The sequence below is a fragment of the Eurytemora carolleeae genome, unplaced genomic scaffold (assembly GCF_000591075.1).
Source record: "Eurytemora carolleeae unplaced genomic scaffold, Eaff_2.0 scaffold861, whole genome shotgun sequence".
Lineage (NCBI taxonomy): Eukaryota > Metazoa > Arthropoda > Copepoda > Calanoida > Temoridae > Eurytemora > Eurytemora carolleeae.
The window spans coordinates 7,522-79,610 of NW_019396748.1; the positions used below are offsets into that span (position 1 = coordinate 7,522).

The 72,089-nt window shown below is 33.2% G+C and overlaps 4 protein-coding genes and 1 long non-coding RNA gene across 6 annotated transcripts in view; 1 reads left to right on the forward strand and 4 right to left on the reverse strand.

Moving 5' to 3' along the window:
- Positions 1–3,914: 3,914 nt before the first annotated feature.
- On the reverse strand, positions 3,915–13,528 carry LOC111708164 (uncharacterized). Of its 2 annotated transcripts, none has more exons than XM_023481458.1 (6): positions 13,453–13,528; positions 11,615–11,695; positions 9,738–9,852; positions 5,897–6,059; positions 4,779–4,852; positions 3,915–4,329 (listed from the first exon to the last, which is right to left on the reverse strand). In XM_023481458.1, exons 2-6 carry the CDS (start codon positions 11,681–11,683, stop codon positions 4,064–4,066), a joined length of 687 nt encoding a protein of 228 aa, XP_023337226.1. In that variant the 5' UTR covers positions 11,684–11,695; positions 13,453–13,528; the 3' UTR covers positions 3,915–4,063. The 2 variants fall into 2 exon arrangements, with proteins under 2 accessions (XP_023337226.1, XP_023337225.1); XM_023481457.1 differs by having other exon boundaries at positions 11,552–11,695.
- A 3,950-nt stretch (positions 13,529–17,478) lies between these two features.
- LOC111708172 (chromosome-associated kinesin KIF4) lies at positions 17,479–39,756 on the reverse strand. Its single transcript, XM_023481469.1, has 21 exons — positions 39,654–39,756; positions 38,911–39,050; positions 38,010–38,075; positions 37,580–37,656; positions 36,527–36,614; positions 36,242–36,320; positions 34,689–34,774; positions 34,179–34,287; positions 33,920–34,023; positions 32,841–32,934; positions 30,644–30,715; positions 29,513–29,568; positions 28,686–28,884; positions 28,372–28,425; positions 27,578–27,661; positions 26,774–26,913; positions 25,022–25,091; positions 23,582–23,673; positions 19,917–19,969; positions 19,149–19,270; positions 17,479–17,750 (listed from the first exon to the last, which is right to left on the reverse strand). The coding sequence occupies exons 1-20, from the start codon at positions 39,657–39,659 to the stop codon at positions 19,176–19,178; spliced, it is 1,764 nt and encodes a 587-aa protein (XP_023337237.1). The 5' UTR covers positions 39,660–39,756; the 3' UTR covers positions 17,479–17,750; positions 19,149–19,175.
- A 1,839-nt stretch (positions 39,757–41,595) lies between these two features.
- Positions 41,596–43,001, reverse strand: LOC111708165 (RNA-binding protein 25-like). The gene is made up of 4 exons (XM_023481459.1): positions 42,832–43,001; positions 42,203–42,532; positions 41,953–42,002; positions 41,596–41,833 (listed from the first exon to the last, which is right to left on the reverse strand). The coding sequence occupies exons 1-4, from the start codon at positions 42,999–43,001 to the stop codon at positions 41,688–41,690; spliced, it is 696 nt and encodes a 231-aa protein (XP_023337227.1). The 3' UTR covers positions 41,596–41,687.
- Positions 43,002–43,168: 167 nt separating this feature from the next.
- On the reverse strand, positions 43,169–45,105 carry LOC111708173 (uncharacterized). The gene is made up of 3 exons (XR_002766600.1): positions 44,989–45,105; positions 43,953–44,046; positions 43,169–43,282 (listed from the first exon to the last, which is right to left on the reverse strand). It is a non-coding gene; the product is annotated as an uncharacterized LOC111708173 (long non-coding RNA).
- Positions 45,106–52,144: 7,039 nt separating this feature from the next.
- Positions 52,145–72,089, forward strand: part of LOC111708169 (uncharacterized) — a 21,312-nt gene continuing 1,367 nt past the window's right edge. Inside the window, 17 exon segments of the mRNA XM_023481466.1 lie at positions 52,145–52,488; positions 52,910–53,047; positions 53,298–53,543; positions 54,141–54,314; positions 55,314–55,484; positions 59,361–59,417; positions 61,031–61,527; positions 62,907–62,970; positions 63,216–63,380; positions 63,435–64,778; positions 64,966–65,052; positions 65,055–65,392; positions 65,654–65,722; positions 66,260–66,358; positions 66,882–66,943; positions 67,177–67,877; positions 71,457–71,495. Of these exon segments, the coding sequence (XP_023337234.1) occupies positions 52,306–52,488; positions 52,910–53,047; positions 53,298–53,543; positions 54,141–54,314; positions 55,314–55,484; positions 59,361–59,417; positions 61,031–61,527; positions 62,907–62,970; positions 63,216–63,380; positions 63,435–64,778; positions 64,966–65,052; positions 65,055–65,392; positions 65,654–65,722; positions 66,260–66,358; positions 66,882–66,943; positions 67,177–67,877; positions 71,457–71,495 (4,434 nt within the window). The 5' untranslated portion in view covers positions 52,145–52,305.

Consider the following 72,089-nt stretch of genomic DNA (forward strand, 5'->3'; position numbering starts at 1 on the left):
TTCTATTTTGCTGTAGCTGTAACACATTTAGCTTGCGTAAGTTGCTGTTCTATACACTTTCCATGATATTTTCTTGGAGGCAGGGAGGGGGGGCGTGTTAAACATTTTCCAGTTTTTTATTTTGAGTAGGACATAGAGGGGGGGGGATCGATGGGGCATCTACCATCCTGTGATTTGTCTTCATTCACTAAAAATTAGATAGTGTAAAAATCAAACCCCCTTCTAATTTTCCTGTTTAAAGTTTTCATCTTCTTTCTTGTTTATCTTGTTTTAAGCCCCCATCTCTACTGTCAAGAGATTTCCTTTCCACTTTTTTCTGTTCAATTTCTTTTTACTTTTTGCTTCTTGTTTCTTGATTTTACACTTTAAGGCCTTTCCAAATAGTTCTTTCGACATCCGAGAAAGATGGTTCCCATGTCAGGCTGTAACATTCAGCCTAAAGACAGTACACTGCAGTACAAAAAATATTTATCTTTACAATATAATTTTGGTTGGGATAAGATAATAATGCTATATCATTTATCATTTATATTTGTCTAAAGCAAAATTACACAAAACAATATAAAAGTTGCAATTTAATACTAAAACTCTTTTCTCTGGATATCGCATTTTATGATTGACAGGGTTGGCCAAAAAACAGGTGCCATAAGATAATAATGCTACCAACGTCACCCAAAAAACAGGTGCCATAAGATAATAATGCTACCAACGTCACCCAAAAAACAGGTGTCATAAGATAATAATGCTACCAACGTCACCCCAAAAACAGGTGCCATAAGATAATAATGCTACCAACGTCACCCAAAAAAATCATGTTCAAAAATATTACAGACCACAGGTTAAAAAGATAGGACAATAATAAAGAATATTTAAGATTTTTAAACTTTACAATCGTATTCTTTTAATTCCTATTGTTTTTAAAAATAAATGTAATGTGAAGCAAAATATAAATATAAATTAATGATTTTCAGGAAAAGTCTAGAGTAAGACGACATTTAAAGGTGCTAATATATTTTATAGTTGGCTTTGACTAGAGTAAAGTGGACTCCATGAATCTGTGGAAATGTAAACCAACATTTTTGTAGAAAGGCGGGGGCTATATAGGCTTCCTGGATCAGTCAAATACTAGGGTTTCCATAAGGGTTTCACTTTTGAGGCCCCAACGGGTACTTTATACTTTATAGCCGTTTAAAGAAATAAATTTCTTGAAAAAGATTCAAAGATTACTGCTTTAAAACGAAGAAAACTTGTTTTATTTCTTTCTTTCGATTTTGTATATTTTCACTACTGCTAGTCCGTTAACAAATTACTTCTATCAGTGTAGTCAAATCAGAGTGAATACCATCTAATTTGTATTTAGAGATCTTTGTAAGCAAACGTTAATCGACGTAAATTACAAGTTTTTTGCTGATATATATTTACATACAGTGAAACCCTTAATAACGAATACATCGAAAGAATTCATCAAATGTCGTATTCTTCACTTTCTGATAATGAAATGTTGAAGATATTTAGTTTTTTGATTAAATGATTATATGGAGCTCTTTAAAACTGTTCCAGCATATTCATGGCTATTTATTTATTTTCGCAAATACTGAAATTTACGTAAAACATTATATAAAACTCATTGAAAAATTGTCAAGACGACATTTGATAAATTCTTCCGATGTATTCGTTATTAAGGGTTTCACTGTATATAGTTTAATGTTAGCCCAAGATTAGCACGGATACATAATCTTAGTTAAGCCAGTCATTGACGTAGTTGTTAATCACAATACAGGTTTAGAGTCGTAGCCGGGCTAGGCTAATAGCATTTGTTTTGGGTAGTTAATGGTAACCACAATTAGATTTACAGACAATACACAACGTAATATACCTAAGTATGTTCAGGTTAAAAAATATGGGGAATGCTGTATTTATTACAAAGGGGGGGGGGGAAGTGACTTGAATACATTACTTCCTGGGTCCACGTTGTTATAGACCTCCTTTTGACCTGACGATAGACCTCTCTTGATTTACTGCAGCCTTTCTGTCTAGGAACCTATTTAGAAATCTGTCCTGGAATATCACTGCAGAATTCATAGGGTACAGGGCTGCATACAGGAACGTTGTCAGAGTTGCATTCTTATACAGAGATAAATGCAGTACACCCTCTGAGAACCTCAGGTCACTCTTCTCTTAGCACAGCATGTCATTCTTGTCCCAATATTTTTCTTTGGAACATTCTGGCACACATTCTTGGGAATATTCTGGTATACTTGAGGAGGTCCATCCCAACCTTTTCCTTGGGTACCTGTTTACAGGGCTGTCTAGGTTCATCCCAACATCTTTCATTTACATCATTACACTGCATAGAGGGCACTTCATCACCATGCACTAGAAATGTCAACGTTTTGATTTTTCTAGATTTTAGCTTTCGTTACTATAGTGTTCATGAAAAGTATTAACGTTTGAAACGTTACGTTGCACATTTTGAAATTTTATGGTATAGAGTAACGTTACGTAATGAATTTTCTGCACTTGAATACCTTATACAACGTTAAGCTTTAGTAAATGTTATTGAAAAAACAGTAAGCTCCGTTACGCTTTTGCATTTGATGTTTTAAAAAACTTTCCCAACGTTGCGTTAAAGCTTATGNCTTTTTATAAGTTGAACTTTGAAATAGAAATCCTTTCGTTACGATATTCAATCAAATCACAATTCATTTTTCAAACGTTAGACTGTCAAGCTCCCTTTGGAAACAAAACATTTCTTTACGTTATGGTCAAAAAAGTTGTAGATACTAGAAAAATAACGTTACATTTCCACAAAACGCTAACGTTGGGGGTATATTCCTCTAACGTTAACGTTTAACGTTAACGTTAGGTATGAGCTCCTATAACGTTAACGTTTAACGTCCACGTTATATAGAATATATCCAAACGTTACACATTATTGTAACGAAACGTACAAAAACATACATTTTACGTTACGTTACACTATCGTTGACATCTCTAAATTGCACACAATTGCACACTAGATTGTTTACAAGGTTGCATTCTCTAACCTTCTCTTGTTCCGGAACCTTTCTACATTGCTGCATACTTCATATTCGACTTAGTAATTGTAAATGATTTTTCTTATATTTAATGGAATAATATTCTTTATGCTGTTTAGTGCAAAAATAGCACTAGACATTTTATTACATATACTCCGTACATATACCCCGTACATATATGATCTCACAAATTAAAGGTATTTTTCTGTGCAGTTAATCCCTATTCTGTCAATACTTTTATCCTCTATTCTTAAATTGCAAATTCTTTTGCAAATTTTCATATTTTTATTTCTGAAAATTATATATTTAGTGTTTGATATATTCAAAGTGAGCTATGTTAGCTTTAAACCAAGTTGACGCATTTTTCAGTTCATTTTCAGCATTGTTCATTAAAAAAGGTAAACTACTATTAGATACAAACAGTCCGTATCATCAGCGAAAAGGCTTGACAGAAAATTTGTTGCATTAGGAATATCATTTATATACAATAAGAACAATATAGGTCCCAACACTAAGCCTTGTGGTACACCACAGGTAATAGTCCTTAAAGAAGATTTGATATTGTCTATTTTTCTATTAGTTGAGTAATTCTTAAATCAAATGTTAAATATTCATTTAAAACCATAAAGCTAAAGATAATTCGTTTATAGAGTTTTCTCCCCCGATTAGAAAATTGGCACAGTTTTCGCACATTTGTAATTTGCAGGAATATAGCCGGTTTTCAAAGACAAATTAAGTAAATACACAACAGGATTAAAAATGCTCGGCATGATATTCTTTAATAATTGTTAATATATTATCTGAACCTGAACTGTTTTTGCTTTTTAATTTTGCAAGTATTTAAAATAATTTTTCAACAATAATGTAAAAACAAAATTTTGAATGAATGTGATAAGATAATTATTAATCATAGATATAGGAAAATATAAACTGACAATAATAAAATACAATTGTTGTGTGAACTTACAAGCAATGTACATTGAACATCGATTTAGATTTTTTCTGGCTCTGACAACATTCTTTTTTTAAAATTCCGAAGAGATTTCCTCGGGTTCAGGAGTATTCTGAATACCTACTCTGTTTGTTTTTCTCTTGAAACGGAAAGCTTTAACACTTTCTGTAATTGTTGTCATTTTTTGAGTGGACTTTCGAGCAAGAAATTCTTTGACTTTTGGCGTTCGTGAAAATTTGACCAGGGATAGTGTTATTATAGTGGCCGCTATAATAACACTGACAGGAGTTTTTTGCTTTTTCAAAGTAGGTAGAGATACAGCTAGTACACCATTACTGCCTGTAATTAGAGATGGCCATCGGTTTTTTAGAACGAAACAATTTTTTTTAACGAAAGAATTTTTCGTGAACAATGGTGTCATTTATAAAAATTAACGAACAATGAAGGGAGGAATTGGTTTGTACAGAGAAGTAAAAAAAAACAATTTTTTTTTGAAAAGAACAAAAAAAAACAAAAATTAACTTGTTGAAATCGTTAACGATAGTTCCCATTTTATGGATCAGTTAGATTTTTAATGAACGGTTTCTAAATCAAAGGATTATCTTTAATGACCGTTTTTTGTTGACAGAACAAACGATTTTGCTGTAAACGAACGAAATAGATTGAAAATGAACGATAATTTTGACCTAAAAATTCAATTTTTTCTGAACTTCAGAAAAACGAAATGGGACGTTGAGGAACGATTAGCGAACGAATTGCAAGAAAAAGCTGGACGCGTCCATCTCTACCAGAAATCAGTATAGCGATGAGGACAGTCTTCATCTTGATCATGTTTTTTGTGGAATCTGACTCGAACTCAATACTGAACAGGAAGCAAATACAACCTTTGCTAGGTTAACATCTATTTATATAAAGTAATCTCTGTGTATCTGTTTGTTTGTTTGGATGTCCGAGCATAACTCATAAACCCCGAGACCAATTTGCCTCAAATGTGTATTGGGGAATAAAAGCAGATACATGTTTACCTTTGTCTACAAAAGTTATTGTTTTGATGAAAAAAGATGGCAATGTCCGATTCACAACAGTGTAACCTCTAAAGGTTTGTCTGATCAAATATGAATTAGATAGCTAAGTTTTCCACATCATTGATCAGATAAAGGGATAATATCTTCCACATTGATCAGATAAAGGGATAATATCTTCCACATCATTGATCAGATAAAGGGATAATATCTTCCACATAATTGATCAGATAAAGGGATAATATCTTCCACATAATTGATCAGATAAAGAGATAATATCCTCCACATCATTGATCAGATAAAGGGATAATATCTTCCACATCATTGATCAGATAAAGGGATAATATCTTTCCCATAATTGATCAGATAAAGGGATAATATATTCCACATCATTGATCAGATAAAGGGATAATATCTTCCACATCATTGATCAGATAAAGGGATAATATCTTCCACATAATTGATCAGATAAAGGGATAATATATTCCACATAATTGATCAGATAAAGGGATAATATCTTCCACATCATTGATCAGATAAAGGGATAATATCTTCCACATCATTGATCAGATAAAGGGATAATATCATCCACATAATTGATCAGATAAAGGGATAATATCTTCCACATCATTGATGAGATAAAGGGATAATATATTCCACATCATTGATCAGATAAAGGGATAATATCTTCCACATCATTGATCAGATAAAGGGATAATATCTTCCACATCATTGATCAGATAAAGGGATAATATCTTCCACATCATTGATCAGATAAAGGCTTCCTGTAAATCGGGCACTTGCAATTATGCTTACATTTTAAACATCCAAAAAATAAAAAAGTAATATTTTGAATTTTCCATAAGAATGGTTCTATTTGATCCCTGATTTTATGATATTTATTTAGATGATATTTCCCATAGAGATAGGAAACCAATGCTGTAGTGGAGCATATGCAGACTGTAGTTAGAACAAAGATCACGTGAGGATTAACAGAATCAGTCCCTTTTATTCCAGTGAAAAATTGAACTTGTGGTGACACAAAACCTAAAATAAAATGTTTTACTGAAGAATAGAACTTAATGACCTAGAACTTCAATTTTCTATGCCCTGATCTGGAAAATCTAGAAATCCACTGTGGACGCTTTTGATTTTCTGCTTAATCCTTTCTTTTGTATGTCCCTGCTGGGTTCCGACCTTTGAGAGTTCTCTCATTGACTGTGCGACAAATTTCCTGGCTTCTGATTGGCTGTCTGGTTTCTGCAAACGATACTCTGATTGGTTGCCTGGATTTTAATGTAATATAAATTTAAAACGAAACACGAAAAGAGGAGATCAAGCATCCATCTCGATGTCCGCAAAACAAAGAGTGTCCATGTCGCACTCGTAGATCTTTGATAGTTCTAACTTTGAATTCTGTAAAATTAAATAGTCAAATTTGCATCATCAAGTGGCAAAGATATTGGGATGAAATCTTATAGTTTTTTGAATTTCGATAATTTGAAATAGCAAAGTACCAAGATTTTTTTATCCATCACAGAGTTACCTACAAAGGATGAGACTTCAGAGACGACAGTTATCAATTGTATATAGTCTATTTCTTATATATTTACGATTCTTTGCAACTGTGAATTTATTTTTTTCTCTATGCCAAATCATCAAATAACCCATCAAAAGCTAATTTTACCCTGGGCTAAGCCTCCAATTCAATCAATATTTTCTCCAAGAGAAAATATTTTCTTTTAGACTGAAGTTTTTAATTTTTATTTTCTTAATTAAAACTGAAATGAACAATTTTAATTGTAAAAATAAAAATAATAATGTGTATTTAAGATTCATAATTCAATATTTATTGACTAGTTTCAGCTTAAAGTTTAATTTACTCGATATTAAAGTTAACCCTAATCCTGCCGGGGGGGTTTTTTACGTGACTTAAAAAGTATTGGTTTGAGGCTGCTGACATTTTCTGACTTGTCCTTGATACCCATAGCTAGGGTTTCCATTCGCAAAACTTTTCCGCAATTTTTGCGGAACGAAACGCAAAATTTTCTTTCTTTGCGTATCAGTTTTGCGCGAAAAAACAACAATTTGCGCAATCATTCGCAAAAGTCATTTCGTGCAAAATTGCCTTATTCCGTTTTTGCGAAACTCAAGTTTTGCGCAGTTCCGCAACTAGAGTTTTGCGCAATTCCGCAATTTCGTAAAAATCAAACGGTTGGTGACGGTGTGTGTTTCTTAGAATTCAATTCTGGAAGAATCTTGTTTTGGAATGTCTTCCTATTGGTCACTTTTACATAATTGACCAATGACAGTTAAGAAGAGTTCAAATCTCACAATTTTCTCGACAATTTTAGTTTTGGACATGCATATTTCCTAAAAGTGGATTCTTCAGGTATTGGTTACTTTCTTGCATTATTTTATATGAGATTAAAAAGATTTTATAAATTTGATTTAAAAAAATTTAAGAATATAATTCATACTTGATTAGGCAAAGCTTTTAAGGGTCACTTGAAATTATTTAATAGGATTAAAATATTGGCAAGTTTCACACTCTCTAATTTCTATTTTATTAATTTTGGTCCCTTAATTTAAACTTTTTGTATCTGGAAGTAACCAATTGAGTGTAGTATAATCGTTATCCTACTCGTATGTTAATATTTTTTATGTATGGAATAAATCTTCAGTTGTTTGATTCTAAGCTTAGAATATCAATTTTTGACAATTTGCCTAAAAATTTACATTTTGCGTAAAACTTGCGGTTTTGCGCAAATTGCGCAAAAAAATTGCGGTTTTGCGCAAATTGCGCAAAAAATTAAGCAAAACTAAAATTTCGTTTCATGCGCAACTTTCGCAAAAAATATTTCCGGTTTTGCGCAAATTGCGCAAAAAAAATAGCGTAAAAACTCATTGCGTTTCATGCGCAAAAATAGCGCAAAAGTTCGCAAAAAAAATTTGCGCGAAAATAGTGCAAATTTTGCGCAAAAAGTTTAGCCATTTCTTGGAAACCCTACCCATAGCTCTGCCGGGCTTTTATACTAAATGCCTGAGTTTTGATCCACCAGATGAAAAGGTTTTGTCTAAAAACCAGATGAAAATGTTTTGTCTAAAAACCAGATGAAAATGTTTTGTCTAAAAACCAGATGAAAATATGTTGTTGGAAAACCAGATTAAAAATTCTCTGCGGAAAACCAGATTAAACTGTGTTTGCGGAATACCAGAGCTGAAAACTTTAGAATGAGATATCCTTAATACCGATTACTTAATCTGAGTATCCATGAATGGACATACTTTTGATTATCTTCTTAAACCGTTCTTTCTTGAATGTAGAGAAAAATCAAAAACCGATATTTTTTATTTAGAGAGTCCCGCCGTTTCCGTATATAATCTTAAATGGCGCGCAAAATTTCAAATTTATCAGCTTCATATATGCGACTCTGATTGGTTGAATTTTATACACTTTTCAGGATAAAAGTACAAGATTAAGTTAGTCTCGATATTAAGAAAAAGAGAGGATCAATCATTAATCTCAATATCCACCATTCTAAAGTTTTCAGTTCAGATGAAAATATGTTGACGGAAAGCCAGATAAAAATGTGTTGGCGGAAAACCAAATAAAAATATGTTGACGGAAAACCAAATAAAAATGTGTTGGCAGAAAATCAGATCAGATGAAAATATATTGGCGGGAAACCAGATGAAAATGTGTTAGCGGAAAACCAGATGAAAATGTGTTGGCGGAAACCAGATGAAAATGTCTTGTCGGAAAATCAGATGAAAATGTGTTGGCAGAAACCCAGATGAAAATTTGTTGGCGGAAACCCAGATGAAAATGTGTTGGCGGAAACCAGATGAAAATGTCTTGTCGGAAAATCAGATGAAAATGTGTTGGCAGAAACCCATATGAAAATTTGTTGGCGGAAACCCAGATGAAAATGTGTTGGCGGAAAACCAGATGAAAATGTGTTGAATGAAAAACTAATGAAAATATTATGGTTGATAAATAATAATAGACCATGTGATCGGCGGTAAATGGTTTATACAGAAATAAGTTTTTCTTCAGATTTAATGTGGCATGAAAAAGAATAAGGGCATAATTATTAATTAACCAGGGACCAGATTTTATGAAAATGAGAATTAGTTAAGCTACGTAATCCTAATGCATTAATTTTTTGAATTACTGTTACAATTTACTTTTCCTGATTTAGGAGACAACAATACAAAATTTGACAGGGTTGGTCAAACTTAGAATAACGGCTGAAACACATTGACGAACATGTAAACTGTAAATATCCCTGCACAACGTAAATTAAAGGCACTGTCGGCATAATTTCAAGTGAACCTCCATTTCAAAATGTAGAGCTGCTTGTTAGATATCATTTTTCATTTTTAGGGGTGTGACAGAAAAAAAGATATTTCATTAAAATTTTTTTAATAATTTGTGATTTTCGCGAAATATGTTCCACAAATGATCTGACAAAGGTCTACAGGGTACCGTTGTGAATCAAACATACAATTACTTGAAATTAGGTCTACAGTCTCTTGTAGTTAAATTAGAAGTCTGTTGTGAAAAAATAAAAGAGAATACAGTTATAATCAGAAAACTCAGAATTAGGAAGACGACTTTTAGACCCACTTCACTTTAATTAGATCAAATGCAAGTATTCTTTTATAGTCGTCTTCACATTTCAGAGTTTTCTGGTTCCCGCTGTATATTAGAAAATAAACCTGTGGTGAAGACAATGTAGGTTGGAATCCCGACTATTAAACCAGAGACAATGCAGAGGATTAACAGAACCCTTTGTGAGAAACCTTCAGGTTCAAGCTCAATCATCGCATCAAACTAAACATTAAACATTTTCTCTGTTGATAGATTTAAAGTACATCCTGCCCACCGGGGACGGTAAATAAAGCTGCGTTAAAAAATTTATCTTGAAGATTCCTATCAATTATCGATGAAAAATTGAAGAATTAAACTTAAAGAGGCAATTATCATCAATAATTTCTTATTATATACTACGTTACAATATCTTTTAATTTGTAAACCTCCTATTCTGCTTCCATCATTATTTCACACAGGGTTACCCACAAAGTATGAAACTTCAGAAACAACTAATATTTTTCGTATATAACCACCTTCATGTTAGATTGGGTCTTCTGCCTTCAATATATCCTTTTAATGGTTTATTTATTGGTTTAGTAAACAAAGAAGCTTGTGTTTAAATGCAGGGATGTATTATATGTATTATGTATGAATAAAGTCTCAATAAATTCCGGTTTGTTAGTCTCTAAAGTCTCATCCTTTGTAGGTAACCCTGTAAAATAAATCAAATCAAATCAGGGATTTTTTCTGCAGTAAACATAAAAATAAAACTATAAATATAATTGAAATTACTGCAATATTGTGTTAAGATTGTAATGGCATCCTTCTACCAAAAATATGTTACATACATAGCATGATCGCACAAACAATATTTTTTAGAAAAACTTTAAAATTTCTAAGTGAAATGGTAATAAATACAGGAATAAATTAATTTTCCTAACCATCAAAAAACATTTTTGAAATATCTTTTCAATTTAAATTTTAAAATTCTCACCTTACTTTATTTTCTTTTTTCATTTCTTCTTTCCATTTTTGTTTGTTTAAGAAAGTGTATCCCCCCCCCCTTTCAGAAATATAAAGTGTACCACACCCCCTTCAGATATATATTGTAAAAAAAATGTCCCCCCCCCCCTTCAGAAATGAATTGTAAATAAAATGTACCCCCCCCCCCCTTCAGAAATAAATTGTAAATAGCTAACAAAAAAAGATTTTACAGTGTCGCAAGAGCTAAAGAAGATTTGTTTATTCAATAAAATTGCTGAACTATACATTTTTTGAAAAACAATCATTCATTTACATTTTACAGTTCAAATACAAGAGTGTAAAAAGTAACTGCCCATTAAATCTAATTTTTCAGTCCCCATATCCTTGCAATTCAAATGCAGTGTAAACCTTTGATATTTCAAGCGTTGACTTTAAATATCAAATGTCTAAGCCACAAGGTTGAAAAGACCAGAAAAGAAATAGAAAATTCGAGGGTGTAATTACAAACTCCTCACATCTAAACTTCTAAATTCAAACTGCGGAAAAGAGGGGAGGGTGGAAAAAATCCCAAGGTCTAGAGTAGGGTTTCGCGAAAATTTCGCATTTTTGGCGAACCATTTTGCAGAGAGCAATCTTTTCGTAGAAAAAACGAACATTTTTACATTTTCTAAAACTGTTCTTGCTTCAGAACTTACTTCATCCAGTCGGCGAAAATTCTTATCCATAAATTTATTTTGGGATGTGTGACCAGGGACCAATTTTAATGAATTTAAACTACCTACTACCCGATTCAAATTTGAATCACCGATTCGAATCCTTCCTCGATCTTTAACTTTAAACCTGCAGTAGGTGGTTCAGCGACGAAGCTTTAAATTAATTAAATTTGGTCCCATGTAAAATTTCTGCAAAACTATCGATCCCGATTGGATCAATAGTTTTGCAATATGTACATTACCTTGACAATCATGAGTAACCTACAGATGGATATTGCCATCACCAACCAAGATGAAAGATTTACTAGGAAGGATAGAAGAATTTCAACTGTGAATCCAATCCACGTGTATACAGAGAACACAGAACACCACATTGTTATACAGCACTAAAACAATGTAAGGGACTTTATGCCTAATTTCAAGTGAATATTCATCCAAAGATGGCAGTGCAGGATTCATAACGGTACCGTTTTCGAGGTTTAAAATTGTTATTTCTGATAATTCAATTACGATATGTAGGTTCAAGAAATATAAGAGGAACTTCCAGGAAAGAATGTTTACTGAAGTTTCTGAGAAGAATAAAAACAAAGCTGAGCCCACAGACATATCATAAAAACTTCTGTATTCAGGGATTTTTAAGGATCCTTTCTAAACGAAATACAAAACCTTCAAAAATAGACTAAATTCATAAATTAAAGGAAATTCATTTATTTCAGAGGTGTACTCATCTTTTGTACTGCAGTGTATTGTCTCTGGGCGGTAATGTAATTATGTAAACACAAGACGGATGTCGAAGCCTGACATGGGATCCATCTTTCACTTAAAAAATCAATGAAATATTTTGGCCATAGGAAACTTTTATGTGAATTATCAAAATGTAATGCTTTTAACCTCCTCGGGTACTAAACGAACGCTGATGCATCTATTCTTGTTTACAAATTCCACCCAGAGAGAACTGGTTTCAATATGTACTCAGAGAATACGCAACTGCAATTAACTTTCCTTGCACTATAACCTTGAGTTTATGGGAATTCATTTAAGGTTTAACAACTGAAGACTATACTCTTTTATGCATTAAATATATTCGGCAGATGCTGAATTTTAATAGAAGTTAATTTAAGCGTTCCATGTCCGTTTTACAGAAGCAATCCTCTGTCTTCTTTCAATGTCCCATTGTAGTCTCTGAATTGCATAATTCGGAACCTCACTTCAACAGAGAACCGCAATTAAAAATAACTCATTTTTCCCTCATTACAAGGGTGTACACGAGATGTAAATCGTGGATACAAATGTGCAATTTGAGGTTCACGTGAAACTTCGTTTAAAAATATAAAAAATATGAATTCTCATCTTTTGTTAGTAACGTGACCCTTTAGTTTAATTCTACTTGAAAATGCAATGAATATCAAATACTAAATAATCTTTTAGACGAGAAAAAAATCATTTAAATTGGAATTTCTTAAAGGGACTGTAAGCGTAATTCCAAGTGACTATCCATGAAATAATGACAATGTCCGATTCACAACGATACTTTATAATTTTGTCTGATCAAGTAAATAAATTAAATATCAATGTTTATAATTTCGAAAACTGTTTTTCTTTTAATTGTAGTTTCTCTACAAAAGAGACTTGCCCCTTTAATCAGCATGAAAACATATATGAAATATCAGAATTAAACACTAATAAACCTAGAAAACATATATGAAATATCAGAATTAAACACTAATAAACCTAGAAAACATATATGAGATATCAGAATTAAACACTAATAAACCTAGAAAACATATATGAGATATCAGAATTAAACACTAATAAACCTAGAAAACATATATGAAATATCAGAATCAAACACTAATAAACCTAGAAAACATATATGAAATATCAGAATTAAACACCAATAAACCTAGAAAACATATATGAAATATCAGAATTAAACACTAATAAACCTAGAAAACATATATGAAATATCAGAATTAAACACTAAAAACCTAGAAAAGCTAAAATATTTTCCACATTGTTGACCAAATGAAAGTTTCAAGGGAACCGTTAGAAATGGTACATTGCCATCTTTGTATGGAGGTTCACTTAAAATTATAAAGAAAAAAATTATAAGAAAAATCCAGGGTGGCTGGATCTTAGCTACCTGTGCGTGTATATTAGGCTGAGTGTACACTGATAAAGGATATTAAAAGATAATGGCCTATTCATACAGTACAAACATCAAATATGCAGTACGCTTTCGGAGTACAAGTGCATGGGGTAGACATCTTACATTTTACTCAGTTTTTTCAGAACTGTTTATTAACGATGAAATATTGCTCTGTAAAGGAATGCAATTATAGTACGTCTTATAATAGATCACTGTTTCAAAATGATTTAAAATCATTGTTAACAGACTTTCAAAGGTGCAGCCCTCAGTTATAAAAGGACATGACGAATTCACAACGGTACCCTTTAAACCCGGTCTGTATCTGATCAATAATAAAGTCGAATGTGTATTGCTCGAAAGGTGTTGAATTATTATAATTTCCTCCATTGTTTCATTTGCAAACTTCGCAAGTAATTTTCCAGAGAAATCATGATTAAAATAATCTACTTTTTAAAAGAAAATTATTTCTTGCCTTTGTAATGAAACAGAGCTTAAGGGTACCATTGTAAACCTTACATCCCTCTCTATTTGACGTTAAAGTTGAAATAACGTCTACAGTTTTATTAAGTTTTTTTAATTAAAACCTATTTCTGCTTAAGTGAAAATAAATATTTTCAAAAATCACCCCCGAGTACTGTAATATACAGATTCATGATCGCTGAAAGTGGAGTACATGGCCTGTACGATTAGTAAAGGATTAGCGTACATCATCACTCTATATAGTATAACCTCGTTGGAAACATTTAAATTCAATAAAGACGACTTTCAATTTTCATTTATACCAAGCTTTCAAACAGCAGAAACACTTAAACATTTAAAGAAAGAGAAGTTGCTTAGTAACAGCTTCTCTTTGTTTACTTGTAAACTTGTAATTTAAAAAGTGCTTGATAGGGATCAAAGCATTATTAATACTTAAAACTTTAGTCAAAAGTTTTCTCAAAGTTACATTTATTCAAAACTACAAGCCCCNATCAACCGACAAGAATTGTATAAATAAAACTATTTATATCAACCGACAAGAATTGTATAAATAAAACTATTTATATCAACCGACAAGAATTGTATAAATAAAACTATTTATATCAACCGACAAGAATTGTATAAATAAAACTATTTATATCAACCGACAAGAATTGTATAAATAAAACTATTTATATCAACCGACTGAATGTATAAATTAAACTATTCATATCAACCGACTGAATGTTCAATGGATTGGTAAAGGTCTAAAGTGAAGAGATTTACTGCTTGTATGATTTCAAATTTGTTGATCAAATTCAACAAAATACAACGTAGACGACATTTTTAAAAGTTTTGATTGTTAACAAGCTTTTTTCGAAATACAAGTTTACAAGCTTTATCCATTGAAACTTGCCAGCTTCTCTTGACTTCTAGTTGTATGTGTGACAATGCCGTCTAAAAGCTTGATATTAGTTAAAATTGAAATCGAAAGTCTTCTTCATTGTATTAATACAATCCCTGACCACCGTATTTATATTTACCAAGAGTCCACATGCAGAATTGAATACTTCTACGAGATAGTAGTTGAGAAGGAGAATGATGTTAATCTTGAGATACGGGAGAGATCGTCTGTACTCACGAATCCCTACTGTGATTGTCGTTGATACGAGGAGCAGGATCATCATGTAAAAGAACAAGAACACGTTCGAATCCTTGCCAAATGTTTCCCTGAGATTGGAGATATTGTGAGAGGGGTTAATATCAAAAGATTTGTTATTGTCGAAGGACATGGTTTGCTTGAATATATAGAAGTTAATAAATTGCTGGAGCTTCTTATGCTCTGGACTGGATATCAGAGGCCCCTTTACTCTCTACGAAGTTCTTTTACACAGTAACTATTATCAAGAAAAATCTCTCTTAAGAGAGAAGTACAGGGTGGGATAATCCAACTTTAAAACCACAATAAAGCTTTGCACAACATAGTTTAAAGAGTAAACATGAGGTGACTTACTAGTGAAACAATGCAGATTTAACACAAAGACGACTTGAAACTCTTCAAATATGACCAGTCCTGGTTACGATTAGGTCTGCTGCCTTGAATACGGAATATAGTCTTTAATGGCTTATATTATGATTTAGCAAAGAAAATAAAGAATATGAATATAAGAAAACAGATAGTTTGAATTCCGTACAGTCGTCTCTGAAGTCTCATTTTTTGTGGGCAACCCTATATAATCCAACTGAAAGGGACTGTTCACAAATTTGAAGATACAATAAGTTTAAATTTGTTCCATAACGAATTTTTCTGAATGTATAAATTAAACAAAATAATGCAGCACCCAGTGAATGTAAAGATGTTCCTGTAAAAGAGACCCTTAACCATAATACTAGCATAATAATTTTAACAATTAGTTCTGGAGAAATCCTTAAAAATTTATAAAAAATAACTAACGCTTTTATGAGACATTCATGGTTGTCCATGAATAATGAAACTTTATTTACGACCTGAAACTCTATGAATGGTGTATCGACATAGGTTCAGAAACGCGACCAAGGGTTAAACGACCCAGGTTAAACACAAGGGCAATTTATTTTGGGACATCACATTATTTAACATTTAGAAATTGTCTTAACCCAAAATAAGGTAAGAGACAGGATATTGTTTAACCTTGAAGAAGCTGCAGCGCTCGGCCCAGGAATAGTATAAACCTGACCTTAATTAAGGTAACGGCAGCATATTATTTAAATATTAAAAGAACATTTCTTTTGCTCTTTGTCATTTTTCGTTTCATCCTCGGTCGTTTTATCCTGTGTCGGCGAACCAGAAACGTTTTTAGTTTTAGAAAACCAAAATTTTAATTCCATACTGTCCTCTCCAAAGTCGCATCTTCCAATGAGGTTATAAAATGTCGTCTTCTTAACCTACTGATAGTGGAATGCTGTAGCTATTTCGTTTCATAATTTAACTATTAAAACGATCTTTAAAGTGTTTCCGCATACTTCATGGCAATTTATTTATTTTCACAATTACTGAGATTTAGGTCTGATAGTATAAAACCTGTTGAAAAATTGTCAAGACGACATTTATAAATTATTTCTATATCTCCTTAGTTATGGGTTAAACTGTATGTTATTACAAAAACAAACATTGGTTAATCATTGAAAATCAAATCATATGAGTAAAAAGCACATTTATTTTCTCCATTTATCATTTTTAGTGCTTTCAAAACGTTTGTAAATTATCTTGATAAATAAGTTCACCATTTCGGTCAGCATATTTTTTAAATGAGAGGCCAAAATTAAAATAGTTTTTTCCTTGGTAAATAAAAAAAAAAATTTTAAGAATTTTCGTTAATTTGAAGAAACCCCAGAAATGCGCTAATTCCCTTGACATAGCGTGAACAGCATCTGCTTCAGTTTAGAAGAGGATAAAAACTTATTAATCTACCTGGAAGTTGGTCAAACATACAGGGTTACCCACAAAGGATGAGCCTTCAGAGACGACTGTACAGAATTTTTCCTTATTTTTACGATTTCCTGCAACCATTTACTTCTTCCTTCTTTGCCACGGCGTTAAATAAGCCATTTTAAGACTATTTTCAAGGCAGAAGATCAAGTTCAAACTTGGGATCGTCTATTCTATGAGTGGGCGGGAAGATCCCCCCCCCCCCATCATATTATAATTACATAGCCCAACCGGGCTAGTGTAAAACTGCTAGTTTCTTTGTCTAATAATTTTCAAAACTGTTAAAATCTTTGGAACTCGAGTTTGTTCATAGTTACTTAATGAATTTTGATTGGTTAAAATCTAGATGTGCTGGTAATTATAATTTCTTCAATTTAAGCTCTCACTCTTATAGAAGTAGCCTTAGCTTATCAATAGTCTTAATATCAGTTTTTAACAGAGACGTGTACGACAGATTTTCGAGGGGGGGGGGGGTAATTTTACAAGACATGGAAGGGCGCGACCTGAGCCTTAGTTGTCATTATCGCATGAAATTACATAAAACTTACTCTGTCAAGCTATAACTAAAAGACAACAGATAAAATTAGATAAGATTCATTAAGATATATTTTTCTTTATTAACACACGAGTCAGCATTAAAAAATTTTAAGTCATAGTATTAAAATAACATTAAGATACACAAACTGGAAATTAGTTCAAGGTTAAAGTTAAAATTATAAATATTTAAAACAAAAATATGGTTTTCTCCGACAAATGTTTTGTTATTGTTTCAAAAAAGATGCTTGCATAATGCATATATAATATATTATGCACTGATGTGAAGTTATTTCTGTAGTTTGGACTGGTCCGCAAAGCCGCTAACCCCCTGAAAACAAAGAGTTGTTAAAATTTAAACTTAAAGAGACTGTAAGCATACTTTCATGCAGAGATGGCAATACCCGATTTTTAACAGTCCCCTGAAAACTTTTATCTGACAAATAATAGTGAAGATCTTAAAGTTTTTTAGGTTTTTTAAGGTTTTCCTGCAGTAGAAATGCGCATGTCACTTTTGTTGATATACCACAGTCGAAAATAATTAGTTTTCAAAATTAAAAACATTTAAAATCAAATCAAATCAAATCAAATCAAATCAAATCAAATCAAATCAAATCAAATCAAATCAAATCAAATCAAATCAAATCAAATCAGAATTTTAGGGACGCCCTACGACCACATAAACAATCTTGAAATGACTTTACTAATTCTCAAAAGTAATGTTGGTTTACGATTCGTAACGATTTTCCGTGGTTACAGTTCAAACATTGATATCTTAATCATACTTGATTAGACAAAGGTTTTGATAGTACCGTTGTGAATCGTGTATTGTCATATTTGCATGGAGGGTCACTTGAAATTACGCTTACATTTTTTTAGTCTTTTAATTGAATAATTATATGGAGCTCTTTAAAACTGTTCCCGCATATTTCATCGCTATCTATTCATTTTTACAATAACTGAGATTTAGATCACTGTCTGGTTCATTTTCAGAAACGGGCGGACATCTAACCAGCTAAAGCGATCTGTTCAGTGCACATACAGATAAGATGCTAGGTACTTCCCAAGGGTATTTTCCCAAGTGGCAACTTCCCAAATGTGCAATTTCCTAAGCAGTAACTTTCCAAGTCGTTCATAGCCGCAGCGCTCGCCCCCCCACAGCCCGGTCTAGCCGCGGCACTCAGCCCCCTAGTCCATCCAAGCCGCAGCGCTCGGCCCTCCATTGCAGCCTGTGGCGCCTCGGAGGGCCTAACCTAACCTTTGGGAAATTGCACACTTGGGAAGTTGCCACTTGGGAAATCGTCACTTAGAAAGTCGCCCTTAGGAAACCCTTGGAAAAGTACCCAACACCAGGCCAAAGGAGACAGTACAAATGAACCAGTCCCTTTTATGGAAATTATAGTTATTAGTACAAAACCCATTAAAATCTTTTCAAGACGACATTTCAAAAATTCTTTGATGACGCCGAAGTTCTGGGTTCAACTGTATATTTCATATAAATTTTAGAAATGAGACAAATTGTACAAAGCTTAAAAGAAACTGTTGTGAATCAGACACGATACTCTCAAAATGGAGAATCAACATGAATTTACACACCCAATCCATTTCAGCACTTTTACCTCGGTTGCCACAATGTCAAGATTAACAGTTATTTAATTTTAAGTATATAGCTCTAGAGTAGGATTAAAAGATTTTTAAAAATATGAATCTCGATTGGTCTCAGTCTCACCTCTAATCGATTTCTTCCTACTTCTCTCTACAGAAGCTGTGGAGAGGAGAAGAAAGAAAGTTTCTGCTGTTGCTGCTGCTCCTGGGAACCTTTATTTGTAGGTGTTGCGTCAATGTCGGAATCTAAACCAGGGACAGAGTTTTATTAATTTGCGAGATCAGTTGTTCAAGTCGAGATCGGCAGTAGGTAATATAGCGATGTACTTCATTAATATCGGTCCCAGGCCAATATTTGTAAATAAATAAACATGTCAATAGATATCCCTCTCCTATTTCTCTTATATCTTACAAAAAAATATAAAAATAAATATAAAATGTTGTGTTCAAAGCATTGGTTCAATAGCTTCTCAAATATTCAAATTTTAAAATACGTAATATTTTTGGCCATGAATTCCTAATAAAAAAACCGGTTAGAAAATCCAATATTATTATTTATTTTTATTAATATTTTTACACAATAAAATGCTAGTTTATCAAGACTTAAATTTTAACCGGTCTCGATGAACTACCCTGTCTTGGTCTCATCCTTGATAAAAAATGGCATTTTTGTCAGGGGTGTCGATTTTCAATAATTATCTTGGGGGAAAAAATATTTTTTAAAGGTTTGGGGATAAAAATGAGATATCAAAACGCAAGTTTTTCATCCGTGTTACCCAAAATATTTTCCCCTAATTCAGCTAACCCGTAATTTTTTGGCGCTCAGTGAAAACATACCCAACTTCTGGGGAAGGAATTTTCAAGAACATATTTACCCCTGATTTATGTTAACCTGATTGAGCAAAGATGTCAGCACTGTTCCTGTTAACCTGCTTCAATGGGGATCTAAAAAAGAAAATTTAAAATTAAAATTCAGAAATTCTTCTTAAGTGAGATTTTAAATTAAGGTTTAATGCAGTGCTTAGGATCCGGATCCATTGGACAAAATATCAACCAAAAACGGGGGAAAAAATCTCTCAAAGAGAGATTATAAAAATGTCAGTAAATTTGAAAGAAATAACCTGGATCCGCATCAGAATCAAATGGATCCTAGCCAGCCGAAGCAACCAGAAATCATCAAGATCAATATAAAATCTTCGTTCACAAAATATTTATTTTAGCACAAATATTTCAGCCGGAACCATTAAGAAATTGTGCTCAGTGTTTTGATTTTCAGTGCTTAGGATCCTTTCATTTTAATGGGGGATCCGGATCTTGGATCCGCCCTAAAATTGAATACGGATCCGGATCCAGGCCATGAGCATTCATTCTTTTTTTTTTTTGCTTCTTTTTCATGTTAAAAGTTTGAATCATTCAGAGATAAGAACATTTTCAATAATTTCTTTATTCAACAGTTGAGATTTGGGTTGAGAGAGCAAAAAGTTTATTTTACAGTTTTTGGTTGATATTTTCCCCGTTGGATCCGGAACCGTGGCTTTGCATATTTTTGCGTATCCGGATTCAAGAATTCAACGAATCTAAATTATAAGCATTGAAGAACAAATTATTAATAGTAGTTGTGAACATACTGCACAAAATATGCACTTAAACCCTATCCCCTGAACCTATAACTCAACTTTAATGAACATAAAAAGCCAAAACTTTTTCATTCAGGAATAAATCCTTTCTAAACCAGAGATATGTATCTAATGAAAAATATAAAGTTTACGACAAACCATTAAACTAAACCAGGTTTCCACTTGGGTTAAATCAACTCTTAAACAAGATATGTTTAGTTACTTGGGTTGAGAGCAGAAATACAGATTATTACAATTGAGCAGAATCACGAATACAGAATGCAAGTGTGGATTTTACCAGCTTTTGACCAAATTAACAGCGGAATATAAATTTACTTAACTGCCTCTTGGGACAATTAAGTAAAATAGCATTCCGCGCTGCTAAATTTTGCGAAAAAGGTTGCGAATATTCATCTTAAATTATGATACAATTGTGTACTGCTACTCTTTCGGGAAATTGAAAATATTAATTAACCAGGGGTTCCATGGAAACCGTTGTAAAATAAAATTCCCATAACTTCATTGTTAAGAAGTTTTGAATAATTATATTTGAACATTTACTTTAAATCTAACTTGCCTAGATGCCGGATATACTGGTTAAGTTATGGGAAATTAATATTTAATAGAATAATGAGACTAGGAGTATATTTAGTTTCATATTAACTTTATAGTATACATGGAGAAGAAGAGATTTGAGCTTAATTGTTTCAAGATTAAAATTCAAAAATGTTTTAGAAAATCTAAGTCTCTCTTTCGAAGATCCACATTCCAAGTACCAGGATTATTTAAAAAAAACATATTGGAAAAAATAAAAAAAAAGTTTAAAAAAAATTTATTCAAATTGTCCCTTCGAAAAAAAAATTAACAAAGAAAACTAAAATCTGTCTTTCGTTAGTTTCTATTTAATAGAATTTAAAAAATAAAGAAAATGGGCTTTTTGAAAATGTTGGGAAATAAAAATAGAGTTTAAAGTTTTGTATTAAACTAAGATTGACAGAGTTTGTCACTAATAATTTGCTTCTGAAAGACTCGAAAACAATTTTTGACAATTAAAACATTGGTAGCTTTATCAATCATTTCCATAGAAAAATCAATTATCGTATGAAACTAGAATTTTCAGAATCGAATAAAATCATAAGAAAATTGTGTTTTTTTTTACAGGGGTGTATATTTTCTTTAAAAATCATTTATTCCTAAGCCCCCACCTATTTGAAAATAATCAATTAATCCCCCCGCCCACCAGAAGTTATGTATATCTATGTTAATATTTTGCAGATTATATTTTACACTTTTCTTATTTTTCTTTAAGATTTGAAAACAAATCTTTTTTAATGGTTCTAACTGAAGAGTAATAATTTTTGCTTTTCAAAGACTCGAAAACAATTTTTGACAATTAAAAAATTGGTACCTAATCAGTTCCATGGAAAAATAATTATCGTATTAAACTAGAATTTTCAGGATCGAATAAAATCATAAGAAAATTGTGTTTTTTTTACAGGGGTGTAAATTTCCTTTAAAAATCATTTATTCCTAAGCCCCCACCTATTTGAAAATAATCAACTAATCCCCCCCCCACCGCCCACCAGAAGTTTTGTATATTTATTTTAATGTTGAATATTTTGCAGATTATTTTTCATACTTTTCTTCTTTTCTTAAAGATTTGAAAGAAATCTTTTTTAATGGTTCTAACAACTGAAGAGGAATACAAAGAAAGAAAGACTCGAACAATTTTTGATAATTCAAAAATTGGTACCTAATAATTTCCATGGAAAAATAAATTATCGTATTAAACTAGAATTTTCAGGATCGAATAAAATCATAAGAAAATTGATTTTTTTTTAACAGGGGTGTTTAATTTTTAAAATCATTTATTATTAAATATTTTGCAGATTTATTTTTCGTACTTTTCTGATTTTTTGTATGAGATTTGAAAAAATCTTTTTTAATGGTTATTTAACGTTAGAACTGAGGAGTTCTATTACGGGATTTTTTAATCTAATTTTAACTTTTAGGGAAATTAAGCTTGAACGAAGAGTTTTAGAAAGTGGAAAAAATGGGACAAAGTTCAGTCTTCTTTATATTTTATTTCTTTAATTTTAATAAAACTTTATCAAGACCAGACTTTGTGGCTGCTTCGCGCCCATCTTCTAGATCAATTGTGAACATGTTCTCTTTAAATACATTGTAAAACAAAAACAAACAACGAGGCTTGATCGAGTGAATATTAGAATTTTATTTTATTAATCAATTTTTGACAAGATTTTGACGTAAATACTTAGTGCATTTACTGTAAGAGATGGAGGGGGGGGGGGAGGCTCCTTACTTTCTAACGCTTCTTATTTAAAAAAAAAAACTAAAGGGACTGAAAACATAATTTCATTTACACGACGTTTTATATTAAACAAAATTGATGTTTACTTTCTTGAAATGGCAGGGAAAAAATTCCATTGGGTTTTGTTAACATCGCGTAGGATCTCAAATGTTCTGGATTTTCGAGGAAAATTATAGTAGTCAGCTGTGTAGTTGTACGCTAGCGTACAATTCAGTTTTATGGCAATTCAAACATATTTTAGAGATAAACACACAAGAACAGTCAATAGAAGAGTACCGTTGTAAATCGGGCATAAACTTATGCCTAAGTCTCTTTAAAGGGACTGCAAGCGTAATTTTAAGTGACTCTTCATGCAGAGATGTCAATGCCCGATACACAACAGTATATAATATATACCCTTGAAATCTTTATATGATCAATAATGTTACCTATAGATGGCCAAACGGCTAGACCAATTTGAGTGAATTTTTTAAGCAAACCCATGGATAACCTGGGGTTAACATGGACAAAAAGCATTCTATTTTTAAAAATTCAAATTTTTACCCGCCGTAGTATTTTAAAAATTCCACGGGTAACGCCGGGCACTTAGGCTAGTTAATAATATTATACCTGGCGGGTGTAGTAAACTTGAACTCAGGAACCTCATAGGTTGAATCAAGAAGTTTAGCTGTAGTATCACCACTCTTCTCATCAGTATCAGTCTATATGATATATAATATATTAGCTCTTAGCTCTTTTATCAGTATTCGTCTAGGCAAGGTTATAATGCGAGGAAAGTTATTTCAGAGATGTACGCATGTTTTGTCCTGGAGTGTACTGTGTCTGGGCGTTAATGTAGACACAAGACGGATGTCACAGTCTGACATGGGATCCATCTTTCACATAAAAAATTAATGAAATATCCTGGTCATAGGAAACTATTATGTGAGTTACCAAAGTTTTCAAAATTCAATGCTTTTATCCTCCTCGGATACTAAACAAACACTAATACATCTATTCTTGTTTACAAATTCCGCCCAGAGAGAACTGGTTTCAAAATGTACGCAGAATATACGCAACTGCAATTAACTCTCCTTGCGTCTAGGTATGTATAATCAATAAATCAATCAAAATTTTAGGGACATCCAATGACATTAATCACATCAAAATCCCATCATTTCATCACGCTGGGATTGAATAAGGGATAAATTGGCGATTTTTAATACGTAGTATTTCGCTAACCAACTGTAAAGAATATGTGCAGCTCTACAGGGTTTTGTAAAAAAAACTTTTTTCCAAATTGCCCGCAGGGGCAGTCAACAAAAGAAGAAATAGAGAATGAATGAAGGTGTAAAAATTATGAGAAGACTTATGAAAATGAAATTATTTTAATGAAATATTAATAAAAAAGTAAAAAATTAGGGATTTAATGGAGCTTTTTGTGCTATTTCATGACACGGGTTAAATACATTATCAAGAATGTATCCAAATGAGAGAAAAAGTGAAATATTTTAGACAATCAACACTAGCAATAACACGAGTAAAAGTAAAGTTTATAAACCATATTGACATTATATAACAAGAATCATAATGTTATGTTAGACATCAAGGGACCACAAATCTTTAAAAAAATCAAAGCTTATTTAAATAATTATTTTCTGGAGAAAAACAAGATTTAAAAAAGAAATGAAAGGCAAACACTTTTAAAAACTTTAATATCTCCCGCTCATCAAACAGATTGATTAGAAAAAATATTCCATAGAGAAAAGTATCATCAATCTCGTGTTTCTTTAAAACCCACCCTAATTTTAGAAAACTACTAAAAGAAAATTAAAGTCACATTAGGCCTCTGGAATTTAAATCAGTGCATGGTATCCAAGGGGCAAAAAACCCCCAATTTTTCCTCTCAGAACCCACTTCTACTGTTGAAAATAATTATTTTTACAAATATCCTTTACTCTAAATTATTTATTAAGTTTATCATGCGCCACTCCATTCATAGATCCGGATCCTAAGCACTGATTTCAACATATTTGACTAATTTTGCCGAAATATGTTTTATTTACTTACATGATCACTGTTGTCTAGATCCGTTGTTGACATTACACTTGCATCACTAATGTCAGCTCCCGGTGTCTCCCTTAACATATCAATATATTAATAAAAGGTATAAACAGGGTGACGTGTACACTGTACAAGGGGTGGTGGCGGATATTACCTCTCTCTCCTCACCCTGACTTGACATGTTTTATCTCTAAAACCCCCGGGAAACCATAGATCTAAGAGGGGCTGAGTCACCATCCCCCCCCCCCCGTGTTCTCATCTATTAATACCAAAATCTGTTCGACACCACCTGGCTGCCAGAATAAAAACTTAAAATCATAAATGACGTTGATATTGTAAAGACCAGCTAACTATGATCAGCATTGTGTTGTCTGTTTTTGAACAATCAAAGATATTTGAATTTTTCCTTTTTCTAATTGGCATGACTTTTAATCCTATTATTTGTTCCTTCAGAATATTTTTTTTTAACCAATCAGCAATATATCATAAAGTTTATAGTTTTCTTTAACAAATTATTCACTAAAATGTCCCAAAAAACCCTTATTCTTTCCTTTGAATCTTATCCTATCCTTTGAATCTTATTCTATCCTTTGAATCTTATTCTATCCTTTGAATCTTAATCTATCCTTTGAATCTTATTCTTTCCTTTGAATCTTATTCTATCCTTTGAATCTTGTTCTTTCCTTTGAATCTTATTCTTTTCTTTGAATCTTATTCTATCCTTTCAATCTTATTCTATCCTTTAAATCTTATTCTATTCTTTTCATCTTATTCTATCCTTTTCATCTTATTCTTTCCTTAGAATCTTATTCTATCCATTCAATCTTATTCTATCCATTCAATCTTATTCTATCCTAATCTTATTCTATCCATTCAATCTTATTCTATCATTTCAATTTTATTCTATCCTGTGAATCATATTCTTTCCTTTGAATCTTATTCTATTCTTTGAATCGTGTTCTACACTTGAATCTTTTTCTTTCCTTCCAACAACTATTTCATGTCTCAACCCTATCTCAATCTTTAATCCTGTTGCAACTTTGGAATCCCAGAAATAAATTAGATACTTTTCAAAAAACTGTGGGCGTTTCTTTAAGTTACCAAGTATATGTAAATATATAATGGTTTCTGTGATATTGCACATCATGAGATGATTAAAAGAATTATTAACTTTAAAAAGTGCCTCTTTTTTAAAAGTTTAAAAGTATTTAAGAAGAGATTTTACTTGAGAAAAATGGTCATATTCTTTTAAATTAAAATATTATAGAAACAAGCAACCTCGAATATTTTTCTAACCAAAATTCCAGGCGGATTTTTTTATACAAATCAAATTATTTTTGCATTTAGTATTAGGAAAAACGACACACTAAGTGATAACCAGAAAACTCTGGCATAGGAGGACGACTTTTAGACTCCAGTTACGACCTTAAATATTCGAATAAGCATGGGAAACAGCAATTGTGCAGTGTAAACAGACCCATTTCACTTTATTAGTGAATTAAAAGTGTACAGTAACACTTTTTGTTTAAAATCCATATAAAATACACTTAAGTATTGATATAAATTCTTTTTCCTATTTCAGAGTTTTCTGTTTTTCACTGAACCAGAAAATCGATATTAAGGGATTCAAGCTGCATAGTATAAACAGTGCAGAGTGGAAACAAGGATTTATTAGAGATTCGTTGGAATTTATTTTTGATCATTTCTTTAAAAACAACATTGGATTAACTCATTAACTTTTAATTTTACCCAATTTACCTGTTTGCGCATTTACTGGGTACACATTTGCATAGGGCGGAGCAGTAAGGTCCGTCCTTCTTACAGGAACATCTCTTATTCCTGCACCCAGACTTACAGGTACAAGAACCCAGTGTACTCCTCTTTTTCTTTACTTCAACCTACACAAATATTATGTACTCTGTCGAATCAAATCAAACTATTAGGAACCCCACTAAATACTTTCAGAAAACCATTCCGAAATAAAATACTAAAATAGGACTGAGGTTTTACGATTTGCAATGTTTTCAATGTTTACATTTCGACTCTACATTTTTTATTTGAAAAATATAACCCGGGAATCTTAATTTCGAGTACAGTAGTGGAATGTTGAAAATTTTGTATTTCTAGAAATCCCTAAAAACATAAATTAAAAATGTATATGAGGGGGGGGGGATGGGGAAAATTTGTAAAAAGAAAATTGTGTGTACTGTGTACACTAACGCTAAACATACGATTGTCGATACACAACGATATCCATCTTCTTATCCATGATGAAGATATCTTCGTTGATCTATCTAACAATTGATATCCATCCTTGCTTCTTGGCCTTTTCAGAATAAATAGAAAATCCGTACCCATTTTATTTAGGATAACAAGTGATTTTATTTGCTTGTAATAATAACATATAAGTATGATTATTGATTGCTCAAAAAATGGCCCCGGAACTTTGCTGTAGTTGGCTTAATTATTTGGATGACAACCCTTGAAATGGGGAGAAAATATTAATTATGGATGAATTTAGTTTTAATAATTCCTTATTATTATCATAAAATGTTAAAACACCTGTTCCACGGGTTTCTCATCATCTTCTAGAAACGCTGAACTTCTTCTCTTTCTTTTTTCCACTCCTGCGAGGGACTGCCGTTCCTGAGCAAAGAATAAATAAGTTCCTGGAACATTGCCGTTCTTAAACAAAAATATTGTCAGTTCCTCCCAATCACTGCCGTTCCTGAGCAAAGAATAAATAAGTTCCTGGAACATTGCCAATTCTTAAATATAAATATTGTCAGTTCCTCCCGATCACTGCCGTTCCTTAATCTATAAATGTACAGTAGTGATCTCTGTTAGTCCGTTTGTTTATTTTGGATGTTCGATTATAACCTATAAACCCCTTGATTGGGGAAATTAGAGTTGCTTGACTTATATAGTGAAAAATCCAGGCAAAGCTAGCTTCCCAAGCTAGTAATTATACATCAGTTTTTGCCAGAAACCACCATTCCTTGACATTGAATAAATTAGTACCGGTTTCTTATAAGTTAAAACATATCTGTCATAAATAGAAAGTAGAATAAAGTGAACTATTGTTTAAAAAGTATTATTACATTAACTTCAGACTCAATACTCAAGTTTCCTATCTTTTCACCTAATTGTTCTTAAGACTTTTCCTTAAAAAATTGTTTTCGGAAATGTTGAAAATGTACTAATAAAAAACAAGGAAACCATTGCAATGTTATTTTTTATTTCTAAAAGATATCTAACTCTGTTTTATTTAGAATGTTCAAAGTTTAGAATATGTCAAATAATTCTTTTCTGAGTTCATTTGTTTTAAAGTGATTAACACCTTTTATTACGATTACCTTTCTGATTCTTTTAAACATTGGTGTTTTCCTCCATTCTTCATCACTATCCTCCTAATATTACAATATTAGGTTAAATAACAAGACAAGATGAAAAAATCTAAAATCTTAATAGATAATTCAAAACCGTTTCACTCTGAAAAAGTTTTTTCCACCTAATGTTTCACTCTAAAAAATTATTCCCAATTACTGCTTCACTCTGAAAATAATTCCCAATAATTATGTTTCACTTTAAAAATAATTCCCGATTACTGTTTCACTCTAAAAAATAATTCCCAATTACTGTTTCACTCTAAAAAATAATTTTCACTTACTGTTTCACTCTCATCACTGGATGAGAACAATTCATCAAGTTCCTCCTCCTTATACCTCTCTTCAGTTACTGCCATTGTCACCCTCTTCTTATTCGCCTTCTTGGGCGGGGTAGAGACGCCCATGGACGGAAGTAAGCTCCGCCCCTTTTCTCCTCGACCAGCGCTTTCAGCAAACTCACTCCGAAGGGTCTGAAGCTCCCTGAATAATGCCGGTCAATACAAAATCAGATCAGATCAAATCTAACTTCGTAACAACCACTCAAAACAACCTACCCTGGTTAGGCGGGTTCAAACTGCATAGTAAATTGCTTATTTGTGATATCTCATGCTTTGTAGTTGAATAAAAATATGAAACTTCTAGTATGACTTTCAGTGACGTTATAATTGATAACAAAACTAAGATTTAACAGCTTTTAAAACTAATGGATAAATGACATAAAATATCAACACATGAGTTAAAATAGGAACTGTGGTTTCTTCGAATTCCTCTCCTGAAAATTTGTATTCAAAATCTAAAAATAATTCTAAACCGATCGGGCCCAAATTTTGTGTGGCAACTCGTATGATCCCATGGAAGGTTTCTGGTCCATAATCTGTAATCTCTATTGAAAAATATTGACAGAAAAAATTCGGATTTTTTATTTATTTATTTTTAAATAGAAAAATCGACGAAAATTTGGTTTTTAAGAAGAACGATGAAAAAACACAGCTTTATCTGAACTGTTCCAGTCATTTCATACAACACTGGAAATATTCTAAAATATGGGAGAAGGAATAATTAATATTTTGCAGATCTGGAGCGCCAACTAATTGAATTAAATACTTACTTTTCCCTGTCCATGAGTTGCTCGTGTATATTAGACATTCTTGCAATCTCTGAGGCCTGGTAGCAGACACCATTCATCAAACAGTTTTACATGGATATATGATGTCAATCATTGAGTTGGGACGGAATTTTAAGAATTTGAGGTGTCACAGATCTACCTACTCCCGGTTAAAATTTGAATCAATGATTCAAAAAAAAATTTAAAATGAGTTGAATAGGTGATACAAGATTTGAACCGGTGACCTGTAGTTCAGCGATCTGTCCATGTATCAGAGTCGGTCTATCGAGACAAAAAATATGAAAAATTGGACAAGACAGGTTTTATACCCCAGTCGATATTTTGTCATCCAAAATTTCATTTCTTTTCTCCCATTAAGAGAATAAAACCTTAAAGAAACCATACCTAACAAATGAAAAAATAGGGGGGGGGGGGGGATTATCAAGAAAATTTATATACTTAAGCTTTTATGAAAATGCTCTCTCTAATATACATATATATATGAGAGTACTGATATGATCAAAGTTGATTAAAAACTTAATTCATGATTCTACTAACTTATTTTCTTAGAATAACTGAAATTAATCTTGTTTTTTTTTTTTAAGAGCTCAAAAATCAATTACGATTTCAAAATTTCTTTTCCTTCCTGAAATTTTAGATTAGATATGACCAGAGTAAACGAGACAAATAAGAAAATTAAAAATTTTATATTTTATATATATATTTTTGAGTTTACTTTTTTAATATAAATATAAAGAATAAATATAAAAAATATAAGTGAATTTTTATATTTGAACTAATTTAGACTTATTTTTGATTAAAAGGAATATGACTATTGATCTAGTGGAGTGATCGATTCACATCGGAACTATTAAAAAGCGTTGTAATATCAAGAATGAACGACCTATTTTAAATTGCTTTAAATAATTTCGACTATGATTCTTTTATTAAAAAAAATGACATACGAATTAGTCAAACGAAAACAATTAAAGCAATCGTAAGAATTGAAAACTATGCAAGCTAAAAAAAACGCACTATCATATATTGATCAGAGAAATGATATTGCAACGAGTGAACTCATTGATGAAAAAAATGATAACATCTGATTTGTTGTTAAAAGTATGAATGTTCTGCCTGAAACTTTAGTCTCTCCTCTACATTGTTGATATCCTTACCAAGGCTAATATCAGGACTCTCTCCCTCATCCTGAATACCAAGTTAATATTAAAGTTTGCGCGGACTCTCTCCCTCCTCCTGAATACCAGGTAAATATTATAGTGTGCGCGGACTCTCTCCCTCCTCCAAAATACCAAGTAAATATTAAAGTTTGCGCGGACTCTCTCCCTTCTCCTGAATACCAGGTAAATATTATAGTTTGCGCTGACTCTCTTCCTCCTCCTGAATACCAAGTAAATATTAGTGTGCGCGGACTCTCTCCCTCATCCTGAATACCAGGTAAATATTAGTGTGCGCGGACTCTCTCCCTCATCCTGAATACCAGGTAAATATTATAGGGTGCGCTGACTCTCTCCCTCCTCCTAAATACCAGGTAAATATTAGTGTGCGCGGACTCTCTCCCTCCTCCTGAATACCAGGTAAATATTAGTGTGCGCGGACTCTCTCCCTCCTCCTGAATACCAGGTAAATATTATAGTTTGCGCTGACTCTCTTCCTCCTCCTGAATACCAGGTAAATATTAGTGTGCGCGGACTCTCTCCCTCCTCCTGAATACCAGGTAAATATTAGTGTGCGCGGACTCTCTCCCTCCTCCTGAATACCAGGTAAATAGTATAGTGTGCGCACTCCTAATACATTATATATGGTTGACAATTAGTCGCAAGAAGCTCTCGTTATTAAGTATCGTCACTACATATGATACTTTCTCTCAAGTTTGCAGCTGAAATTACAATCTAGAAATAAACATTATGCTTGCTCCCAACTTCTGACCGGCGCGGCTGTATTATATTACAGTCTGTCTGAGGTTGAATGACATAAAATGCAAACCTGACAATAAATTGGCCAGGGCTATGTAACAATTGAGTAGGTTCCATGAAATATGTGGATCCATGAGACAAATGTTACAAACTTTTTTTGGTACGCGAACCTTTTACTCTTCACTAATTTTAATGTATAATGTGTAAACACTACTATGTTCATAAGCACTATTATGGCGTAATGGCTACAACAAAAACATGACGTTAAATTAGATAGTTATTAACAAGTCTAAAGAATTTTTATCCACTATTTTTGTTTTCTTCGAAACCTAACCTGTAGGTCCGCATACAAATATTATTTCTGTTTTTTTTAGAAATGAAACCTGTAGTTTATGCAGTTATGTGCGTTTGTCGCATAACAGAGTGTGGGTCTGTTTTATGCAACCCCAATTGTTTCCAATAGGTATAAAAAGTAAGTCTGAATTTCTGTAAATTTGTGCATTACTGTCTATGTGAATTGTACATTATTGAATTATTTATAGTTTAATTAAATGTTCATCAACGTTAACTACATAGATTGTTCAGAATTTTCAAAATAAATAAGATCAGCAAAGACGATATTTATTAATGTTAAAAACTTTCCTCTATTTCTGTAATGTAGAAGCTTGAGCGCAAACATTACAATATATGGGTCCATTTCCATTCATTTTAATCATAATTCCTTGATTAGTCCGTATGATCAATCTAAAGATATTGTAAGCATAATTTTGAGTGAGCCTCAATTCAAATATAGCAATAATCAATTTACCAGTACTCTTACAAGCTCTTTCTAATCAAGTATGAATTTGCTTTCAATGTTTGATAAATTACTTTCCCTTTGAAACGTCCATAAGCTATCAGAGCTGAAAACTTTAGAATAAGATATCCTTAATCCCGATTACTTAATCTGAGTATCCAATGGAAACACCTTTGATTATCTTCTTAAACCGTTCTTTCTTGGATATAGTAGAGAAATATCAAAAACCGTTTTTTTAAATAAGAGAATTCCTGCCGTTTCTGTATGTTAATCTAAAATGGCGCGCAAAATTTCAAATTTATCGGCTTCATATACGCGACTCTGATCGGTGGAATTTTATACACTTTACAGAATACAAGTACAAGATTAGTTTAGTCTCGATAATATGAAAAAGAGAGGATTAAGCATTAATCTCGATATCAACCATTCTAAAGTTTTCAGCTCAGAACAGAACAGTTGGAAACCAATAAAAACGACAATTATCTTCCAAATTATTGATCAGATAAAGGTTTCAAGGGTACCGTTGTAAATCGGGCATCGCCATCGTTGAAAGGAGGGTCAACTAAAACTTGGATTTACGGTCCCTTAAAGTGTGCTATACCTGGGTGCCGGTCAGCTGTCTCAGCAGGAACAAAACCTTTTCCTCATGTTCCCTCTCCAGTCTCACCATCTCGTCCTCATGGGACAACTTGATGCTAAATAAATATGAGAAATCAGCATTATATCAGAACCACGTTCCGTTCCTTTATATTTTGTCATGATTTATTATTACGATTGTACAAAAATAAAACTTTAGAACCAATTTTCATCCTTTAATCAAAAAAATAACGTCTTCTATAAAGAATGGTCTTGAAAATACAATCGATCCGGTATAAACAGTAATGTAGGGTTTACATCTCCTTCTGTCAAGACTTAAAGAAATGCCAGCTTAGGGTTGAGTGACAAATTCTTTTAGAAATTGCAATAAACATGCAAAAATTTGACCATCACTCTAACAAAGGTTCACACAGTGAGTCCCTTTATTACCTGTGTAATATGTATCTGTTTCTGCAGAGAGTTTCTTTATTACCTGTGTAATGTGTATCTGTTTCTGCAGAGAGTTCCTTTAATACCTGTCTAATATGTATCTGTTTCTGCAGACAGTCCCTTTAATACCCGTGTAATGTCTCTGTTTCTGCAGAGAGTCTCTTTAATAGCTGTGTAATGTGTATCTATTTCTGAAGCGAGTACCTTTAATACCTGTGTAATGTGAAGCTGTTTCTGCAGAGAGTCCCTTTAATACCTGTGTAATGTGTATCTATTTCTGAAGAGAGTCCCTTTAATACCTGTGCTTCTGTTCCTACAAAGAGTCCCTTTAATACCTGTGCATCTGTTTCTGCAGAGTCTCTTTAATATCTTTGTTTCTGTTTCTACTTAAATTCCTGTTTCTGTTTATGCAGAGTGTCCCTTTAATACCTGTGTATCCGTTTCTACAAAGAGTACCTTTAATACCTAGGAATCTGTTTCTATAAAGAATCCCTTTATTACCTGTGTATCTGTTTCTGCAGAGCGTCCCTTTAATGAGAGTCCCTTTAATACCTGCATATCTGTTTCTGCAGAGTCCCTTTAATACATGTGTATCTGTTTCTGCAGAGTCTCTTTAATACCTGTGTATCTGTTTCTACAGAGTCCCTTTAATACCTGTGTATCTGTTTCTGCAGAGAGTCTCTAGAGCCAATAAGTTCTTCCATCTGATGTTTAAGGTCACGAACCTCTGAGGCTCGCATTGCGGCGGACGCGGTCATCTAAAAAAATCATTTTTAACATTTATTTTTTTCAAAATCTAAAAAAATAATTCTTCTCAAACGTAAATTTCCTAAGTTTCTGCAGAGTGACAACTGACAAGCCACATAAAATGGATGATATAGGTTGCCCACTGCCCAGCCCTATCTAGTATTACCTCTGAAGCTGTATCGAATAGATACTGCGCCGCTATCTTCGCCTCCACCATAGAGGTTAACCTTGACCACCTGTCCCCACCCTTCTCCTTCTCCTTGTCCTCGTTAAAACTTCGCAAAAAAACAAAATAATTTATTTTATCAATTATTGCGGTATTCAATTATTCTGTAGGATAGAAGGAATGGATGAATGAATGAATGAATTATGTTTTAGATCCTTTTTTGTCTCGTAGAGAAGTAAATGGACATAGTCTATAGATTTGTACCCTCTCTTAATTTAATGTCTCTCGTGTGTACTTCCAATTTCCCCCCTTAGCTCCCCCTCCCCTCTTTAAAGTACAATACAAGCAATTTACAACATTTCTTCAGCAGAAGAAGCAATTTCAAAATGATTCTTGAAAAATTCCATTTTGTCTTGTCAATTACCATTAGTCTCGAAAAACCAAACAATTTAACAATTCTTTCAAATGTTTTAAAAGTGTTCCAGGAATTATGTTATTTTGTTTTAGTTCCTGAGGATTTGTTGCTGGAGATCAGAGATCTGAGCGTTCCTGATGTCAAGATCATTCTGCAGTTCCTGGACCTTCTTCTCAGCATCCTGAACAGTTCATGATATAGTCTAGCTTTCTGATAAAGTCTAGTTTATGATAAAGTCTAGTCCCAGATATATTCTAGTTCCTGATAAAGTCTAGTTCCTGATATATTCTATTTCCTGATGTAGTCTAGTTCCTGATATTGTCTAGTTCCTGATATAGTCAAGTTCCTGATCTATTCTAGTTCCTGATATATTCAAGTTCCTGATATATTCTAGTTTCTCAAATATTCTAGTTAGTTCATGATATAATTGATATATTCTAGTTCCTGATATAGTCTAGCTCCTGATATAGTCTAATTCCTAATATATTCTAGTTCCTGATATATACTAGTTCCTGATAATTTTAGTTCCTGATATTTTCTAATTTTAGGTATATACTATATTCTGATTCTTGATGCATTATATATTACATGAACGTATATTTTAGTTCATATAAAGTTAGTGTTTTTCTGGGTTTTCTTGAACAATGAAAGTGTTTGAAGAAAATAGAATCAAAAACTTTTACTTTACAAAAAATTACAGTGAATCCCAGATAAATGAATACATAGCAAGACTGTTTCTAATGTGGTATTACATATTTATCAAATGCCGCGGAAAAATGAGTAAAATATTAATGTATTAATTGCATTCATATTTCAGGGCCATTAATTTACCTTGAATTAAAAATAAAAAGAAGTTTCTTTAGAATTATCAAAAAACTTAATTCTTGCTATGTATTCATATATCTGGGATTCACTGTACCAAACGTTTTTTTTTTAACTTTTGATAAAAGTTCCCATACACCATAACTGTATTTGTTGAAAGTTTGCTTTAACTTAACATGAACAATTTTTATCTAAAAATATAATTAAAAAGCAAACAAAAAAGTCATTTTGTTCGTATTTTGCAAATATTTCTTCTCAGGATCAAAATTTGACAATGTGTAGTGGAAAATGTTTAAAATAAACATTTTTTTAAAACATTTGCTTTTGGGCCCTCAGCGAAAATATATGAAAAAAGGAACTAAAAACGATCTAAAAGATTAATAACACGTATGTGGCGGGAAAAGAGTTTAATTCAGTTTCTCCTTCTTGGGAGAGCTTTAGTTTACTTTATTTCTTGGAAAAATGTGGAACTCTGCCCACATGAGGAGGAACTAATCAATCTCTTAGTAAATTAAACTAATACTACAAAGCTCTAGTACCCGAAATCTCTAAATCTTTGAAACATGATAGATGGATTTCTTAAAGGGACTGTAGGCGTAATTTCAAGTAACCCTCCATGTGTAAGTTTCTTAGACTACCGATCTTGTCCTAGTTAATCTACAGAAACTCTTAATTGTTGAACACTTAGATTGCAAGCTGTTTTATACTTTAAAAATATTAATATTTACATGCGTTGAGTCCCTTTAATAAGAAGAGAATGAATGAAACCCATTCCTAGCCGAATAAACAGATGTTTCTCTAGGTTTGAATGAAACTATTGAATAACCTTGCGTTCTTGCTGTGTCATAGTTCTCCTTGCTCCCTGCTTCAACTTCTGCAGCTCAAGGTTCAAATCCTTCCGATCTCTGACAAGTTAATAATCAAATATTAGGATTTTGACAAAATTTAAACATTGCATGTAATGCAGTTTCAATAAGTTTAATAATTCACTGGGCCTAAAAGCTAGATAGTTTTGTAAAAATAATTTGGAAAATTTTTACATTTAGAATCTCTTGGAATGTAATTTAAAAAAAATGACGTTTGGTAAGCACCTGAATTCTAATTTAAATACCTGATCAGGTTTTCTTTCGACTTGAGAGCCTCCTTAGCAGAGACCACGACCTCCAGTTCAGAGGATACCCAGCCTCGAACCCTTTCTCCTATAAACACATAGAATTATTATTTGAAAAATCAAGTTTTTACTTTCAATATAAGCTGTGAGCTGAATATTTTTTTCAGTCTAAATGTCATTTTTATCGGTAGACATTGTCTTACTAAAATGTTCATTTTGTGCTTAATTTTAAACTAGCTTATAGATTTTAAGTTGGAAATAAAAGGGAGAGGGGGGGAGGGTGTCAAGATTTAAGTTTTCATATCTCTATTTACAATAAAAATATTTATTTTTGTTCCTCAACCAAAGGCTTGGAAATTAAAACTCCATTTTAACAGAAACTTTAAGAGACTAATATTGTATTCTTTATCATGTTCTAACTCGCTCCATACTGAATTTCATATTAACGTGCTATAAAGTACTCATCGTGCAATAAAGTTAAATTAGCTATACATTATAGCAAGTGTGCTATAAAGTTTTGATTGGTTCCCAGATTTTCTCAGTTTTTTTTTCAGTTGAAATAAAAATGAAATTAAAATCAACTTTATATTTTGACTTCTGCTTTGTTTCAAAGCTTATTTAATCTAAAAATAGCCATTGAAATAAAACAAGTACACAAACGTTTCATAAAATTACCTATAACACTATTATTTGGCACGACGTCAATTTTCTCAACATCTAGAAGGTTCTAGCCTTTTTAGATTACATTTTGTCCCTCGCTAAAGCTCGGGACAAAATTAAGTCTAAAAAGGCTTGAACCTTCTCGATAAAGAGAAAATTTGTGTGCAAAAACTTTATAATACTGTTATAAATAGTTGGTAACTCTCATTATCAAAATCTATAAAGTCCTTTCATAATTCAAAATACACTAAATAGATTAATTCTTCAAACATACATTTCAAAGTTTTAGGTGAAACAACTTAAACAAGGAATAAACGAAGAAAAGCGAAGTAAAAACGAAGAAAAAACGAAGAAAAAACAACGAAAAAAGGGGATATATGAAGAATATTGAACCTGCTCCAGACAACGTTTTATCACTCTCTCCTCGCTGTGCTCTTACTTTAGCTTGCTTCTCCAGAGCCTCCTTCAACCTTTAAAATACTTAGTTTAAAGGGACTTTAGACGTAATCATTAATTTACCCCCCCCCAGTTCAAAAGGGACATGCCTGATTCACAAGGGTGCCCAATATTCTTATCACTAGGACCAATAAAGTTATTTTCTTTTTGAGCAAATGAAGTATTTTAATGTCGTCATTTGTAGAGAATAGAACAGAGGACGCGCAGCGTGATTAACGGAACATGACCAAGGGGATTGACCAAAATGCTACGGAAAAGTGCAGAAAAATATGACGTTATTATGATCTTTGTGTGTGAACCATAGGATGTGTATTGTGGGAGGGAGACAATATTCCGCTTCCACTTTTTTATTCCCAGTATATTTTACCTCTTGTTAACGGAAACAGTTTCCTCCATTTTCCGGCGGAGAACATTCTTCTGTCGTTCATGTAACCTGAATATTTCAAGAACTTTTTAAATAAAATCTTCAAAATTCGATATTCAATAACATTTTATAACATTTCGTTATTTTTTTTCTTTTTAATTCAAGTTTTTGTTCATTTCCATTTCGAAAAAATACATTTTGAATGATTTTTAGATAAAAAAACATTATCAAATAAATAAACTGATTCATTGTCACCTAACGTTGATTTTGTAATCCATATAATTTTGCAACCTGATAGTTAAAACTATAAATCTACAAGATCAGAATGTCAAAGTTTTAAAAATTATCAAAGGCCTCCACAACATCAGGTTGCTAAGATATAGGGTTTCAAAAATTAGAATTAAACACCACAACATCAGGTTGCTAAGATATAGGGTTTTAAAAATTATCAAAGGTCTCCACAACATCAGGTTGCTACGATATAGGGTTTCGAAAATTAGAGTTAAACACATCAAAGGAATTGACAGGGTTGACCCCTCCACAGTCTACATTGTTCAATATTGTTTGTAAAATGTCACGGGATTGACAAGGAAAACAGCCTACAAGGCCAATCTCTTATCAAATCGATCAAATGCAGACCAGCGTAAAACCTTACAGAGTAATACCGGTTGGGAACACAAAACAAGAAATATCAAGATACTTAAACAGGACTTGAGAAAATAAATTTATAAAATCTTTGTCAGGAATCATTGTAACTGAGGATGATGTTCACCAGGATGTTAATTAACTGAACACTGTTCCTTCAAGAAGAAAAAAACAAGATACTCGCGAATAACTCTACAATATGGTATTGGACTCTCTGTATAAATATAAAAAATTGTGATGTGATTGCTCTAAACCCTACCTTTCCATTTTGACAATCTGGACCTGGGCCCGCCTATCCTTCTGCTTTAGGTGGTTGACCTCCTTTTCCTTGCTCAACTTCCACACCCGAACCCTGTCACTGTCCTCCTTCATCTGCTTAATCAACTTCACCTTCGCTGTCTAGATATTTGTTCAAGGTCAGATATTGCCTCTCCCAATCATCTTCAGAGCCGGGAGAGGTAGGAAAATGAGTAGATATTATTGCTTTTCGTTTTTAAAAACTGTTAAATTCCGACAATTTACTTTATTGTCTTTACAGCATAAAATACGGGAAACACCAATAGAAAATCAATATTAATAAACAATGGATCAGGCAAAGATTTCAAGGGAACTTAAAAAAATTTGTGTTCGTGAAAAAAGAAAATTTTTTTAAGGACTGTAGCGGAGTTAAGTGACCCTCCAAGCAAAGATGACAATGCCCGATTCACAATAGTACCCTTAAACCTTAACCCGATCAAAAATATGGAATAAAACGTCGTTTCTCTGAATCAAAAATTGTTTACTTCTGATATTTTCTCCCGCCTTTCTTATTATCAAGAAATGCGCAAGTCACAACAAATCAAAATAAACAGTTAAAAAATAATAAGTTCTAATTCATACTATATCAATAAAGCTTTTAAAGTAAATCTCGTGCATTGTCATCTTTGCATGGAGGGTCACTTGAAATTACGCTTACACTGTACAGTCGCTTTAAGTTTTTTTAAAATAACAAATCTAACTCACCTTCATGGAAACAATCTCTTCTGCTAACTTCTTAACTTTAGCTTCATTCTGTTCATTCAACCTTAATACAAATTTCTAATCGAGATGAAGAAATATTTAGTCGGGGACTGCTCTTTTAAATCGGAGAAAATAAATAAGTTTTGGGGTAAATAAGATAAGAGTAACAAAATAAGAAATATTTAGTCGGGGACTGCTCTTTTAAATCGGAGAAAATAAATAAGTTTTGGGGTAAATAAGATAAGAGTAACAAAATAAGAAATATTTAGTCGGGGACTGCTCTTTTAAATCGGAGAAAATAAATAAGTTTTGAGGTAAATAAGATAAGAGTAACAAAATAAGAAATAACAAGCTAGAAAGAAATCAAATTTATAATGTCTTCCTAATTTCAAGTTGAAAAACATACAACTGTTGATATTTTTATATTTACAAATACAGCGCCCGAATTTAATGAATTTGAGCCGCGTCTCAAATCCGCCAAAAACCGTTATTAATTGAGCGCCGGCTTAAATCTTGAAACATTAAAAACAATTTTAAGAGGAACCACCATATTTGAGGCACGGCTCAAATTCTTAAAATTCGGCTTCAGAGCCTAGAACTATCAGAACTGAACGAAAGAACTCTACCCGTTCTTGGATGACTTTCACAATCATTTATCCAAACTTTTAAACCAGGGTTAGAAATATTTTTGTCTGAGAAAATCTTAATAATGTGTTGCAAAATATGCCAGCTTATGTGATTTTGTGGCTTTAGAATATATTGAATCAATCTCAATTCTTAGGAAATAAGATATTTTGAATACAGATACAGGATTATCCACATAGGATGCTCGAATTTAAAGGGAGACCTGGCGAGACATGATAGTTGAGGTGAAAGTGCAGTATTGTCGAGAAAAACTTAATTCATTTGACACCAATGGGACATTTTTACGGTGTACAATTTTTGTTCAAAATATTTTACCATTTGATTCAGTTGTTTACAATTCTTAAATAACCTGGACAAAACATTTAACAAATACTATTCTACCAACTAGTTCCTTGAATACAAACAGGTTCAGAATCAAAATAAGATATTAAAATTCAATTTGAAATCATGCAGGTTTATGCAAGTTTTTTCAGCTAGGGTCGCTTGTTTGACATTTTGAAGAAATCTGCTAATAAAAATATAGGAACAGCAAAGGTAATGGTGATAAAAAATTGATCTAAGGTACTATAATGCCTTTCATCGATAATTTATTTTAGAAATATGTTCCTAAACAGCAAAATTAGTAAACAAAAATATTTTTTTACGTGTTCAGTCTGAATAATTAACAGTATTAAGAAACTTTATTCTGCTGACTGAAACAACTGGTGAAATATTACAAACGAATTTACGTTCTTATTTTAAAATTGTACACCGTAAAAACATATCATTGTTATCAAATGAATCTTTGAAGTTTTCTCGGTAATACTGCATTCTCAGTTTAAATATGATTCATAGCCGTTCTCTCCCTTCAAAATGACCTAAACCTCTTAAAATATGACGATCCCAACATTAAAATGAGTCTAATGCATTGAATATTTTGGTCTTGGCTAAAATTTAAATATTGAAAAGTTGTACTTTGAGTTGTAAAGTTTTGAGAAGGAAATCATTAAGAAAAAATAGTGGGAAGNTCTTTTCGGCGCAGAGATTGCTTTTAAAAGGCGCTGAAATATGCAGTCTTTGGTGACCTTTTTCTGCGCAGAAAATGCTTCAAAAAGCGTCGAAACAAACGGGCTTTCTTCTGGGTTCAAATTTCACTGTCAAAGCTGTCAAGCTGTTGCTCCAAGCTGCTCAATTCAAAACCATGAGAAACTACGTGGGGGGTCACATGGGGGGGATGTGAATTTGATACCCAGACAAAATATGAGATGCGGCGAAAAACGAGTTGAAATCGTAACATTTAGACGAGGTTTGCTTAAGAAAGAGGTGCGCTCTTTTAATGGGCCGAGACGTAGCTCTTTAAGAAGAAAAGAACGCTCTCTGGTCTAGTCGGGCAGGATAGTCTTTGATCAGCATTCATTCATGAATCTGATCATACAATAAGAAAAGAGTTAATCTGTTTTCATATTTTAAGATTCGATTTGGGTCCCTTGTCTGATCTGACTGATCTGTCTGATCTGACTGATCTGTCTGATCTGACTGATCTGTCTGATCTGACTGATCTGTCTCATTTGTCTTATTTGTCTCATTTGTCTTTCAATCGCCGTTTCTCTATTTTTGCTGTCTCATATGTCTGTCTTTTTGGTCTTTTGTCTCTGTCTCTTTGTCTTTGTCTCTTTGCCTTTGTCTCTTTGCCTTTGTCTTTGTCTCTTTGTCCTTGTGTCTTTGTCTCTTTGTATTAGTCTCTTTGTCTTTGTATCTTTGTCTTTGTCTCTTTGTCTCTTTGTCTTTTCTTTGTCTTTTCTTTGTCTTTTCTTTGTCTTTTCTTTGTATTTTCTTTGTCTTTTCCTTTTCTTTGTCTTTCCTCTGTCTCTGTCTCTGTCTCTGTCTCTGTCTCTGTCTCTGTCTCTGTGTCTCTGTCTCTCTGTCGCTCTGTTTTCTGTCTCTCTGTTTTCTGTCTTCCTGTTTTCTGTTTTCTGTCTCCTTGTCTCCTTGTCTCTCGGTCTCTTGGTCTCTCGGTTTCTTGGTCTCTTGGTCTCTCTGTCTCTTGGTCTCTCTGTCTCTCTGTCTCTTTGTCGTTGTAACTTGGTCTTTGTCTCTTTGTCTTTGTCTCTTTGTCTTTGTCTCTTTGTCTTTGTCTCTTTGTCTTTGACTCTTTGTCTTTGTCGCTTTGTCTTTGTCTCCTCTTTGTCTTTGTCTCTTTGTTTTTGTCTCTTTGTCTTTGTCTCTTGGTCTTTGTCTCTTGGTCTTTGTCTCTTGGTCTTGGTATCTTCTGATTCTACTGTCACTTAATTCTGTTTCTCCTGTCCCCTCTGTTTCTCCTGTCCCCTCTGTTTCTCCTGTCCCCTCTGTTTCTCCTGTCCCCTCTGTTTATCATGTCCCCTCTGTTTCTCCTATCTCCTGCTTTTCCTGTCTCATCTGTCTATCTGTCTCTGTTTCTCCTGTCTCATTTGTCTATCTGTGTCTCTGTTTCTCCTGTCTCATTTGTCTATCTGTGTCTCTGTTTCTCCTGTTTCTTCTGTCTATCTGTGTCTCTGTTTCTCCTGTCTCTTCTGTCTACTTGGGTCTCTTGTTTCTCCTGTCCCTTCTGTCTAGCTGTGTCTCTGTTTCTCCTGTCCATTCTGTATATCTGTATATCTGTGTCTCTGTTTCTCCTGTCCATTCTGTATATCTGTGTCTCTGTTTCTCCTGTTCCTTCTGTCTATCTGTGTCTCTGTTTCTCTTGTCCATTCTGTGTTTCTGTGTCTCTGTTTCTCCTGTCCCTTATCTGTGTCTCTGTTTCTCCTGTCCCTTCTGTCTATCTTATCTCTGTTTCTCCTGTTCCTTCTGTATATCGGTATCTCTGTTTCTCCTGTCCCTTCTGTCTATCTTATCTCTGTTTCTCCTGTCTCTTCTGTCTCTTTATTTTCTGTATTTACTGACCTTGCATGTTTGACCGGTAAGTGCAGCTGCGTTGGATCCAGCGTTACGTTGTTGTTGCATTAAATTATCTCTCTCTTGATGCAGTTTACCTTGGGAACAAATTATAATTATTTCTATCCTCCTATATCCTGTTATACTTCCTCAGCCCATTGCAAGCACGAACGTAAAATGAAGAAAATGGAAAATGCGAACAATTGTATGAATTTTAATATTAAATTTAATATTCAGATTTTTAGAGTAATGATAAAAGCCGCCAAAAGGAAAACTTTCACCAAATTTTCCCTCTTAATCCAGTCTGGTGAAAAAAAATATTGTGTATTCCACTTAAATTTTAGCTTTCCAGTTAAGACACATTAAGATGTTCTTAAGCATTTTACCGATGCGTGAAAAAAAATCCCGATTTTCGCCTCCAAAGACCTCACATTTGCATCAAACAAGAATTTGTAATCCTTATATTTTTACAACCTTAAGAGTAAAAGTGAAAACCTTTGATATTTTAAACTGTGACTATTTGATCGTAAAGTATTAGGAGTTAGTATTATAAAGTCTGCAACATGAGATTGCCAAGATATAGGGATTAGAAAGTTAGAATTTCAGGGGCAATTTATCAGTTTCCTTTTCTATTCCATCTGGGGGACTCAATGATTGATCTATATTTTTTGTCAGAAAGAGCAGATAAGATTTCGTATACTTTCTTGCCAATCTTCAATTTTAAATAATTAGATGAATGATTTTCGTTTTTGAAAATAATTTACTCACCCATCTCTTCTTCCATAGTCTTTAACTGCTCTTCATACATTTTCTTCATTAGAACAAACTTCTCGTCGTTAGCTCCCATCTTCTCTGCTAGTTCCTGTATATTGTTTATGTTTAAAGGGACTGTAAACGAAACTAGAAGTCAAGAGTCCGATTAACTATGGTACACTTTTAACTTTCATGAGAATAAAATAATGGAAGATAAAGTTGTAAAAAGTAATAGAAATTGTTCATTTATTCAAAATCAGACAAAGGTTTCAAGGGTATCATTGTGCATAAAACATAATAATATATAAACGGAGGGTAACTTTAAATTCCGGCTATCTCTTTAATTTAGAAGATATTGGCTGAAGTAACAGGCGTTCCCCGTGGAATTAAAAAAATTAAGATATTTTTTGGAATTTTGCTTAGTCTATGTTAACACCCGGGATACCCCGAGTTCCCTCACAAAAATTCAGACCATTCGATCCAGCCGTTTGGCCGGCCAGAGGAAAAATATATACGCATGTCTTGTTTTATTATAATTACATTTACAATCCCTGCCTAAAGGCCCCTCAACCACATATTCTCTATTTTTCCAAAATCATAAACTTCGTTACAAAATCTTTAAGCAAAAAACTATAAAAATACAAGAAAAAAGGAAAGAAGTTTTGAATTTTCAGGCTGAAAGACCATTAAAAAATCATTCAAAAAATTAATAATCAAAATTAAAAAAGTCGAGAAAGATTTTCAACTAATATTAACCGAAGAAAAAATTGTCTCCAAAAATTCAAAAATTTTTTTTATCACCAAATGTAAGAAGGTCAATCTGTGAGTTTTAGTTTAAAGTTGTACGAAGTATAAACTGATGGTGGCATTATAGCAAAATTTAACAGCTCCTACAAAAACAGGGGCGTTAAGCATGGTAGTATAGTGTATAAACAAAACCTGATGAAGACTTTATATAATTCTTCTGATTAAGAGTAGATAAAATTAATTCTTCTGATTAAGAGTAGATAAAATTAATTCTTCTGATAAAGAGTAGATAAAATTAAGTTACTTGTTTAGCAAGGAGAACTTTGTTCAGTTCCTGTAGTTTCCCAGCAAGCTCTGTTTGACGCAAAGCATGCGTAGCTCCGCCAAAATCCTGAATATAGATTTTATTAAGTTCCTGTAGTTTCCCAGCAAGCTCTGTCTGAAGAAAAGCATGCGAAGCAAGTAACTCCACCCAAATCCTAAATACGAGAACATTATTTAGTTTTTATAGTTTCCCAGCAAGCTCAATCTGACGCAAAGCATGCCATAGGTCCACCTAAAACCTAAATTTAGAATATTGTTTAGTTTCTGTCTCTAGTTTACCGGCCATCACGCGCACGGTTTGAAGCAAAACATGCGTATGTTAAAAAGATTCGTTGAGGGATGGATTAGAAATAATCATGGAAGGACGAAATAGAAAATATTATGGTATGGATTGATTAGAAAGATTTTTGCAAATTAATCAAAAATATTTTGTGTAAACCTGTTTAAAACATTATTCACTTAATTAAAGATAATAGAAAAATATTTTTTCTGAATTAAAAAACACTATGAATATTGAATACCCCTGAAATTTCCAAGAAAACCTTGCTGCCGTGCCGGTACGCTACCTTTCCCAGCAGGCACCGGGTCAGCGCGGCAGGTGAGTCCAGTGACCACACCAGTCAGCACTCAGCAGTCCACTCCACTTAAGTGCAGGGTTGCCAAGTGGTTCTGTACGGAACCAAATAACTCAAAAGTGGTTCTCTAGAAAAGTTGTGGTTCTGGTGGTTCCCATCTGGTTCCAAGATTTTTTTGGGTATTTATTGAGAAAAACGTTAAAATGGCTAGATTTAGCAAATCATTTTTACATAATTCTTGAATAAGATTTTCTGATTAATGAAAATGAAAGGATATTTTTATAAACTATAAAGTTTAAGCACCTCCATTCCCTTAATAATTTAATGCCCACTTTATATTTGATGTGATAGTTTTGCAACTGCCCTCAACTAAGCGGGTCACGTATCTTTTTAAGGTCTACAGAAAAGGTTCAAAAAATTTATACTGTAAGGAACTATTAAGTAAAAGTTGAAGACATAAAGCAGACAGAACCTATAATAAAAAAGTGAATTGGACAATCTTTTGTTAGCATTTTTAGCATTGATACTGAAATACCATATTACCAAACTACCATATAACCCAGCCTAAAATCCGAACTGTTTATTTTTGGAATTAAAGACCTCTTATTAGAAGAACAGTTTATAGTTAATGGATTGGCTTAATTCTAGTTTCGATAATATAGATATAACCGATTTTTTTTACTAGAACACGTAAAACGGCCGTCTTACAGTTCTAAAGTCATCACATTCTCCATGAATTTCAAAAATTGCCTTTCAATGGGCAAGTTTTTACCCTCTATATTAATTTTTACTTTAAAATGCCATGTATTTGCCAAAAAAATAGTTATTTTTTCCCCATTTCAGTGACCCTTTAAAAAAATCATGTGGAAACAATCATTTTCAAGAAGGGATCGCATTTATTTTAAAATCTAATACGGACTGATATACCCGGAGATGGGAAAAGTTCAGAGTAGTTATACAGCCCTCTAGCAGAAAGTGTTGAATAAAAAGTATTTTTTCTTGTTAAAATGCTCTTTTTTTCATTGGTTCTGAAGTGGTTTTGCATGTTCTATTTTGGTTCCCAACTGGTTCCCTGCAGTGAAATATGTGGTTCTGAGCAAAATTTTGGAGTTGGCAACCCTGCTTAAGTGGTACTGGTAGTTGGTAACTTTGCACCAGTGTAATTCAAACTTCAAACGTTAGCTTACACAGAAATTCATATTCTTTCAACAATTGGAAATTCGCTACAGTTCCTGTTGAAGAGTTTAAGAAATGGAGAAGTTAATTTGAACGAAATTAAATGGAGAAAGCAGTAACACAAGGTATAAAAGAATATATTTTATAAAAAACTAACTGGGAAATTGTGTGAATTTTAACTTGAAAATAACAGTCCACATTATTGATCAGATCAGGGTCACTTGAATTTACTTGTACAGTCCCTTTAAAAACCTTTTTGATGAATATATCTTTTAAATCATTCCAAAAAAATTGAATTAGTTTGTTTCAAAATGACGATTTATTACGTTAGTTTTTAAACTGAACGTCTGCATTTAATAAAATCGTTTGTTTAGTAAAATACTTTGTTCAATAAAATTTTTCGTTATTTGATAAGACTATTTTTTCAACATTTTTTCGAAAAAGTTAATGTTCAGTTCTTCTTTCCTCTTCTAAAAACTTTTCTTTCTTTTCTTTCATCCATTCATGCTTTCCTTCTCTTTTCTTTTCTATTTTTTCATCTATTTTTTTTCAGATAGAACTGAGAAATTTGTAATCAGAATACAGAATGAAGTTCAAATAATATGGCCATCTATGAAATACTACTCAGTTAGAAGCAAAAATCGATGAGAATTTTGCCAATTACTTAAAAACTACAAAGTCGACCCTGTCTAAAAAAATCGGGAGACTTTTATAAGCAGGCTGAATCCTTTATGTGTGCAGTGATTAGAAAAGAAATCTTCAAAAGATTTTAAAACAGCTCACCAATTTCAAATTCTTCCAGAAATCAATAGAAGCTCTGGGAAGCAAGATTCTGTAACAAAAGAAACCAAGTGAAAATTAATTTGTATTAAGTTTTAATTTGTTTTCCCCAAACGTCTCCGTTCAATTTCTCTGTTCATGCCAATTATTTAATTATTTCATGACAACCTGTTTGTGACAAACCAGAGGCTGAATTTAAAGAATTTTAGCGCCAGCTTAAATTTAAGCTGTGGCTCAGATATGGTTGGTTTCACTTAAAGTTGTATTCAATGTTTCAAGATTTAAGCCGGTGCTCAATTGAAACCGGCTTTTGGCGGATTTAAGACTCGGCTCAAATTCATTAAATTCGGACACAGTATCCTTTAATAATTATGTTTGTTCTCAAATATGTAATGCCTATTTATAGATGTATCATAATATGTACCAATCAATAATGTTTCAATCAACCAATCTCTTAATTAATTTTTTCGGCCTCAAGTCACTAACCAGCTTTAATTAAGTCTTCAATTTACATGACAATAATTAAAACCCATGATTTAATGTCAACATGTTCACAATAACCAATGTCATGCAATTATTATATTCACCATCATAAAGTAATGTTTATCTGTAAATCTAGCACAATATGTACAGTTTTTTTAACATGTTTTTATCAGCTTCATTATTTAGTTTGATTTTTTTGTGTTTGAAAATACATTTATTAATCAAATTATTTTTTTCCATCTATTGTTTTTTAAGGCATCAAGAAAGCATTTTTTTAGACATGTTTCAACCTTTTTTGGCGTGTTTCTTAACCTGGGTCTTTAATAGCGACTTAAAATGGTTGAAATATGTCAAAATTAAGGTTTTTTTTATTTCAAAACAAAATTTTTGACGCTGTAACTAGCGTTTGTTGAAGTATTAAAATCTAGCAGCTTTTTTGCTCTTTTCGGCGCAGAGATTGCTTTTAAAAGGCGCTGAAATATGCAGTCTTTGGTGACCTTTTTCTGCGCAGAAAATGCTTCAAAAAGCGTCGAAACAAACGGGCTTTCTTCTGGGTTCAAATTTCACTGTCAAAGCTGTCAAGCTGTTGCTCCAAGCTGCTCAATTCAAAACCGAGAGAAAACTTAAAATAAACTACATGGGGGGTCACATGGGGGATGTGAATTTGATACCCAGACAAAATATGAGATGCGGCGAAAAACGAGTTGAAATCGTAACATTTAGACGAAATAGCAGTGATTACTCGACTTTCTTCCTACAAGTTACAACTCTTTGCAAAGTTGCTCCCTTCAAAAAAATCATTCCAGATTGATAAATCTGCTTTTAACACCTTTTAAAATGGATATCATAGACACCAGCAAGGATGATGTCTTCATGCGCCTCATACTGTAAGGTCCGCGATACTGCAGAGCTTCCTGGAGCACAGGTGGAGAGGCCACCCTGGGAGGATCATGGATGAGCTTGAATACATCAGGGTAATGATAATTATAAGTACAAGCGTCTTAATGTTGAGATCCTTCAGGGATCCCGGATCCATGACCAAGCTCATGATCCTAAATAGGATCAGTTATTAAATTTGATTACTATAAAAACTCAAAAAATTTGGCCTCTTAGAAATCCGGCATAAGCATAATATACTCTAAAGGTTCACATACAGTCAAATTATCTTGCAAGTACAACTTTATCCCTCCTTCAAACAAAAATAGCAGAACCACATTGTTTCTAAAAAATCGACATTTCATCATACTGTTATGTTAGAAATAATCAGTATTTAAACTAGAGATAGTAAAACACATTTTCGGAAATGAAAAACTCAACTTAAACAATTGTAATCTATATTTAATAAAGCTCTTCGTTCATCATTTATATGTTTTCTATGGCTGGTCAAACGACTGAATCAAATGGGCTTAATTTTAGTGAGGAACTCTTCGGTACCCTTGGGGATGACATAAGCTAAATAAATTATAATTTTTTTGTTTAAATTCAATTTTTAAAACTCCACGGGCAACAACGGGCACTACAGCTAGTTTGTAATCAAAATAAAGATTACAAAATGGCAGTGCAATGATTAGAGTAAATTAAATCCAAATTTAAAAAATTGTCTTTTACTACCGGTCCAGTCCAAACTGAAATGAATGTGCTATAGATAGATTTTTTATTCAAACTTAGCTGTCATGGTGGCTCTGGTTCACTATACAATCTTCTTAGTGCACTGAATGGACAGCAAACTAATTTTTTTATGTTTTCTACTTGACTCCAGTTTAAGATATAGATAGATTTTTCATTCGAACTTCTGTCATAGTGGCTCATGGTTCACGAATACAATCTTCTTAGTGCACTGAATGAACAGCAAACTTTTTTTTCCAGTTAAAGATTTGAAAAGTGTGAAAGCTTGAGTTCTAGGGTGGGGGGGGGGCCCCCCTTTACATGTCTAGGGCATGGGGCGCTGCCCCCTTGCCTCCCCTGTATACGCCCTTGCATACGATGTAGTATATACGACAGCGCAGATATGATCTCCCACATCTAAACACTTCGATGTCGGAACAATGTAATATTGTAACAAATTCAAGAAAACACGAAGACGATTACTACTGTGTAGCGAAGTTGACCGCGCAAGATTCAAAATATTTTTAAACTTTGCTTTTATTTCTCATTTCATGCTATTATTCAATAAAGTTACCGAATATCCCTTTTGTTCTTTTATTTGTGTCAACAAATATATGTATACTAGATAACCAGAAAACTGTTTAATAGGAGGACGACATTAAAGCAAAACTGAAGTGCATTTGATGTTGTTACAAAGCTTAAAGCTTAACAAGTAAGTTATTTGATCACTTATCCAGAGGCACAACTAGGGGGGGGGGCGACCGGGCGCCCGCCCTCCTATAGCACCTGAGAGGGCCCTCCCCCCCCCTGCAGAATGAGGAGACAGATGGCGAATGCCATAATCACAGGAGCCAGGAATACTAAAACCAAAAGAGTTATTGTTGAAATTGTATTCTATAACTATGGTTAGTAACTTGTTTGAAAAATATATTTTTATCTTCCTGAATTCTCAAGGCTAAAGGCTATTGTAAACATTTAATGTTAAAAAGTTACGAACTCTATTTAAAACTTTGAACTATTTTGGTAAAATATTCTAAGTTTGAAATATCAAAGGTTTAAACTACTCGGTGCAAAGATTCAGGAAATAGAATATTTGAGTTTGTGGCAAAAACTCAGCTCCAAATCTAGAGAACATTCTGTGACTGAACCTGGCAAACTTCTAATTGATTATCATAAATGATAACTGTAACCTTTTTATATCTTCTTTGAAAGAACTTCTTATAAATTCGAAAATGAAATAAGATTATGAATGTTGGTTAGAATGATCAATCAAAAATTCAATAACTTCAGGAAAAAACGTAACATTATCAGTCCTTTTTCAATGGTAGATGATTAAAATTATATATGTATTTTGATGTTTTTTTTCCCGAATATAAATGATTATTTCTATAATAATATCTGTAATTAAACAAGGTACTTAACAAATTTTCTTTGCCGCTGCGCGCACACATGAAAAGAATTGATTGGCTCATATTGAATTCATTTTACAGCTGTTGAAAGTATAGATTTTTAAAAAACTCAAGAAAAAAACGATTTGAATTGAACACAGCCAAATCTGCATGCAACAACTGAAAATTTCCTTTTTTTCGACATCAAACCCTTAAAAAAGCACTTTTATTTTGAAAAAATTCTAAAGGGGGGCAAACCCTCCCCCACGCCTCCCCCTCTCCCGATCATTACAAAAACAATATTTTGCCCTCCCCCCCCCTAGCAAAAGTGCTACTGCTAGTTAATTGCGCCTCAGCACTCATCAAGTGAAATGGTTCTGTTTTCTCTGCACAAATGCTGTGCCTAAGCTGTTGTTGACATATAAAAGTCAGCTTAATAAATTATTTATGTAATTTTCTTAAAAGTGCATCAGACACAATTCCTCTGAATACTGTGGTGTAAGCTTCAATGAGTGAAAAAAAGAGATGGAAACGTTTCTTAAAAAACATCTATATTTTCATAGAAACGACACATATTGTATAATTATAAATGATGATGTCAAAGATATTACTGAAGGCAGTATTGATTAAAGCTTGAAAAGGTTTTAGTTAAAATGAGAAATGAAAGTAATTTTTTATATGTGTCCGGGTCCCCCTCTCTCAGGGTGGGGGGCACGCGTAGAGGGCCTCTTTCGAGTACGCCCCTGGGTCGACGTTGGGCATCCGGGTTTCTTGGCACTTTTCTCCTTTTGCAATCATATCTTTTGCCATTTTAACAGTTTTTATTATAAGCATTAAGCAATTTGCATAACATTTGAATTTATTATTCCTGTTTGGTGAGTAAATTTCGTTTGATTTGAAAAGTATTAGTTAAGATTAACATTTAAATTAAAAGGTTATAAATAAAAAGAAGTCATTTCAGAAAAATCCCTGTTATGTGAACTTAAAATAGCCCTGTAAATCAATTCATTACTCGAGCTCTTTGATTGGCTGAAACTTGCCAGAACGACTTAATCTCACCAATCAGAAAATTTTATCATTCTGTCTCAGCCAATGAGAGCACAGCATTTACCACAGTATTGTATCACAACCTTTCACCTAGCAGGCTAGCACTGGCAAGGCAGGGCAGCCCTCATTCCTAACTAGAGACGCCATACTTGTGATAATTTCATTTAGTAATAAAATCGAGCTTTGGACGATAGAGCAGTGTTTAAATCTTTATTAAACAGTATTGGTCAACAGACTCTCAATATGTCCTCGCTGTTCTCCAACCTCCGTGGAGAGCAGAGGGAAGGTGCGGAGGCTTATTATGATTCTATGAAAAGATTAACTTCAAACGACAAAAATGTGATAAATTCCTTAACAGAAATCGCCTATGAAAACCGTTCTCAGGCCAAAATTATTGTCCATGTCATCGAGAAGAGAATTTCTATGGTAAGTTTAGTTTTCTTAATTTTGAGTTTAAAGTTTTTACGGTTTTCCTCGATTGTAGCACTGCCGTTTTAAAAGTCGGCTAGATCTAATTTTATGATAAGTGGTTTAGGATTTGTTCTAAAAACCCTATTCGAGCCTCGCGGCTAGGACGCGCCATATATCCCAACAACATTCATATGTTCGTCACTACATATATAAAATAGTAGACTAAGAGGGGGGGGGGGCAAACCATTCTCTAGAAAATTACTTTAAACTCTGAAGCAAAACGGATATACAGATATTTTATGCTTTTATACTAAGGTATACAATTGAAAGTATGCTAGATGGGGTGGGGGTAGAGTGTATCTAAAATGGCGTTAAATATGACTGGGATCTTTTTAAACTTATTTTACTCTCCGTTAATTTTTGAATTATGTTCTAGGCTCCCTCCGACCATCTGCTCCCTCACCTGTACCTCCTGGACTCCATCTGTAAGAACCATGGAAATCCTTTCACGGATTTATTTCAATTTAATCTAATCAACACTTTTATACACGTCTTCCACAAGGTTAATGAGAAGGTAACTTATAAAAATACATCTTATTTATTTACTCATGATGTTTGCGACCTTTTTGGTGAATTATTCCGCATTGTGTTGTTTCTATATCGATGAAGAAAAATTTTTTTATATCGTAGGAGGAAAATTATTCACGAGAACGAGAAACAATATGTTGCTACTTTCTACGCAATTTTCAGCAAAAAATGCAAAGTTCAATTTTATTTTTTATTTTTATTTAATAAAATTTGTTGGTTCTAATTCTTTTATTTAGGTACGAACAGCGATGTATAAACTTCGTTATACCTGGACGGCCGCCAATCTTTTCAAACCAGCAACTCTTCAAGAACTTGACCGCCGAATTCATGAAATAGATCCCGCCTGGCCAATTCTGAAGAGCTACGCTCCCCCGCAGACCCAACATGGCGGTGGTTCGCATAAAATTTTAATTAATCCCACCCAGCCCAATCAACATGGTGGTTCGCATAAAATTTTGATCAATCCAGCCAAATTTCCACAGGTAAATATAATTCATCACCGAGATATAAAAACTCTAAATGGGGGAAAACCACAACCTGATTTCATGATGTGATCGAGTTTAAAAGTTAAAGACTTTTGACGACTTTTGAGAAAAGAAAAATGTTTGGCTTCATAAAATGTTCTATATTTTTTTAGAATATAAACGGTTTGGTGAAGTAAAAGTAAAGTTAAAGGGAGTGTTCGCGAAAAATGAAAGGGGGTATAGGCTTAGTGCGATAAAAAAGCGCTTTTGATCGCTACTAATCTTACTTCTATCTGTTGCGTCTATAAGGAGAAAATTGTTAAAGACTTCTCATACCGAATAACTTAGCGGCCATACAAATTGAGAAAATTACAACATACGAGTTAGACCAGATTATTACATTGGTTAATAATATAAAAGTGTGTAAATCGTCCTGATTAAATAAATGATTTTTTACGGGAAATAACATTATTAGGGGGGATTTAATCGATTTTTAGGGGAAAATTGATGATTATATGGGGTGAAAGGATGAAAAATCCCGTCTTTTTTGTCCAATTTTTCATATCTTTCCCCCCCCCGGTTTAATTCTTAAGATATTCACCCCTGCTATTATAGTCTACTGGTTCTAAGCTGCGTGTACCTGAGCCTGTGCTGCGTATTGAGGAGGAAACTGAGATGATGAGAACTGAGTTGCTACGGAAGGAGAAGGAGCTGCTTGAACTCAAGAAGAAGGATATTGATCAGCAGCTCCAGGGGCTTAAGATGCAGCAGCAGATCAAAAATAACTCGGTAAGCTATGTTTGATTTAATGTATGTCAGATAGGGGATCCCGCCCTCCTGCCACGGGTATTTGACGAGGGGAAATTAAAAAAGAAAGTTATCACCTCTTTCTGAAACCTTTCCCCATAAAATTGATAAAAGCTTAATGTCACTGCTTAGTATCTGGATTCATTGGATCCGGAATATTTTTGCTTTCTGATCCGGATCCTAGGCATTAATTAAAAACCAAAACCTTCTTAAAAAATCTTGTCCCACTTTACACGAATTTCAACTGTTAACTAATTAAAAAATATTAATAACTGTACAATCTCTGTATGGTTTTCAAAATTTCAGCATAAAATAATCGAAAATTTTGAAAAATTTTCATTAGTACAAAATCTAGATGAAATGTCCATGACCTGGATACGGATCTTTTTGAGGACGGATCCAGGATCCGGATCCTGGATCCGGATCAAACTGAATGGATCCTGAGCATTGTTCGAAATAGAGTGGGAATTTTTTTTTTTAATAGATAATTTGTATATTGTGAGGGGGGGAGGGTTAAAAGAAAACAATATAACATCCTTGCGGTGGGCCCTTGGTAAAATGTAGCTACCCGTTAGAAGCATGATTTAAGCAAGATTGTGTAATAAGGTTGGTTACTCTCGATGCGCTCTAATGTACGAGAAATTTCGTCTCCTTGGCGTTGGCATAGATAGATAAAATCCGTATATGACATCACTCTCACCTCTATAATCAGTGACATGATATGAGGATGTTATCTATCCATGTTAAGGAGACAACATTTCTCGTACATTGTAGCGCATCGAGAGTAACCAACCTTATTATACAACCTTAGATTTGAGAGTTCAATAATTAGATTAGAACGAGTTTTGTTCGAGGAAAAATGATGTCCGATTTTATGTTTTTTCTATGAACCAATTTTAGATTTGATGTAAATGATCATATAATGGTTAAATTGTTAAAAATGCTTTGTCATGATATTTCTGACACATTGCGTATTTTCAGCTGGATGGTACAGCCAGTACGCCTGATGACGCCAAAGTATCTACTAAGAAGGTTCGATTAATCCAGACGGACGTATGTCGGCGTATTAAGTATATTTTCAACCCCCAATACAACTCATGTTGTAATAGTTCAAAGTTTAGGCTTAATAAAATCTGTGTAGGCCAACTGTACCTTTCTCTTTAATAAAAGTGTTGTACTGTACGGGGCTCCAATTAAATATATGAATGGTGGAGTTCTGTACAGTTTACACAATCAGGTTCACAACAATTCAGGGTTCAAGCTATTACGCTTCAGATTCTGCTATATTCTAATTATAAGCAGAAAGGTCAATTTACTAATTTATTCACTAGGGTACAACTTGATTTTTAGTCATAACTGGATTAAGTTAAACAGTGTGATTACCATTAATGGGAGTTTAAGTTACGCAAACAGCAGAAGAAATGAATAGGAAGGATGCACTAAAATTAACGGAGACAGGGGGAGCAAGATAAAAGCCAAATGTGAGATTCAATAGAAAGATTTTGAGCTGTACTCATATTTAAAGGGGCGGAAAACGAAAGTGCAAGTGACTCAACATAAAAAAGAGGGGCGTTTCGGATTCACAACAATTTCCCAAAACTTTGACTAGAACAATAATGGATGAGATATTCATGTATTTTCATTGAATATTGATTATTTTCAAGTGGGTTCTTCTTTTAAAGTGACTTGAAAATTTCTACTGCAGAAAAAATTTAGAAAATTGTCCGAATTTAAAACTTTTCAGACTTGAAAACGACGATATCTTCTACATTATTGATGAAATAAAAGTATAAAGGATACTGTTGGTTCTGGCATATCTCTCTCTTTAGATGGAGAGCCCCTGTCTGCATTAAGGGACACTCCAAACTACAACGACATTGTCATGAGATAGAAAGAGATTGGGTAGATTAGGAGATGAACAGAGGTAGTATTAAGTAGAAAGAGATGGAGAAAGAAATTGTTTGGGAGTGAAAGAGTAAGTTTCGAGATTATTTGGGAGAGAAAGAGTAAGTTGTCGGAATTAGAGTATACAGAGAAAGAGCTGCAAGTTGACCAATGACTATTATACTGAGTATACAGAGGAAATTAGTAAGTTGACTATGACACAAAGTATACTGAGAAATAGTAGTAAGTTTACTATTATACTGAGTGTAATGAGATAGAGTAGTAAGTTGACTTTTATACTGAGTATACAGAGGAAGCGTAGTAAGTTTATTATAATACTGAGTATACAGAGAAAGAGTAGTAAATTGACTATGATGCTGAGTATACAGAGAAAGAGTAGTAAATTGACTAAGATACTGAGTATACAGAGAAAGAGTAGCAAGTTGACTATTATATGAAGTATTCAGAGGAGGAATAGTAAGATGACAATTATACTGAGTGTACAGAGAAAGAGTAGTAAGTTGATTGTTATGCAAATTAAACAGAGAAAGGGTAGCAAGTTGACCATTGACCATTATATTAAGTATACAGAGGAAGAGAGTAAGTTTAATATGGTACTGAGTATACAGAGTAGTAAGTTGACTTTGATATTAAGTATACAGAGGAAGAGTAGTAAGTTTAATATGGTACTGAGTATACAGAGTAGTAAGTTGACTTTGATACTAAGTATACAGAGGAAGAGTAGTAAGTTGACTATTTTGCAAATTATACAAAAAAAATGGTAGTAAGTTCTTTATTGTACTGAGTTTACAGAAAAAGAGTAGTATATTGACTTTTATATCGGAGTATATAGGGAAAGAGTAGTAAGTTGACTTTAGTACTGTGATTAGAGAGAAGATTAGTAAGTTGACTATTATATTAAGTATACAGAAGAAGCGTAGTAAGTTTATTATAATAGTGAGTATACAGAAGAAGCGTTGTAAGTTTATTATAATACTGAGTATACGGAGGAAGCGTTGTAAGTTTATTATAATACTGAGTATACAGAGGAAGCGTAGTAAGTTTATTATAAAACTGAGTATACAGAAGAAGCGTAGTAAGTTTATTATAATACTGAGTATACAGAAGAAGCGTTGTAAGTTTATAATAATACTGAGTATACAGAGGAAGCGTAGTAAGTTTATTATAATACTGAGTATACAGAAGAAGCGTAGTAAGTTTATAATAATACTGATTATACAGAGGAAGCGTAGTAAGTTTATTATAATACTGAGTATACAGAGGAAGCGTAGTAAGTTGACTATAATACTGAGTATACAGATGTAAGTTTACTATAATACTGAGTATACAGAAGAAGCGTAGTAAGTTTATTATAATACTGAGTATACAGAGGAAGCGTAGTAAGTTGACTATAATACTGAGTATACAGAAGAAGCGTAGTAAGTTTATTATAATACTGAGTATTCAGAGGAAGCGTAGTAAGTTTATTATAATACTGAGTATACAGAGGAAGCGTAGTAAGTTGACTATAATACTGAGTATACGGAGGAAGCGTTGTAAGTTTACTATAATACTGAGTATACAGAAGAAGCGTAGTAAGTTTATTATAATACTGATTATACAGAAGAAGCGTAGTAAGTTTATTATGATACTGAGTATACAGAGGAAGCGTAGTAAGTTTATTATAATTCTGAGTATACGGAGGAAGCGTAGTAAGTTTATTATAATACTGAGTGTACAGAGGAAGCGTAGTAAGTTGACTATAATACTGAGTATTCAGAGGAAGCGTTGTAAGTTTATTATAATACTGAGAGAAAGAGCAAGTAAATTGACTGACACTGAGTATACAGAGAATGAGTAGTAACTTTGCCATGATTCTTAGTATATAAAAATTTCCACAGACATATTTTTTTCTCGTTTTTTATGTTTATTCTGGATACACTTTCTTTTTGTACGAACAAATGAAGTGTGGACATTTTTTTTTAGTAATGTTAAAGGGAGTGAAGGTTAAACATAATTTTTAAAAATCACAAGGTAAACAGTGGGAGAAACACAAGAATTTATTCAAAACTAAATGGTTATATTATTGACGAGATTTTCAAATATTGTTTTCCTTTTTAAACACCTCGGATACTTCTTTGTCCTAAAATATTCCATTTAATTTTCTTCGCTTTATGGTCGATTTTTTTCTAACCGTTTAAGTAATCATAAACACAGGTGTTGTAAAGTATGCTATCTGTGTGTTGTCAGTGATGAATATTTGAATTTAAAATATTCAATAATATATTAAATTTTTGTCATTGTTAAATATGAACGGGTTGTTGTCATTTTGAAGGGTTCTGGTGATAACTTTCTTATGGATTAAATAGCACGTTTGGTAATGAAAAGTAAAAACAATATTGGTTCCAAACAAGGCAAAAAGAAAAAAGTGTCAATTAAATTTTCATTTTTACAATGAACTTGAAATCCATCCATCCAATCATATCTTTTTTTATGTTTAAATCTACAAATTTAATTTTTATGAAGTCCTTAATGTCTTATTAACTTGTATTCCATAAAAGTTAAATGATTGAAAAATCATAACATCAGATTCAGATATATGGAGTTATTCCGACTTTGGACATGATTTTTTGTTTGTTAGGGGGGGGGTTATTCTTTATTTTTACTTTTTATATCAGGATATATATCCCTGCAACCTTTAAATGTTTGATGTCATGATATATGTTATCACCCTTATCTGTGATATCATTATAATTTGTCTATAATTGATAATATAAATCAATATGTGGTAGAATTCAATGTTTATGTTGCAAGTACAGTTTGAACCTTATCATTTGATAAATTTCAACATTTTCCTGTATTGGTCATTCATCAAACTGAAGGGATGACGAAATAGATTCAAGTTTTCCTACAGTTAAATATTAACACCGGAGATTCTGTAAATGTGGGTTTACTTGTATTTTGACTGATAATCCATTTTAATTTTCCTAATACTAAAAAGTCAGAGGCGTACGCACAGGGGGGGGGGCAATGGGGGTTCAGTCCCTCCAAGGATCAGTAAAATTTATTGTTATTAGGAGGGTTTCAGCCTCTAACGGGTGCTAAGCAGCCCGCTGCCCCCCCCCCCAAAGAAATCAAATTTAAGCCCCCCTGGAAACCAGAAGAAATTATTTGTTATACTTCCAGAATATTGGAACTGAGGTATTTAGGGGTAAACTTTTTTATAGAAACATTAAGCAGCCAAAAAAGATTAAATTTAGAAATAAAGTTAATTTATTAAAAGGGAACTTGTGTAAAAATCATATTGATCAAGGTATTAATATAACCGTCTTTAACCCCCGAGCTTTGAAAAAAAAAACTTTTTTAACCCTACCTAAGTCAAATTTCAACTTGTCCGCTTATTTTTATGATTTGTTTTCACCTTAATTAAAATTTAAACCAAAAATACATTTGAAAAAATGTTCTTAGAACTCTTTAAAGAATGTATTTGTTTCTTGAAAATATTTACCCCTATTGGTATATTATAAACCCTGCATCTGATTCTAGACAACAAACAAATAAATTAAAATTAATCATAAAAAAAAGAGTTTGATGTACATTATGAACCTTTATACCAAAATCTGGAGATGGTCGGTTAAAATCGAGAATGCTTTTTCTTGCATTGTTCTTTTGAAAAATAATGTTTTGAGGGAATTTAACACATCCAATATTTACTAATGGAGGGCAATACATTTATTTTATCGCCCTACAACTACTGGTGGATAAGTTTTTTGGCCCGTTTTTAAACGTTAAAAGTTTTTAGGCTTTTTAAAATTTTCACAAGAATCTATTTTAAATTTGCATGAAAGACAAGGCTTTTTAAAAGCTTCACAAGAATCTATTTTAAAATTGCATAATAGACAATTTTTATTACACAAAGAAAAATTTTAGCCAATGATATTGACCAAAACGATTTTTCAAAACAGAAAACGATTTTACCAATCGTTTTAAAAAGATCGTTATGGTTAATATCTTTGATAAGAGAATAATTTTTCAGTGTGCAATAAGAGCCTCAAAACCTGCAACAGGGCAATTAAGTAACTTCATCGACCTGCTACAGAAATTTCTTAATATTTCTCGTTGGTCCTTTTAGGGTGATTAAGTAACTTTATCGACCTGCGTTGAGGAAATGTCATGCGTACGAAAAGTTTTTGCTGGGATTTTTACTTTTTCAAAAAATAACATTTTTCGCACTTGATAAATAGATAGTAGTTTACAATCAAAGCTTGTACAAATTATCGTTATATTTATTTTCAAAAGCAAAATTTAAAAAATTTATATTTTTATATACTTTCTTTAGACACATAAAGGTTTCACAGACTGGATTAAATTTAAAATTGTCATTGTGCCAGAAATAATTTTAATTAGAAATCAAATTATTAACATAAAACAATTATTATATTTATTTGAATAAAATTCCGTTATTGGAAACATTGTACTGGGAAAGAACTAGTATACATAAACCAGTAAATATTTCAATATGCATCTATCGCAGGTGTATAAATATTTTATGTCATAAATGACCTAGATTATTTTTTATCATAGTACGCCTTGAAAATGTTAATGTAAATAGCAAAATTTTATATTTTTCAACAGTTGTTGTCATAGTGATGCAATAAATAATTTAACATATACTTAATTCTTGCAATATTTTTTTTGTCTGGATTAATTTTGTCTTACAAAACTTTTTAAAGTAACAATATTATTTTTTAGACGAGGACTGTTACTTTAACAATGTTTTTTTTTAACCATGTTGGAATTTGGAATAATTTTAGGTTTCAAGCTCCAGCAGTTCGGAGAGCAGAGATCCAAGGAAGAGAAGGAAACCAGAGTCGGAGAAACATGAATCCGTTCCGTCGGAGCTCTCCAGCTCTAAGTCTGACACCAAGAGCACCAGTAGGTCTGAATCCCGACACAAAGATCGTAGTCCAAACAGAAAATCCGCCAGATCTGAAAAGAGCAACGGAAGTAGTCACAGCAGCACCAGCAGCTCTAAAAGATCTTCAAAATCCGAGGACAAGAAAAAGTCCAGTCCTAAAAAGGAGGAGAAGAAGGAGAAAAAACGAGAGCCGAGTCCTAAGTTTTCCAGGTCTCCAACCCCAGTTGTGGACGGACGAATTTCTCCTCTCCCCCCGCCTCCGTCCAACAAGATCCCTAAACTCCGGAAGGGTGAAGAAGAGAAGAGGGAAGAGAAAAGAGCGGAAAAGCGAGCATCTGAGGACGGGAAAAGAACACCGCCGCCGGAAAAACGTCCACGACCAATTAATATAGAGTAAGTTAGGTTTTTCAAGCAAAAAAATCTATTCGGGAAGGAAAAAATATTCGATACCGCTAAATTACGAAAAAATGTATTTTTTCGTTTTATGTTTTAAGGCGAAAATGAAACAAGTTTTTGAATAGATTGAGACAATATTTTCTTTGTCATATGAAACAAAATTATAAAACAGTTGTTGGGGTCGCGCAATCATCAGAAAATCGTTAGAAAATAATTTTCGAGTGTCTGAAAGCATTTAAAAACGACTTTGTGTTTTTTCGGCATTCAGGTTAAAACTACAATTCCATAATTTACGGAAGACTGTAAAACCTTTAAAATCTGGTGTAACTTTCTCGTTTTTCTTCTTCTAGATTGATAATTTCTTCTGTTAACATTCTTCTATTCCTAGTCTAATCTTCCTATCTATGTATTCTATCTATTTATTCCAGTCTATTTTTGAACTTTATTTCTTTCAAAATTTCACATTCTTGCGTTTCCTCGGTTATTTACGTAAATATTTCTTTTTAATTCATATTTTTAAAATATTACTAGCCTATATCTTCTCATATTATTAAATAACTAGCCTAAATCTTATCTTTTTTCATATTCTTCTAATCCTAGCATATTTATTATCTTTTATACACATTGTTTATAACTAGCCTATATCCTATATTTTGCTCATATTCTTATATTCCTAGCCTACATCTTCTGTTTATTCATATTCTTCTATTCTTAGCCTACATCTTCTATTTTTTTCATATTCTTCTATTCCTAGCCTACATCTTCTATTTATTCATATACTTCTATTCCTAGCCTGCATCTTCTTTTTATTCGTATACTTTTATTCCTAGCCAATTTCTCATCTTTTATTCATATTCTTCTATTCCTAGCTAATTTTTTCTCTTTTATTCATACTCTTCAATTCCTAGCCTTTATCTTCTTATTTTTTCGTATTCTTCTATTCTAGCCTATTCATATTCTTCTCTTCCTAGCAAATATCTTCTCTTTTATTCATATTCGTCCATTCCTAGACTTTATCTTCTTTTTTATTCGTATTCTTCTATTCTAGCCTATTAATATTCTTCAATTCCTAGCCTATATCTTCTCTTTTTTTCATATTCTTCCCTTCCTCGCCAATATCTCTTTTATTCATATTCTTCCTTCCTAGCCAAATCTTCTTTTTTATTCATATTCTTATATTCCAAGCCTATATCTTCTCTTTTATTCATATTTTTCGATTCCTAGCCTATATCTTCTTTTTTATTCACATTCTTCTATTCATCTCCTATATCTTCTCTTTTATTTCAGACTTCAGAGCACTTGAACATTTTTCATATAAAAAAACGTGCAACTGCATAATTTAAAAAATTAAATTTCATATTTTTTTTCTTGTTTAGTTTGGTTGAAGATTCCTCTGTGAGAGATACTAGCAGTCCAGTAGTTGGTTGGGCTAAACATAAGGAATTTTATTCTTCAAATACATTTACCGTTTTATCACGTTCTCTGTAAGTTTTGGGTTAATCTAAAAATTTACTCAGCTAAGCCAAAAAAAATCTTCCAAAGATTATTTATTTTTCAAATATTATGAATCAACCAATTAAATTTTTTTCAAGTAACTCTAAAAAGCTTTTTTATTTGATATCAGCCACATCAAATAACGGGTATTTTAACAAGTTTGTTTGATTGAAGAATTAAATTTTAATCAGGAATCGAACCCTGACAAATTCCGGACACCAAACAAAGAAATGGGGCCATTCTTTCAGGACCATGGGCCTCCTGGACCTTGGATGGAGGACAGAGGTCGAGGAAGAGGCTTTAGGGGCTTCAGAGGACACAGAAACAACTGGGGTGGAGGACGAGGACGCTTTAACGTAAGAGAAATTTATTTAATCTGTAAATCACATTTTAATTCTCATTTTTTTTAGGATTTCCCCCGCTTCCCCCATCAGCAAGGATTTATGGGACCCATGTTTGGATTCCAACCTCGAGGTGGAATGGGTCCACCCTTCCGACCCGGGTTCCGGATGCCATCTGGTCTACCCGGCTTACATGGTCCTGATATAACCAAGACTGATCCGGTCATCATACGGAAGGAGGTGATCCCCAATCTGATGAAGCTTGGGCAGGAGTGCAAGGAGAAGGGAACGATCGACGAGGTACAGTTCCGTGAGTTCATGAACCAGGTGATGCAACTCAAAGAGACGAGTTTGAACCGTGAAGCCGAGATGCGGCAGAACCGTGATGTCGAGCTGCGACAGAACCAGGAGAACAAAGAAAATAGGTTTCAACGTCGTGGTGTGCATGGATTCCCCTCGGCCGGAGACCGTCTTAACGGTGCGGACGATCGGGTTGAAGATAAGAAAATCCCCCACGTGGATGGAACACATAACCGTCCACGCACTGATATCATCAGTCCTCACAAGAATGATCTACCTCTGGCCAATCCTACCGAACTGGAGGAGATCAAGAAAGATCCAACCCGAACCCTGAACATAGACGACATTCCTCGTGCCATCCGTTACTACGGAGAAACGGCAACCATAGCGATGGATGATAATCTCATTTGCGAGCTCGCCTTTAAACCTGAACGGGAAAGTCGATGTGTTCTGGTGGATAATATAGCGGTGTACTGTGAAATTAACACCGATCGCTACACTAAGTTTATGCTGAACGGTAAAACCCACAAGCTGAGGATAGGAAATCCAACCCGTGAATTATGGATAGATAACGAGTGGTATGAATGTTATTTTAACAGCAAAATCCGGATCAAGATAGACAATAATTATCATAATATATTCTTACCTGGACCCCCACCTTCTGTGGATATTGGGAAGGTTCGACATGATCTGTGCCGCGGTCGTGTTTATGCTTTGTTAGATGGAAATCTGGACAGTAGAACCCCTCTCTATCTTGATTCAAAGCCCCAGCTGCTAATAATTGGTTACAAGCCTCATGTTCTTCGTTTCGTGGAGGGATTTAAAACTCTGACAATCAACGGACATCCGTTTAGAACGGACTTTGGGGGATTTCCTATGGTGATATCCGTTAACGGTTTTAAGCACTATGTTCGTTTGACGTCGTTTCCCACAGGGGCCTGGGATGAGGATAAACAGTGCTATCGGCCGATTTCTCCCCGGATGGACGAACGACTCTCTCCGGTCGGAAGTCCTAAGGATGATGTTGGATTACACTCGCAGGATCCGCTAAACCAGATGATGTCCGTCCTACCCTCTTCTTCTAATTCCAAAAGATCGGAAACTCCAAATAATGTAAGAATTTTTTATTTTACAGGATTATACAAATAGTTTATTTTTATCATACTTGTTTTTCATAATCTGTATTAAAATTTTTCAAATTTTTAATTTGTATTATTTTTTAGTTTTGGATTTTCTTTTAAGTATTTTTTTTCTCATTTTTCATTGTTTTTATCAATATTAATTCACGTCATTGTTTCAGTACGGAACTAGTCCCGGAGTTACGGGCCCTCCACCCAACCTTACCTCAACCCCAACACATCCTCCACCCTCCCCGCCGCCCTCTTAGCTCCTCCACCTTCCCTCAACTCTACACCCGCCATTGTAGATGTCCCCGCCAGACAGCCGGCTGTTCCTGAGGCGATAGTTGCTCCGCCCATCGTAGATGCCCCGGCCCCTGATATAAATGATCTGTGGGCCAAATTACAGAGCTCTGGGGTTCTCTCTCTCTTTGGAACTGGTGGCGTTGGTTCAGCGGCGGGTATACCTGGACTAGCTGTACAACAGGAACCGGAGAGACCCGCCGAATCGCCGATTAGTTTCCCAAATGCGCCGACTCGTAAAGTTCGACGGAACTCTGTTGGAATGAAGGAAATACAATTGAAATCCCACGATCCTTCACTCAAGGAGTAAGTTTTTTGAAGTTACATTATAAAGAATTAATAATAATTTTCGACAACTGGAGAGAGGGTGGATGCTAAATTAGACATCAACTGGGAAGTATTTCCCCCATTTTTATACTAAGAAATTATTGATTTTCTAGAATTTAATGAAATGAGTCCTAATTTATTTTGCAAACATTTCTAATATATTGGTTTGGAAGGGGGGGGGGGGATTTGAAGAAAATGTAAGCCCCTGGAAGAAAGTACTGTAACAAATCTTTAATTTAGGCGACATCAATATGTCATTGATAGTTTATTTGGACTCTCAGACTTACAGTGCAAATCATGTGGATTAAGGTAAAGAATAACGAAGATCACGTAAATTTTACTGATTTTAGAATAAGTTATACCCAGAACCAGGAATTAATTTACGATTAAAGGGAGTGTTAGCGAAGAATGAAAGGGGTTATAGGCTTACGTCGAAAAATAATCGATGGTGATTGCTACTAATCTTACTTCTATCTCTTGCGTCTATAAGGAGAAAATTGTTAAAAACGACTCGTACCGAAGAACGTAGCGTCCACACAAATTCAGAAAGTTGCAATATTCGACTCAGTTCGAAAAAAATCAATTTAATTTCAAACAATTTCTGGCAATTTTAAACGTACAATAAAGGCAGACCACATTTTGGAATTGACAGGACTAGGGCAATTTTAATATTATCTTTTTATCAATCATTTTGTAGAATCTTTTTTATCGAAATAAAAAAATTCACAGGCAAGGCCGGGCACTTCAGCTATTTAATTATAAATTAATTCCGGGTCTTTCTGGTTATCATTAAAACAAATTTCAAACTTGGACATTCTTTATTTCTAATTCTGATTAATTGATAAGGTTTAACTCTGAGGAAATGGGATTTTACAGTTCCCATCTGGATTGGCACTTCAGGCTCAAGAGGAGAGAGAGGGATAACGCTAGGAAGGCGCAGAGCAGGTACACCATGATGCTGTAGATCTATTTACAGTGGGACCCAAAAAACTGTGATGCAGAAATACGAAAAAAATAATCATCCTAATGGGGAATTCCTATTTCTTCACCGAAATTAGTTTTACTAGTGGTTTAAAATTAACAGATTTAGTTAAATTAACCTGTAAACAATGTATATTTTGTGTGTTATATGTTCATTGGCCTATTTGTAAAGGCATAACTTGAGTCTTTTTTTCTATTCCAGGGTTTTATGGATATCATCTTTGTTTCTTAAATCTTTCTCTCTTTTTTTGATGAAATTGATCAGAAGTAGAGCATTTTCACATATCTCTATTTGTTTACAATTAGGGTTGAGCTTAAATGTCGTCTTTTAAGAAAGAATGTTTTGAGAAATAACAAAAATTATTACTTCGGTCAAAAATGTAGTTCAAACAAATACTGAGAGTTTTACTTGGTTTTAAGATGTTCTCAGCAAAATATGATTGATTGATTGATTTATTGTTGATTGATTGATTGATTTATTGATTAGGCGTTGGTATTATGAGAAGAACGACTGGATTGTCTCTGATGAAATTGAGGACGATGAACATGGTAAATAATTTTATTATTTTTATTTTTTTTTATGTTCTTATCATATAAGGGATTTATTCGCTGAATTTGGGGAATTTAATAATTTTTAGGAAAACTAACTGAATTACTAGGTAAAAAGTATTAAATAAGGGTGTGAACGTGTCCAATTTTTGATTTTTTCCCCCCAGAAAATCTAAAATCATTCTTGATTCTTTAAAAGTTTCGTTTATATTTTCTTTTATTTTTTTGTTTAGACATGACCGAGGAGGATATTATCCTTGAGCAGAGTATGGAGATTCCAACGGTAGCTGCCCGGGGGGCGGGGAACCAGGAGGGTGGGGAGGAAACCTGCCCTGTGTGTACTGAGGTGTTCAGTCAAGTATATCGACAGGAAGGAGAAGAGGAGGGAAGCTGGCAACTCCATAATGCTATGCGAGATGATCTAGGAGTGGCGTATCATCCAGAGTGCTACAAAGATAAGGAGGCACAGGAGAAGAGGGCTTTAGAGAATCCTCGGGATTCAACTCCAGAACACGATGAGAGTATGGAGGTCGAAGACGAGGTCAAGGTTGACCTTGGGGAGTTAAAAATGGAGGTTCAGGAAGGAAATGTTGAGGTTAAGACTGAGCCTCTGGAGCAGTCTCAAGATGAGGACGTGGAGATGATTGAGGTTAAATCTGAACCAGGAGCAGAGGTCAAAACAGAAGTCGTAGATGATCTTATGCCCAAACCTGAAGGAGTTGAACCTGTTGATTCCGAATCTGAACCCATGAAATCCGGTGAGGAACCTCTAGAATCCGGAGTTGAATCTGCCGGAGCCGGAGCTGAACTCTCTAAGACCGAAGCTGAAGCTGGTGGTGCAGAGACTAAACCTGAGAAGGTTGATCTGGATTTATCCATGAGCTCCAACCTGGAGAATAAACCTCCTGTACCTGTTTCCATCCCTAAACCCAAGGTAGTCCAGAGCAATCAATCAATCAGCAGCTCTTCCAGCTCAGTTAGTTCTTGTGTATATTGTAATACAATCTTATATATATGTATATTTATCATACATAATACTCAATTAGTGATTTTGAAAGGAAACTTGAATTTCTTTTCCTTTTCTTTATTTCTTTCTTGGACACAAGTTACTATTTGTTGTCTCTTTGTCCTATTGTGGAGTGAGATGTTAATATTGTGACATTTGTGAATTTATTTGTGGATTTTATTCTCTTGCGTTGATTTTCATGACAAATGCGATATGATTTATAGTCAAGAACATCTTCATGCCAATCGCATTTTTGATCAAAAAAGCCCTGGTATCATTTACATTGATAAAAAACGAAAAACTTCTGATAACTAAAAAGTATTAAATGACAAAAAAAATCTACTTCTTGGAACACATTATCAAATGTTTTCTTAAATATTGATAATTATGAGAATCCTTGGAAGTTTTCGTGTTAACGCCTACGTCAGAAAACAGAACAGATGTCTAAGATTTTGAATTAATTTATTTAGAAAGAAGGTTAAGTTTTGGGAAACAAAGAAATTCACTATTTTCACACAAAGATTGTACTGCAGTTTCTGGAAGGAATGTAAACATACACCGTGTTGCCGAGGCCAAGTTTTGTTTAGATTCCTCCCAGAAACTGCAGTACACATTTTTTTTACCTAAAATATTGGGGCTTTGCATATTCTAAGTTATACATTCCCAAAGTCAAGTATCTGCAAAAAAGATATTGAAAATTAACTCTCAGTACCATCCGCACCAGTGCTTACGATCCATTTAATTTTGATGCGGATCCGGATCCTGGATCCGCACTGGAAAAAATGGATCCGGATCCAGGTCATTTTTTAAGATTTACTGAATTTTTTTAACAAAAAATAATTTTCAAATTTTTTGTTTTATTTTTTTTCGCTTGTTTTTATCCTATAACTTGATAAACCATTGAGAAATGAGGAAATTTTTATAATCTCTCTTTTTTTCAAAGTTTAGAACTGGGGTTTACGAGTAAAAAAGGGTTTTTTTCAGTTTTTGGTTGATATTTTACCCCTTGGATCCGGATCCGTGGATCCGCATATTCTTGCAGATCCGGATCCAGGAAGCCAAAATCTTGCGGATCCAACGGATCCGGATCCTAAGCACTGATCCGCACCAAAGCAGATTAAAGGTTTTGGGTAATAATGGCGTTCCAATTTCAGATTTAATTTTTGGGTTTAAAAAATCTAAGGAATCCAAACATTGGGAATTCAGTTTTTTTATTATTAATTTGGAGTGTAAGTGACTTTTTTCAGGGTTTTCTTTCCAGAAACTTGTTAGTTAACTGTAACGTGCATATTTATATACTACTCTTCGTTCCTATCGTATACCTTTCCACTTCTGCGTAATCTTTTTTACCTCTGTACTCATTCTTTTTGTCTCCTATAATTTTTCTCCTCCTCCTTCTCTCCATATACTCTTCCTTTCCTTCCCTTTATACGCCTATCCAGGGGCGTATTTAGGAATTTGTTCAGTAGGGGACTTTAGAAAAAAATCTTTTTTNATCCCCGATCCTGTTTATTTTTTACCTTAAAACCCTCCTCTTTCTCTTGCGTTTTCTTGGTAACAAATTCAAGTTGAAAACAAGTTTTCTTTATTTTCTCGAGTTTAGGGTTAAAATTGTCGTTTTATGATTTGGTTTTTAACTTTCTTTGTAACTTGTTGCTTTCCATCGGCACGGTAACTAATTAAGTATATTTTTTGGCTTTAAAACCACTCCATATTTGTATTTGTTTGGTAGTCAGTTAGGGTTGGAAATGAATCAAAAGCAGGTGTATATTTTCAGTTTGGTATTGGGTAAGAAGTGTAAAAGTCGGCGTTGGACATTTTCATCATTGTTTTGGTTACAGTAAATATATTTTATTTTGTTGGTTACAGTAAATATATTTCATTGGGTTGGTTACAGTAAATAAATTTCATTGGGTTGGTTACAGTAAATATATTTCATTGGGTTGGTAATAGTAAATATATTTTATTGTGTTGGTTACAGTAAATATATTTCATTGTGTTGGTTACAGTAAATATATTTCATTGTGTTGGTTACAGTAACTATATTTCATTGTGTTGGTTACAGTAAATATATTTCATTGTGTTGGTTACAGTAAATATATTTCATTGTGTTGGTTACAGTAAATATATTTCATTGTGATGGTTACAGTAACTATATTTCATTGTGTTGGTTACAGCAAATATATTTCATTGTGTTGGTTACAGTAACTATATTTCATTGTGTTGGTTACAGTAAATATATTTCCTTAGGTTGTTTACAGTAAATATATTTCATTGTGTTGGTTACAGTTAATATATTTCATTGTGTTGGTTACAGTAAATATATTTCATTGGGTTGGTTACAGTAAATATATTTCATTGTGTTGGTTACAGTAAATTTATTTCATTGTGTTGGTTACAGTAAATCTATTTCATTGGGTTGGTTACAGTAAATATATTTCATTGGGTTGGTTACAGTAAATATATTTCATTGGGTTGGTTACAGTAATATACTTCATTGGGTTGGTTACAGTAAATATATTTTATTGTGCTGGTTACAGTAAATATATTTCATTGGGTTGGTTACAAGGTTGATTTGTTTATTTGGTTGGTTCCAGGGCTTGTTCTTTGGAGTGGTTACAAGTTTGGGTCGTTCATTGAGTTAGTTACAGTTTGGGTAGATCATTGGGATGGTCATAGTTTGTTTTGATAATTGGTTTGGCTACCGTTAGGGTTGATTTGGGTTGGTTAAAGTTTGGGTTGATCATTGGGCTGGTTACAAGTATGGCTTGTTAAGGAGGCATTAATTAGGTTGGTTACAGTTTGGGTTGATAAGCGGGTTTGAATATTTATGGGTTGGTTAGGAGTTGGGTGTGTGATTGGGGTGGTTACAAGTTCAGTCTGTTCCTTGGGTTGGTTTTAAGCTTAGTTTGTACCTTGGGTTGGTTGTCAGTTTGGTTTGTACATTGGCTTGGTCACCATTTTTTTCTTTTTTTTTAAGTATACGGGATCAGACTAGTATTCGGGGAATAAATATGTTGTGTTTTAAGAATAGATTATTTTATGGGGTAAGTGAGTGACAGTTTTCCTATTTTGCTTATGCGCTTACCCCTCCCCCCCTCTCGTCTTCAACAATATTCATCTGAATCGCCTAATCTAGGGTGGCCCTCGAAGTTAGAGACATGAATGACATTTAAATAGATATTCAGATGTATTTTCTTAAATCGGTACCTTGCTAATTAAACTGTGACTATGGTTGTTAAATTTAACATGTATTCAGAAATTTTATTATTTTAAATTTGTGCGATTCTCAATTAGTTTAAATCCGTGGCGTTTTATTTGATTTCATTATAACCTTCATCTTTAAGTTTATAATGAAAGATGAATTTATCTTTCTCTGTCAAATGAGCTAATTTTTTAATTTTAGTTCATTACTAACCAAAATTTTATTATAATTTTTTTTCAAATCTGAATTTTTAAGAAGAAAAGAACCTATCTCTTGAGAATATTAATATTATTTATTTTCAGGTTGAAATCAAGGTGTCTTTGACTACTAACATCGTTAAGGTAATTCATTATGTTTTTTTGTTTTTTTTTTTTGCTGGGGGGGATTTACTTAATATTTTTGTCGTTAATCTCGTTCATATTTTTCCTAAAAGCAGAATTTTAATTTTTCAATTGTTAAAAATTTTCTGTGATAAACTTTTTATGAAAGAATTACCATTCTTTAACTTAGATAATTTAAAACTTATTTTGTAATGTTTGTTATCAGCAACTGAGTATGTTTTTTACACTGAATTGATGCAAAATCTCAAAAAAAAGTAGCTCTGTGAGAAGATGCTAAATTCAGCGATTTAATTATTTTATTTTTTCGTTTTTCATTTTTTGTTTTGAATGTTTGACTAAAATTAGTTAAAAATTGCATTTGCAATATTTAAGCAAACTTATAGCATATTATTTAGAAATATGATCTTAGTGTTTTTGGAGCCTTTTTAAACGTTAAAAGAAAAAAAACAAACAAACATAATTCAAGCTGTTATTGATTTATTGTTTGATTTGAACAACATAATATTCTGCAGGGAAAAGGAGATTTAACCCCGTTTCTATTTTTATTTTGGAAACTTTCTTAAATTTTTTCTAAAAGCATTTTAAGTGACCCTC

Bases quoted from the DNA above. Each gene is read 5' to 3' on its own strand.
- LOC111708172 (XM_023481469.1), bottom strand. The intron at 38,076-38,910 runs GTAGGGTTTAGA...TGAAATATTCAG, and splicing joins CAGATTGTCAAAATGGAAAG to GTTACATGAACGACAGAAGA. The intron at 27,662-28,371 runs GTAATCGTAATA...TTCTTTGCTCAG, and splicing joins TGTTTAAAAGAATCAGAAAG to GAACGGCAGTCCCTCGCAGG.
- LOC111708165 (XM_023481459.1), bottom strand. From the start codon at position 43,001: ATGGACAAGAGAAACAGAGACACAGATAGACAGAAGGAACAGGAGAAA. The intron at 42,003-42,202 runs GCGACAGAGAGA...ACTAATACAAAG, and splicing joins ACAGAGAGACAGAAAACAGA to AGACAAAGACACAAGGACAA. The intron at 41,834-41,952 runs GCAAAGAGACAA...CAAATGAGACAG, and splicing joins ACAAAGGCAAAGAGACAAAG to ATCAGTCAGATCAGACAGAT.
- LOC111708164 (XM_023481457.1), bottom strand. From the start codon at position 11,683: ATGTGGTGTTCTGTGTTCTCTGTATACACGTGGATTGGATTCACAGTT. The intron at 6,060-9,737 runs GTTTATTTTCTA...ATTTTATTTTAG, and splicing joins CTACATTGTCTTCACCACAG to GTTTTGTGTCACCACAAGTT. The intron at 4,853-5,896 runs GGATCAAATAGA...CTTCCTGTTCAG, and splicing joins AATAAATATCATAAAATCAG to TATTGAGTTCGAGTCAGATT.